A 72,089-nucleotide genomic window follows, 5' to 3' on the forward strand; every position below is an offset into this window, starting at 1 on the left:
ATGTAATCACAATGGGAGGAAGTCAGGGTGTGTGAAAGAGATAGAGTGGTACTTGGGGATCCTTGATGTTGTTATCTAAACAGTGAAAAGACCAAGCAAGATTCTATTTATACACATAGATCTTTATAACTCTTACACCATAATAGACTAGTTTCGCTTCTTTCCCGTGGATGTAGGTTCTTTGTGACTGAACCACGTAATTCATTATGTTCATCTTCTATCTCTTATCTTTGTGTGATTCAATTTCTTTTCTGCCATTGGCTTTTGTATGCTTGTTATTGTGCTATTCTATTTGCTGGTTTTGAACCATAACAACTGGCCTCGTCTATGGGAAGAAAAAAGAAGAAGATCAACTATGGGTTCAACCAAGTTCGATATTGAAAAGTTCTTTGGCTCCAATGAATTTGGCTTGTGGAGAATCAAGATGCAAGAAGTCTTGATACACTAAGGATTGGGTGATACTTTGAAAGGTGAATCTTCTCTCCCTGCAACAATGTCAGAAAAAGAAAAGAACGATTTAATTGAAAAGGCAAAGAGCACAATAATCTTGTGTCTTGGAGACAAAGCTTTGAGGGAAGTAGTAAGGGAACCAACAACTGCAACAATATGGTTGAAGCTGGAATCACTCTATATGACAAAGTCAACGGTAAATCGACTTTTCTTGAAAAACCAACTCTATTCTTTCAAGATGACAGAGGAAAGAATGTTGTCAGATCAAATTGCTGACTTTAACAAGATTCTTGATGATCTTGAGAATCTTGAAGTGAAGATGGAGGATGAAGACAAAGCTCTAATGCACAAAAAAGAGACAATAATATCAAAATAACATTAAATAGATAGTTAGAATCATTACATCAAGAGTGTTTGGTTGTTGAGCTCCCAACAATGGATGGTTTAACCTCTCATTGTCATGAGAGGTTTACTAATACAAAAAAGGGAACAAGAGGTGTGGAAGAGAATGAAAGAAAATGGAGGAAAGGATCCCAAGTGAGTGAGTTATCCCTCTTCTCTCGTGCCCTAGCTCCTTATTTTGGTCCCAAAACTGCTTTTGTTTTTCCCTTTTTTTTTCCTTTAAAACGTAGTATAGTCATGTTTTTTGACATTGATCATGCGCTAAGCGCACATACAAAGTCCAACTGGTATAAGTGATCACACTAAGCCGCCAGATGCGCGCTAAGTCACCAAAGACGCACTAAGCCTGGCCTCCATGTTGGCTTCTCGTGCTGAGTGGTTGTTGACGCGCTGAGTGCACTGCTCTAGTTCTTCAACCCTCTTCCAAGCCTCATGCCGTGTAATTCTACAAAAAATACACCCCAAAATACTGTAAATTAACTAACTTTATCATCTACTGGATAAAAACTCAGAAGAAGCTAAATTCCTAATGTTTTAACACAAAAGAAGCAATAAAAGAAAGGAAAATTAGATAATTTCTATGTGATTTAAATATTCAAATTACGTATGCATGCCAATTATTATCTTGATACACCAAGGATTGGGAGATGCTTTGAAAGGTGAATCTTCTCTCCCTACAACAATGCCAGAAAAAGAAAAGAAAGATTTAATTGAAAAGGCAAAGAGCACAATAATCTTGTGTCTTGGAGACAAAGCTTTGAGGGAAGTAGCAAGGGAACCAACAACTGCAACAATATGGTTGAAGCTAGAATCACTCTATATGACAAAGTCAATGGTAAATTGTCTTTTCTTGAAAAACCAACTCTATTCTTTCAAGATGACAGAGGAAAGAATGTTGTCAGATCAAATTATTGACTTTAACAAGATTCTTGATGATCTTGAGAATCTTGAAGTGAAGATGGAGGATGAAGACAAAGCTCTAATGTTGCTCAATGGACTTCCAAGCAGCTATGAGCATTTTAAGGATGCTATGCTGTTTGGAAGGGATCAAACCATTACCCTTGAAGAAATGTAGTCATCAATTTGAACCAAGGAAATGCAAAGGAAACAGGAATCCAAGACTGATAACAATGCAAAAGGGTTGAATGTGATAAGGGGTAGATTAGAGAAGAAGAGTCCAAAGTCAAACAAGCACAGATCAAAACCTAGAAGTCAATCTTAAAGCTAGTTCAAATGTTTTCACTATCACAAGGAGGGACATTACAAGAAGGATTACCCTGAAAGGAGAGGCAAAGATTCAAAGAAACCTCAAGAACCAGGAGATGTGGACATTGCTCAAGCAGGTTGTGAAACTGCTAATGTTTTGGTTCTGATACCCTCTACCCCGACATACATATAAATAAGAAAAACATATAAAAATGCGGAATTAACTAAAATGATTTTATTCAATTAACATAAAGGAGCTCATGTGAATAAAAAAGTCACATTCTCTTTATTATTACCAAATAAAACTTATTAAAAACATATCAAACTCAGAATAAGGCTGTCAAAGTTTACAAAATAAATCTTGTTAAACAGTGGAATAAAATAAAGTAATATAACATCATGCAATTGAAATAAAAACTCATGCCCCAATGTCACATCCTATCAGAGCATTGTGTCCCAACGTCCTCTAGCATGAGGTTCTTTAAAGTCATCCACCTAGTCATCTGCTCCCTTGAACACAAGGTTCGAGATCATCACAAGATCCAAACACAAACAACACACAGGGAGCGAGTTATCACATTTCTAAATAAAATATAAATAAATAAAGACATAATCAATATAAGTTATATAAGTATTTATAATATATCTCAACTTAATATAATCCATATTACTTCACCATTTTATCATTTAAAATTTATTTTTTAATCATTAATCACGTTACACATGAATCACACACTCGAGTCAAGACGTAACAACATTCATCAATTTCATAATAAACAATTCACATGCGTTATGAAACATTTATACTAACACTCAAGCCTATATGCAATGTGGTACCATGTTAGTGAAAAACCACACTGGGGCACTTAGGAGTACATAACAAGACACACCACACAATGGGTATGTTAGGTCACCCTCACTAAGTAAAATCATAAGGTGACCAGTCAGGGTCACTCTATTTTGCGAGAATGCTCCAACCACATGGGATCAACATAAGCTTAAAGGAGCACTCAGACCGAGTGTCTTTACCCCCAAGGCCTAGACTCCGAAGAATCCGTTAGGGCCTCACCTTCCTAATTCAAGTCCAACCCCTAAACCAATTTTTTGCACGCAGACACTGCTCATGAATTATACAATACCAACGACCTTACACTTGTGTTTCAAACATGTTTAACACATTGCGCTACAATTTAACACTTTAGGTTCCTAACTAGAAATCCTACACTTTCCCTTTAACACTGTGCATAAACACTTTTCTCAAGGTAAACACTAGTCAAGTTATTGTATAATTCACAGCTCACAACACAAGTATTGTCACATCAAGTGTTAACCACACACTTATTCACAACCAAATTTCATGTCCATAATTTTAACATATTACAACATCACAATCCACCATCACATGTTTACGTGTATCTCAAAAATCAACACATGTTCAACTTTACACTTATACTCAATCTTAATAACAATGTTATGATCTCAATGCAACATGTTATCTCATAATTCATCACACATTCAATTTATTACTTACACACAATTTTAATCACAATTTCTTGATCTCAATATTACAATCTTGTAATTATAATCATACACGAAGAATTACAATACAATAAACATCCTAATATAAACCCCAATTTGATCCCATAAGGATCCTTACACATGTTCATTCTAACCCCAATTGTGATAAACTCATCCCTTACCTCTAAGTGGGCTCACGTGTGTAGTCCGACAGTGATATTGGCGTCTCTAACGGTTCCATAAGATTCCTCAAGTTTTTCCTCTGTTTGCTCTGTTAGGATTTCTAAGCGTTAGAGAGAAGGAGAAGAGATTGGAGCCTCCAGTCCATTGTCTGCGTGTGATGAACATTTCTTCCTCCCCAGACATTATTTTGAAAATTCCAACGGTGTAGATGTGCGGAAGTGCATTTCAAACTTGGTGTCCAAATTGCACAATGATGTGCGGAAATGCGAAGAATATTCCTCTTACCATAGACATTATTTCAAAAATCCAAATAGTAGGTTTGTGCAAAAATAAGTTCCAAACTTGATGTTCAAATTTCACGATAATCCAATGGTTGACGAGTCCAAGATCATCGTTTTTCCGAGACAAGTTTTGGTGTATGTGGGGAAAAGAAAGGGTTTTGAAAGAGAAAGAAGGAAAAACGAAATTGAGAGGGAGAGGAAGCGCATAGACGTATCGTCAATGTGAAAACTAACCTAACATGCCTCTATTTATAACTAGGGTACCTAGGGCCTATTATTTACTCTATTTTTCTTAATTTTTATTATTTTATAAACAAGAACTCTATTTTATTTCCTATCAAATGAATAAATAAAACATCATTTTTATTTTCTTTCAAACCATTATTTTAATTAATAAAATTATTTCTCCTTATGTATTTAATTATAAAAACTTCATTATTTTTAATTGAAATCCTTTTTATTTTTTATTTTACAAAAAAATGGGGTGTTACATTGGTTGTCTCAAATTCTAAGATTGAGAAGGATTGGGTTATGGATTCTGGTTGTACCTTTCATGTGTGTCCAAGGCGTGAATCCCTGATTTTGAATGAAGGTGGAGTAGTGATGCTAGGAAACAACAAACCATATAAAGTCCAAGGTATGGGTTCAATTTGTCTGAAAATGTTCAATGATAAAGAAACACTCTTGACAGGTCTAAGGTATGTACCTGAACTTAAAAGAAACTTGATTTCTATTAGTATGTTTGATGCTTTAGGATACACTACACGAATTGAACATGTCATGATGAAAATCTTTAAAAACTCTGTGATGATTGCTAAGGGAATTAAAATGAATGGCTTGTATATCCTAGATGGTTCTACCGTTATAACATAAGTTGTTGTTGTTGTTAGTCAAAACCAACATGATAAAACCAGTTTATGGCATATGAGGTTAGGACATGTTAGCGAAAAAGGTTTACTTAAACTAGCAAAACAAAACCTTCTAAATGGTGATAAAATAGAAAAACTACATTTATGTGTTTATTGCATTTTAGGAAAAGCTAAAAGGAATAGTTTTGGAATAGGCTTGCATGCTACACATAGACATTTTGAATATGTTTGTTCTAATCTTTGGGGTCCTGTAAGGACAATGACTCATGGTGGTTGCTCTTATTTTCTGTCTATCATTGATGATTACTCCGGAAGAGTTTGGATCTTTGTTCTTAAAAATAAAAGTGACACTTTTGGAAAATTTAAGGAATGGTATACTCAGATACAAACTCAAATGGAAACCAATGTTAAATGTTTGAGAACTAACAATGGCTTGGAGTTTGTTTCAGAGAAATTCAATGAGTTTTGTAGGAAATTAGGAATCCAAAGGCATAAAATAGTGGCTGACACCCTTCAACAAAATGGCTTGGCAAAAAGGATGAATAGAACCATCCTGGAAAAGGTCAGATGCATGTTACTGAGTGCAAGTTTACCAAAACCTTTTTGGGGAGAAGTTGTTGCAATTGCTGCCTACCTAATCAATAGATGTCTTTCTTCTGGATTAGGTTTTAAAACCCCTATGGAACTTTGGAGTGGAAAACCAGAAAATTACTCAAATCTAAAAGTGTTTGGGGCCTTGGCTTTTGCACATATCAAGCAAGACAAGCTTGGGGTTAGAGCTATCAGATGTGCCATTATAGGATATCCACCTGGAATCAAGGGGTACAAGCAAAGTCCTAGGCAATGGTATAAGAGGTTTTATGATTTCATGATGAGGATGAATTTTCAAAGATCCAACTATGATAATTGTGTGTACATTCTAAAAAGAGATGAAGAGGTGTTTTTGTATTTGTTGTTGTATGTTAATGATATCTTATTGGCAAGTTCAAGCATGGATCAAATCGACAGACTCAAGGCTATGTTGAGCTTTGAATTTGAAATGAAGGATCTTGGGAAGGCTAAGAGGATACTAGGAATGGACATCAACAAAAATAGATCAAAAGGAGAACTTTTTTTTGTCTCAGCAAGGTTATATGAAGAAAGTTGTTGAAAAGTTCAAAATGCATGAGTCCAAACCTGTCTCAACTCCATTGGGACAACATGACAAGCTATCAACTAAGGTTGCACCAAACTCAGATGAAGAAAGGGAAAGGATGACATTAATTCCTTACTCTAATTCAGATACTTATGTTGTCAACATGGTTAGCAGGTTCATGATAGATCCAGGACCAACACATTGGGGAGCTTTGAAATGGGTTTTCAGGTATCTAAATGGTTCATTATCTTCTAGTTTAAAGTTCAAAAGAAAGATGAAAAGTGAAAAACCTATTAGGGGTTACACAGATTCTGTTTCGCTGGAAACATCGTTACTAGGAAATCTCTATCTGCATACGTCTTCACCTTTTTTGGCACTACTGTTAGCTGGAGGTCTATCCTTCAATCAGTTGTGGCGTTATCTACAACTGAGGCTAAGTTCATTGCTCTTACAGAATCTATCAAGGAAGCTAGGTGGATCAAAGGGTTGGTAGGTGAACTTGGGATAACTCAAGACAGTGTTATTTTTTTCTATGATAGATAGAGTGGAATTGAGCTTTCAAAACATCAAGTTTACCATGAAAAATCCAAGCATATTGATGTCCAACTAAACTTCATTCAAGATGTTATTAAAACGAAGGAGATTTTGGTTGAGAAGATTCCAACTAAAGAAAATCATGTTGATGCTCTTACCAAGTCTATACCACAATCAAAGTTCAAGCATTGCTTGGACTTGATTGGATTCTGTGAAGAGTAGAAGTTTATGGGAAGAAACAAACTGTGATCTAGAGACAAGGTGGAGATTTTTGAAAATGTGTCTCTAATATCAGTTTGCAAGTTGTCAAGTTAGTTAGAAATAGTTTTATGATATGTTAGTTGGTGGCCTCAATTGCAGGTTTTGAACCATAACAATCCGCATTTACTACTTTAGGCCAAACTCTTACTTAACCATTGAAGTACCTTGTGTTGGTTCCCCCTTCGGATCATACCACTTGAACAAAGTGAAGAAGGAAGAAGAACAACAAGGATCCTTTAGCATAAGGAGTAGTATTCAATCATATTGTGACTAAGTCTTACATAAGGGAAGAGACTATAAGCACTTGACGGATGATGAAGACGATGTGAACTAATGGCTCCATATATAAAGCACTGCAAGTAAAAGAAAATCACTGCAAGCAACATAAAGCACAATAAGTAAGGGGAAGCCATGGCTGAGTTGGTTGGAGTTAGAGAGATGAAATTAGATTTAGGAATTTCACCAACAAAGCATATTAATTTTGAAACCAAGCATTTTAGGACAGTTCCTTTTAATTTCCCTCAAAATAAACAATATCGTCTAGAAATTCCTTACGCAAACACACTTTAGTTGTGCAACATAGATTGGCACAATCAAGGTCCTAGAATATTTATTTGCTTGGTTCATGTTATTAAAGTGGTATGAGATAACTTTGTTGATGTACAAGGTGATTTGCGTTCTCCCTCTAGCAAACTATGTAGTTTAGATGTGTGTATAATTGAGCATGTTTATTGTGCTAAGGTGCTGAAAAATCTGGTCAATGGGAGGAAAAGGTTAAAGTTGTTGATCAAAGAATGAAATAAAGAAGAATGAAATAGTTGATCCTATTAGAGTTTAGCACCTGGATATTGAGTAGCAAACACTAAAGCTTACTGTAAACAGGTGTCTTTTTTTATTTTCTTGCATCTTCCAAAATTTTATGTCTTTCTTCCTTCTGTATGTAAAATTTTATGGTGTATGGTGCGGTATGTATGGGTGCCTGGGATCCTCCAATTTAAGATTTTATGCTAAGCCGTTAGATGAGCTCATAACTTCATAGGTAAGAAGAATATGTTGGCTTATTCAGCATAACCATTGACTTCTATAGTCAAATATATTTTCAAACGCATACATTTTGATTTGCATGTTTATTGGTCATACAGGGAAGGGAGATACTACAAAGTAATGTTGATCTTGTTTAGAATAACTTGAATTTAGAGGTTATTTCTATTACTCTGCATCTTGAAGTATTAGAGTTTAGTATCTGAATTATTTGATGTAACTAGTTGAGAATATTAGCTCTTAACTGGTGCATTGTCCTTTTCTTTATAGGTGCTCTATGGCGATACTGATTGAATAATGATTTAGAGTGAGCTGGATGATTGATAAGTGCCAAATTTCAGTTATTTTTGGAATTAAATTGTTAGCACTTATCTTTCGATTATAATAGTTTTCTTCTAAACTACCCTTAAATCTAGTTGTGTTATATATATATATATATATATATATATATATATATATATATATATATTGTACATTTACTAATGTTGTTGTTTAAATACGAAAGATTCATCGATGATTTTGTAGGTTTTGATGGTTGTTTGTTAGATCCAAAATAAAGTCAAAAGAAAGGGCAAATTGGTCATTTTACAAAGATTTCTGACACCCAATTCGTCCAGGCTAGCAACCAGCTCGCTTGGGCTACTGATCTTGCTTCAGCCTTAAGCAAACAACTCATCGGGGCGAGTTACAACTCACTTGAGCGAATTTTCCTGTACTCTTTGGCTATTTATAGTAAATAGCCATGCATTGTTGAAGGGATATCATTCAGTATCATTCAAAAAGTAAAGAAAAACGTAGAGGCTAAGGAAGAAGAAGGAGAAAAGGAAAAGTAGAGCCGAGACACTGCAGAGTTGTGATTGTGGATCACATCATTTGTCATTTCTCTTGTTAGTCTTGTGCTCTGTGCAATGATCGGTTAGTTTTTATTAAGGATTGTATGTAATCTTTGCACCCTTATGTATCCTTTTTGATATTATATATGTATGAATCTTGACGTAGCTCCATGTGGAGCTTGTAGGCCTTAGATCTTCTTCATCAATGAATTCCTTTGCTTCTTGAGGTCTGATTGCAGCGGAATGGAGAAGGAGAAAGATGAATGAAGACGCCACTTCAAGTAGAATATGAGTCTAGAAGAAGCTCACCACCATAGGAAGCCATGGATAAAAGCTTGAAGGTAGAAGAAGATAAATGAAGGGAGAGGAAGAGAAGAACATGAAAGTTAGTGCCTCTAAAGAAGTCTGAACTTTGAAGTTTAATTCTCAAATGATCAAAGTTGAAAAAATGCACACACATGACCTTTATTTATAGCCTAAATGTCACACAAAATTGGAGGGAAATTTGAATTTCTATTCAAATTTCACTTGAATTTGAAATTGAATTTTGGAGCCAAAAATTCACTAATTATGATTAGTGAATTTCATTTATGGTTCAGCCCACTAATCCAAGATCAATTCCAAGATTCTCCACTAAGTGTGCTTAGGTGTCATGAGGCATGTAAAGCATGAAGGACATGTACAAAGTGTGACTATATGATGAGACAATGGGATGTAGCAAGCAAATGCTCACCTCCCCCTCTAAAATTTAATTGGATTGGGCTTCTCCCAATTCAATTAAATTTATTTCCCAACACACACATCAAATATTCACTTAATGCTTGTGAAATTACAAAACTACCCATAATACAAAAACTAGTCTAGGTGCCCTAAAATACAAGGGTTGAAAAATTTTACATTTCTAGGGTACCTTACCTACATTATGGAGCCCTAAATACAAGAACAAAAAATAATGAAATCCTAATCTAATATGTACAAAGATAAGTGAACCCAACCTTGGCACATGGGCTCAAAAATCTACCCCGAGGTTCATGAGAACCCTAGGGCCTTCTTTAGCAGCTCTAACTCAATCCTCTTGGAGCCTCTTGCTCATGGCTCTGGTAATTAGTCCCTTCCTAGGGAGGATTGCATCAATGATCGATTAGTTTTTATTAAGGATTGTATGTAATCTTTGCACCCTTATGTATCCCTTTTGATATTATATATGTATGAATCTTTTCTACTCATTATTGGTGATTTCATTCTACTTGTAATGCTTGATTCTATTTCATCACTAGTTTCATGAAATTGGATTTTAAGTGTGACTAGAAAGTAATCTTAGAATTGAACTGAATGATTTTACGTTACGTTGCTAGGAATAAAGCATAACGTTTTGATTGTAAAAAGTACGAGAATATAATTGTAATGCTGGGGTATTTATTTCATATGCGAGGGGTCAATATTTGATAAATATTCTTAGGCTTCAAGTGCGAGGGATCGACTTAGGGTAACTTAATGTGTGTATCAGTAATGTTAGAAAATGATTCATATATGTTAATCTTATTAGGATACTAAGGGTAGGAATGATAAAATCCAATCTTATGTTTTCTTGAATTAATTAAATTCATTATTATTGTTTCCATAATTTTACGTATTTCTGACATACTAAATTCTGTTATTTTCGTAAATTCTATTATTTCCATTATTCTCGTAATTCTGGTATTTTTGTAAATCCGTTATTTTCACTATTCTTTTACTTTAAGTTATCTTTAGTTAGTTAAACCAAAATCAATGACATTCGATTAAATTTGTACATAACTATTGAACTGATAACCTTTATCTGAATGAATTAAGTAACTCAAGTTTTTGTGGAGACGAACTCATTTTATAAATGTGTAACCAGCAACAACAATTGGTACACTTGCTTAAAGTCTAACAATAATACTGAGGATGCTAATAAAATGGCTGCAAGAGTTATTCAAATGGTAAGATTTGACTAATAGCTGTGCAAAACTCCTTTGAGACTATATACGAATTCTTGGTGGTTGAGATTTGCATCTCCTTTGCTCTGCTCTTATCTTGTATGATATCTAGAAGGAGATTTTTCTGCCTTGTTATTCCCCCTATAAAATATATTTAATGTTTCTTTTCTTATATTCAATTTAAATGATCATTTGATGATTATACCTGCTGGTTTCTGTCATTAGTGAATAGTGAGTTATTCGGGTGATGTGAACTTGGACGATGTCTTGTCATGTTGGTTTGTGCTGTTTGCAACTAGCCAACTACAAATAATTTTGGTATATGTGCATGTTTTCATGAACAAATGTCAGTTTTCCTTTCTTTTCGTTTTTCATCTAATGTTCTTCTGATCTGCAATTTCTGTTTTGATTTATCATCAGGTAAATAAAAAGTATACATGCTTAAAAATAGATCTTGATGGTTTATATAAAAGGATGCTGCTTCTTAAGAAAAAGAAGTGTGCAGCTGTAAAGTTGCTGTTTAAAGATGGCACCCCGTACGAGGCATGTTTATGATATCTCATTCTTTTGGATTACCTAACATCTTGGGAAGATCTTGCTGTGGGATTAATTTATGGTACGGGTTATTGAATGTAAAGATCTTGACATTGTTCGTCGTGACTGGAGCTTATTGGCTAAAGAACTAGCACATTTTTGCTTGACTCAAATTTTGTCGGGTGGGTATGTTACTTATCTTTTTGATCAATTTGACTATTTTAGATGCAGGATTATTCATTTCTCTAGTAACTGTTAAAACTATGGTTCTCATGCTTACAGGTCATGTGAAGATGTCATGGAGTCAATCCACAACTCGCTAATGTAGGTAAATTGTAATGTTTTGCAGTATCGGACATTTTTTATAATAACCTACCATGCGATTCGAGAATTTGAAAGATGCTTCCTGGAGCTTTGGGCTCGCCACACTTTGCCAAAGAGTGGAATGCTATTGTAGGGTGGTCTAAAACTCTGAATGATTTGGTGTTTATAGGGGATTTTATTCATGTAAAATTTGCCTTACTTTTTAATTAATGATTTTTAAATTGGGAATTGAGGTTTATTTCTCCTGGAAACTAACACGATTTGAAACCCTTAGTGGTTAGATGTACATCCACATTTGATTGGTTAGTCGATTATCTGGAGTACTTTTTTTAATGATCCAATTATCTATCATTGGTGAAGGCATTGAAGTTTATTGGGGATTTTGTTAATGTAAATTTGCCTTACTTTTTAATTAATGATTTTTAAATTGGAGTTTGAGGTTTATTTCACCTGCAAACCAATGGATGTTAATCTTACTACAGGTACAAGAAGAAATGAGGAACCGACAAGTACCATTAGAGAGATATGTCATTACAAAGACATTGGCTAAACCTCCTGAAGCTTATCCTGATGCCAAGAACCAGCCACATGTTCTGTTAGTCCAAGCTATTTTCATTTTTGTTACTTGAAATAGTCGGAACTATACTTTCTTTTGTTGAGATCTACTTGATCCTGATTCCTGAGAATGCTTTTCTTGATCAAAATATAGGTGGCACAGAGATTGAAGCAACAAGGTCACTCTTCTGGTTGCTCTGTTGGTGATACAATCCCTTATATAATTTGCTATGAGCAGGTTTGTCATATGGTTACTATCTCCCAATCAAAGGCCAAATAGTGTAACTTGGGGAAAGAGTATTTGATGTAGGCTATATGTTTTCTCACTATGTATTTTTAATATTATATTCTGCTTTGATTAGGGTGGTAGTCAGGCAGTGCAGGTGACTTTGCTCAACGTGCCAGACATCCTGATGAACTTAAACGAGAACAAGGGACATGACTGATTGACATCGATTACTATTCATCACAACAGGTGTCTTAGACTTTAGTAGCTAATTTTGTAAATAACAGTGGTTACCAATTACTGTACCCTGGTTGAGTATTTTCTTTTTCCTCTTGTAGATTCATCCTGTGTTATCACGTCTTTGTGCATCAATTCAGGGCAAAAGCCCAAAAAGACTGGCTAATTGTCTAGGGCTCCACTCATCTAAGGTAAAACATTTCCTAGTTTGTCTCAACATTCAGAGGCATGCATTTACTTTTATTTTTTGTGTCATATCTTCTGAATTGGTAAACTATATTGTTTTACAGTTTCATCATAAATCAAATGAAGCTTTAAATAATGATTCTACAAGCTCATTCTTGTCGGCTGTTGATGATAACGAGAGGTACATCTTGCTTTTAAAATCTAATGTCCCATTAATTGTCACAAATCTCTTAAATGCGCATACTTAGGGATTTGAACAAGTTACTGAATTTTGTTTTACAATTTTTTAGCTATTTTATGTATTTTATGCTTTGTTAGATATTTCTGAAGTCTCCTATATGTAATCTCTTTTTATGGGGGGTCACACTTTGTGCCCTCTGTTATAATAATATTTACTTTGCTTTCCAAAAAAAAAAAAAATCTTTTTGAAGTGTTATCATTCATGAATTTTACTAATGATTTTTCTATCCATAAATATTAATAGCTTAAATATATTTTAGGTCCCTAGTAAATTAACAAATTTTGTTAGATTCTTGATATATTTGGTTGTGGTTTTGACGAATTTGTATTAGGATTTTTTCTGGATTTCATACTTGATTATTGATTCAAGACCTCTTTCCTTCAAGACCACTATTTTTTTTTTTAATTTTGAATTGATTATGGTGGTTTCTAAATCGCTTGAAAATGTAATTTAAATTTTGAAATTAATAATGGTGATTTTTGGACCGTCAGAAATCACATTTTAAAATTTTTAATTGAAACGTCATTTCAGAACTGATTGTAGGGATCCAAAACCAAATTTTTAATATATAGAATTTTTTTATTATGAATCCAAAATAAAATTCGTTAATTTATTAGGGACTTAAAATTATTGTTGTTAAATGTGGTCATGGGTTCAATCCCGTGACCCATATATATGGAAAAACATCTATTAGGAAAGATTAGTCCTTTAAATGATTCTCAATATTTTGAAGGATTAGTCGTTGGCCTTTGGCTCGAAGAATACTCTAATTTACGCACACAAAAAAATGGTGGCACCATTGCCGCAATAGCCTAATGGCTTGGCAGATTTTTTGCCAAATGCCATTGGAAAGGGAGGCCTCTGTAGGGGGCCAACAAACTCTACTGTGCATTAAATGCACTTTGCATGCACAGTGGAAAAAATTTACTAACCCCATTTAGATGTGTAGCTAGGGGCAAATAAATTTTGAAAACATTGGAAATATTTTATGGTGCATGCTTTTGTTGAAAATCTTGGCCAAAGTTCACATTGCTTTTTCCTTCTACAAGGGCTTGGCAGATGAAGGAATGCATCGAGGGCAAAAGCAAATCAAAGCTTCCGAGTAGTTGGGAGAGAATAGTGAGAGGAAAATAGAGTGTTGAGGGAAAAATACATCAGGGTGACTATCAACTCTATTATTCTCTGGTACTGTAAAAATACAGTATTCAAATAAGAGTGAGTCTCATCGGAAACACTATATTGTTTCTCTTGTGTGTCAAAGAAAGTGAAGAAAATATTGTAGTATTCTTTAATATAATGGAATATTTTTTGGATTTTGTCTTGTGATTTTTCTCTCGATATTAAAGGATTTTTCACGTTAAATATTGGTGTTCACTTTTATTGTTATCGGTGTTCATTTTATTGCTTCTGCTGTGTTGCAATATCCAATTTTAATTTACACCCAGGTTTCGCATGTTGAGCCCGCTGTGGTGGCGTCATAGGCCGCAATTACCAGCCTATATGGTGGAATTTTGGCCTTCTGCCATATTCCACCATCCGCCACATTGCTTAAAACATGTTTAAGCTAATATTAATTATTGGATTGGATGTGATAAAATAATTGCAGGTATTGGGGATGTTAGTCATTGTCATGCCCCAGCTGCTTTGGTACATTTGACTGCCCACCTGTCTTTAAATGTATTTGTTTGTTGGCAAGTGAAAGGCCCACTAGCGTAGTCATGGAGGAATCTAATCACAACTTCTGGCATAAGTTGTGCCGTCCTAAATGCTCAGATGTTAAAATTTCTCCTGCAATGATAGCTCATCAGGTTTGAGACTAATTTAAGCTATAAGGCCTCTAAAAATTGTGTTGTTCAACAAGAAGCTTTACACCAGTTTCAGATCCTTGGATTAAGTTGAAAATAGAATATTTGTAGTAACACTTGCTAACATGTTTGTTGATTTGATTTAGCATAGAATTTTATTCCAGAGAATATACTTACAGTTCTTCATGATACTTCATGTCAAGTCAAAAGGCAAGTAGAGAGGTTTGTTTTATTGTACTATAAAGGTTTAATGTACTATATTGGTAAGTCACCCCACCTCTAAATATAAGAGTATTACATATATTAATAGTCTGTGAAAATTAGTGGTCAATATCCTTGGCTGATTTTGCATCCAGTGTGATGATTAATAGAGAAAACATATAATCCTAACTTAAATACTACATAACAATAGAGCATTATTTGACAGTAGAGCATTATTTTCCTTTCCTTATTTTTCTTGCATATTTATTACATTTATGAGTTGTCCATAAATAGTACAAGAATATCCTTTGATTCCATTTTATCCTCCGAGGTTCTAGGTCATTCTATTCCCATTGTACAGATTATAAATAATGTAATAATTGCTATTATTGAAATACATAATTTCATACCAATTCTCTTTGCCTCATTTCCTTTTCTGTTATGGTATCAAGAGCCCTCTAAGCTTCCAGCCGCCATCTCCCTATGGCTACCTCCAGCTCATCTGGTGAGGACGATCCTACAATTGCCCAATACCAACAATTGATGAATCTTCTCAGCAAATCCTCTGGACCTAGTGGTGCAAGCTCAGAGACTACTCTTACACGAGCCAACCTCACTCATTCTAGCCCAAATCAAATTCACAATTCTGGTTTTGGTAGTCATTTTGTTTCCACCACACACACACTTAACACCCTTAGTTCACACACCACACCATGGATAATTGATTTTGGAGCCAAACACCATATAACTTGTTCCTTAGATTGTTTTTATACATATTCTACAATTGCACCAGTAAAGATTCATTTACCCAATGGATCCACTGTCCAAGCCCACATTTCGGGCAGCATAAAATTCACTCCAGATTTTATTATCCATAATGTTCTTTTTTGTTCCTGATTTTAGCTTCAATCTTTTGTCTATCCCAAAGTTATTATATACTTTCCCATGTCGTATTACTTTTTCTAGTGATCTTTCTAAAATTTCTTGTGAAATACAGGACATGAGCACGTTGAAGACGATTGGTTTGACTGACTTGAAGGAAGGCCTTTTTCACTTGACAGTTGGAAAGGATAGAAGCCCATCTACCAACAATATCACCACCACCACCACCAACACCAATAACTCTAAGCTTTGGCATTTTAGATTAGGTCATTTATCTGGTAATCGTCTTAATGTCTTAAATCAACAATTCCCTTTTATTTCAAAAGATTCTAATGAAATTTGTGACATTTGTCATTTAGCTAAACAAAAACAATTGCCTTATTCTCTTAGTTCAAGTAGAAGCTCTAAAATTTTTGAGTTGATTCATATGGATTTTTGGGGACCATTTTCTAAATCATCAATTCATGGACATAGATATTTCTTAACTATACTTGATGATTTTAGTAGATATACTTGGGTGGTTTTATTAAAATCAAAAAGTGAAGTGAAAGCACATGTTCAAAATTTTATTAATTTGATTGAAAATCAATTTGAAACAAAAATTTAATGCATTCGATCCAATAATGGTCTTGAATTTTTTCTTAAAGAATTTTTTTCTTCAAAGGGTATAATTCACCAAACTAGTTGTGTGTATACCCCTCAACAAAATGGAAGAGTGGAACGCAAACATCAACATATCCTTAATGTAGCTGTAGCTAGGGCCCTTATGTTTCAATCTAAAATTCCAACAAATTTTTGGTCCTATGCTATAAAACATGCCATTTTCCTCATAAATCACATTCCTTCTCCCGCTATTTCTTATAAAACACCATTTGAGCTTTTATACAAAACTCACCTAGATTTTTCTATGCTCAAATTTTTTGGTTGCTTATGCTATGCATCAACTAATAATCAAACTCACAAGTTTCAACCTCGTTCGAGAAAAAGGGCATTCTTAGGTTTTCAAAATGGTACCAAGGGATATGTTATTTTAGACATTAAAACAAGAGAAGTATTCATTTCCAGAAATGTTATTTTCCATGAATCCTTCTTTCCCTTCCACACAAACCAAAACCTCTTTACTAGCAAAGCCCTGCCAAATTCACATATAGACCCAATTTCACATACATTAACCACACCACCTCAATTTACCCCATCCACACCTATCACAACAAATATTGAACCAACAATTCCTCAACCCAATGGCTCATCATCACCTTTCCAAATCCTTCAACTCCTCCTGAAATCGACACACCAAACCCCAACATCATTGATCAACACATCCAAGAACCATCGTTTAACCATGCTTTACCACGTTGCTCCAGCCGCGACACTCATCCTCCTTCTTACCTTTCTGATTGTCAGTTTCAAATTCCTTCGCTCAAGTCTGCTCAATCCTCATCAACATGCACATATCCCATTCAGAGTTTCCTATCATGAACTCATGTCTCTCCTTCTCATCGCCATTTCCTTATGACTGTCATCTGAGCACGAACCCACCAGTTTTCATGAAGCTGTGAAACATCAATGTTGGTGTGATGCCATGAAATGTGAGATCAAGGCTCTACAGTTGAATCAAATCTGGGACATTGTTCAAACCCCTTCTCATGTACGACCAATTGGGTGCAAGTGGGTATATAAAATCAAACGACTACCGGATGACAACATTGAGCATTACAAGGCTCGTCTTGTTGCAAAAGGATACTCTTAAATTGAGGGCATAAATTACTTTGAAACCTTCTCCCCTATTGTTAAGATGGCCACTGTTAGAGTTGTTCTTGCTCTTGCATCGATTAATCGATGGCACCTCCATCAATTAGATGTTAGCAACGCTTTCTTACACGGGGACCTCAAGGAGGACGTTTACATGGAGATCCCTCCTGGCTTGCTTGGTTACACATCAAGTCAGAGTTGCAAATTGAAGAAATCACTCTATTGATTAAAGCAATCCAGTAGAAAATAGTATGAAAAATTATCTAATCTATTGTTGACTTGTGGTTATTCACATGCCCATGCTGATCATAGTCTATTTATCAAGGCTCATAATTCTAAATTTATTGCTCTAATTGTATATGTTGATGACATTGTGCTGACCGATTATTCCCTTGCTGAGATTGAACACATTAAGCGTATTCTTCACACTAATTTTCACATCAAGGATTTGGGGAAACTGAAATATTTTTTGGGGATTGAAGTTGCACATTCTGATAAAGGAATTTCATTATGCCAACGTAAGTATTATTTGGATTTATTGAAAGATTTTGGTATGCTTGGGTGTAAGACTGGTCTATTTGACAAGCACACACCCTGATATTGCCTTTGCTACACAGCAACTAAGTCAATTTATGTCAAAACCCACAAAAGCCCATCATGCTTCAGCTGTCCGCATTCTTCGATATCTCAAAGGGTGTCTAGGCAAAGGCTTATTTTTTCCAAGGACTTGCTCTCCTCATCTACTTGGGTTTAGTGATGCTGATTGGGCAACGTGTATTGACTCTAGGCGCTCTATTACTGGTTATTGCTTCTTTATAAGCAATTCGCTTGTTTCATGGAAAAACAAGAAGCAAACTACAGTCTCACATTCATCTTTCGAGGCTGAATATCGAGCACTTGCTTCTGCAACTTGTGAATTACAATGGCTTTCTTACCTTCTAAGAGATCTACAGATTCTCCTTTCCAAGACTTTCGTACTTTTTTGTGATAATCATAGTGCTCTTCACATTGCTGCCAATCCGGTCTTTCATGAATGCTCCAAACACTTGGACATTGATTGTCATCTAGTCCGTGAAAAGTCCCAAGTTGGACTCATGTTACTACTCCCAGTCCCTTCTTTAAATCAACTTGCGGATATATTCACAAAGGCTCTCCCTCCTCAATCCTTCAGCACCAATCTTTCCAAGCTGTAGTTACAAAACATTTTTGCACCTCCAGCTTGTGGGGGGCTAACAGAGAAAGCATATAATCCTAGCTTAAATACTACATAACAACAACATTATTTGACAGTAGAGCATTATTTGACAGTAGAGTATTATTTCCCTTTCCTTATTTTTCTTTCATATTTATTACATTTATGAGCTGTCCATAAATAGTACAAGAATATCCTTTGATTCCATTTTATCCTCCTAGGTTCTAGGTCATTCTATTCCCATTGTACAGATTATAAATAATGTAATCATTGCTATTATTGAAATACAGAATTTCATACCAATTTTCTTTGCCTCATTTCCTTTTCTGTTAATGATGAAACATGTAAGCATCCAACACGAAGTATAAGGCTTTGGTACGTTGATTGGTGATTCTGAGAGAGGAACTGTTTGTCCAAATTATTCTCACTGCAATGGGCGTCTAGTAAGAAAGGTTTCTCTCCATCAACTTGTTGAACATTAATAGCTTCTTTCATGTATGATTTATACAATAGTGAAGCTTTAATGCTCCGGCTTTATGAAATATTAACTAATATTTAATTTGATTTTTCAGTACACTGAGGCAGACTTGTACAAGAAGCTCTCGTATTTTTTCCATGTGTTCGATACTGTTTCTTGTATAGCGAAACTCACGGTGCGTTTGACTATGTGAAAGATAAAAGAATAGAAGAAAATTAAAAATAAATATTTGAATTAAAATAGAGAAAAAGAGACTTGAAATTCATATTATTTTTTGAAAATTTACTCATGAATAGTAATTCCTTCCACATAACCAAACAAATACTAAATGATGCAAGGACAATAATTTGTTATAAGCTTGATCAAACCAATAGGATTTACTTGATAATTTGTTTGATTCAAATAAATGAATAGTGATTAACCAATTATACAAATTGGTTAATCATTATTAATCATATATTTTTTTTCTAGACGTGACTTTTACAGGTTGAGGCAAAATCTAGAATGCTGATAGAGAAGTTGATCAAAATTAGGCCGATGATTGATCAGGCAGCACAGAAGATCAGGGACCGCTGTGCCTTTGGGTGGGTGAGACTGCATGATCTAGTCATTACAGTTTAATTTGTGGATTTGATGCCAAAGACGGTTTATGTAATCTTAAGCATAAATTATGTCCATGTGAATCTACATAAGCAAAGGGGATTTCAGTAGAGTCATGATGTATTATAAATAGACTATCAACTGTAATTTTACTCTGTACCCACGGTATTTTAGATTATAGTAGATTTAATTTTAAAAGAATTGATTTTTTAATCAAGGCTCAATAGTTGTTTATGATTAATTGTTTGAAAACTAGACATTAATTTGTGCTTAATGCAAGGTTATCTTAATTTTTGAAAGGAAAGTTTTGATTTAGTCAAGTTCAAAGGATTACCGGTCTACTAGGTAAGAGTTGGTTAATCTATTCTTGAGTATGAAGATACGAGATAAGAGAAGGAAATATTAGGGGTGTAAGGAGATTGAACCCAACTTACTAATCTGTCTAAGCTAATCCAATTCAATTAAATTTTTGTGGGTTGGATTGGGTAATTGAATTGGATTTATTTTAGTTTCATAAATTCAATTAAAATTGAATTGAGTGATGAGTTTGGAGTTTTGGATCCGACCAAAACTCAATTCAACCCGTATATAATTAAATTACTAATATAAAAGTCCTAAAGGACATATTGATTCGAATCTCCAACTTAGAACATTACTTCTCGCATCAAACTTCATTGGGTCACTTAAAATTCTTGAGCATTTTGAGATACTTCCATACCCAGATAAAAATTGATGTCTTCAAACCACTCTAGTTGCTGGCGAGATGTAAATCCCCAAGGAATGTAGCAAGATTGACGATGATCGATAGTGATAGGCGTGTCATCTAGTCTATCTACTAGCACCGTGTGCACTAGAGTGTGACACGTGTGTCTCCCAACACGGCCACACTCTTTCTGTTTGCCTACTATTTCAAGCTTGTAGAGGGTGCGACTCCCTCAACATCTCTTGACCCTAAAAGTTGTTGGTTGTATGGGTGAGTCTTCTGCTCCTCAAACATAACAAACAACACCATAGCATACAATTTATTTAATCAATGTGTGTGGTCATGTAAGCAAACAACACTCTTGCATCCTAAGCACATGACTATCCCACTTATTTCATAATAGGGCCCAATCACTGCCACCAAGCCTCCCTGGTGATGATGATCTTACATAATCGATGCTCATGTGGATGACAATTGGGAGTGACTGCCACATACGAATACATCGTACACCAACTCAAAAAGTATAGTCTCAATGCCTGTCACGAATAGCAAAGTGAGGCATGTGGACTTCCTCGCGCTAGATGAGTGCACCAAATGATGGGTAGTCACCACTCACTAATTCCCATAGGCCCTGTGAACCTCTCTGCCCACTACACCCCAGTGTATCTTTGTCCATCATCCACTTTCTTAACACAACCTCACCATTCACAGATGGCATAGAACCTCCATTTCCTTACTCTTCCTTTGGCCCTCTCGCCCTTGCCGTTGCGTTGTGTGTGTAGCCCTCTTGCCATATACAAGAAACACAATCAAACATTCACACAATAAGAAATCAAGGCGAGGATCAAACACATGTACAACTCTCAGGTAATCAATCTTAATCTCTCGAGTAATAAAAAGAACAAGTCTATTCGCGGACAACATAATGATTGAAATATGATCATCCAAAAATCATAGCAAAAACAATTTGCTGAGGGTCAGACACCCCCAGACCCGAACCACAACGCGTATAGATAAAATGACAGTATACATACACACACACACACACACACACACACACACACACACACACACACACACACGCACACACACACACACACACACACACATATATATATATATATATATTAGGATTTTTAGAAAATGTATCAACAGGAAAATCATCACAATTTTAGAGCACGGATTAGTTATCAGAGTTTGCAGTTTATCTCAGACATCATATAACAATTAAATCAATAGTTCCAAAAATAAATAATTCTAAGGTAACTTTATCTAGATACATGGTTTCCAACGTTAAACCGTCTAATGTCTAAAATCACTCCATCATTCAGTTTTACAAAGTTTTGCTCCTAACTTATTCTCAGTTCTCTCGGTGCTCTAGGAATTGGTTTTTCACAAATCTTATATACTACTCTACATTTTCACACCTAATAAACTTGTTTTTTAGGTCAACACTTTAGTAAAACTAGTCCATACAACTCTCACTGCCAGATTATTTTTGTCACAGATTTTATGCGGCAAAATATTCTAAAACTTGTTTTATTCATAACTCTTTCTAGAAAACTTCGATTTAAGTGAAATTTAAGGCTAACCCCATGTTTTAACACTCAAAGAACTCACTTTTGGCATAAAAACTCAAGGAAAATAGATCAGCACACAGATCCAGAACAGGGCAGCAAGTATGAAAATTTCAAAACAACATGTTCAAGGAAGTTTAACAACAAACACAGGGTTCAAGAGTTGAAGAGATCCCCTTTACCTCTTGTAGTCTCCATAAAATTTAGAAGGAAGAATGGCGGAGTTTAGATTCAAGTTTTCAACCTTCAAGAGTGCAAAAATAAGATTTTGAAATAGAAGTGAGAATAAAGCAAGAAAATGAGGTGAAAATCAAGCTTAGAGTTGAAAATGGAGGTCATCTACCTAAGCTTTATGAAGAAGGACTCAAGAACACTTGGTAAAGCTTGGAAGAAGAATGGAAATGGTCTCTCCTTCCCTCTTGACCAGCTTGTGAAGAAGAGGAAGAATGAGCATGAATGGTGAGCGTTGGAGTCAAAATGAACTTATAGAAGAAGCTTAGAGTATGGTCCATTGGATTAAGGTGTTGTTGGCCAATCTTAATCACTCAATTTTGACTCATGAATGACCCTTGCTCAGCCATGGAAAACGTGTACATCACTATCAAATGTAGTGTGCTTCACTTTTGAAATTTTTACTTAAAAAGGCTAAAGTAGAGTTTTTCCAAAATTAGGTATTCTTACTTTTTTTTACCAAAACTAGTAACCTTCTTAGTAATACGTGTACTCAGAGTAAATCTTATACAAAGACAAATTACATTACGACTCAATGCACAGAGTAATTCTTGCATAGATGGAAATCTAGCTCAGACAATTTCTATTTCTCTGCCAAGTTTTACTAAACCAATCACATACATATATACACAACACAAAATTATATTATTAAAAACATATAACTACTAAAATTAAATTCATACACGCATAGATGACACAACATAGAGTTTTCTCTGTCAATTTGAGTTGTAATATTTCAGGGTGTTACAACTCTAACTTATTTTAATTATTTTACATCATAAAATTAGACACTTTAATTAATCACCAACTAATTAAACTAAAATTTTATTTTTAAACTAGTTGTATAGTCATTTACGAAAAATGCATTCCACTTTAAACTCTTATGACTTAATTACCCCTTTTCTAATTCTATGAAAACTAGATCACCATTAAGCAACCTTAATTATCCTTACTTAATTTCTAACCCTACTTACATTAATTACTAATTTTCTTTCAAGCTTCTAATTTCTATTTCCAAAACAAAATCAAATTATTAAAATCTCGACCATTAATGAGTTGACCATTATTTGACCAAAGAATTTTCTCTGAATTATTCTTATTCTTTCTAGGCTTTAGGTTAAAAACTTCAAAGTTTAACCATGCTTAGGTATCCTATGGGTAACATCTCATTTTCTACCACTCCAATAGTCTAAAAACACTACTCAATCACACAAAAAAGCAATAACACTATCTACCACACACATGGAAAATTGGGATGTTACACTCAACATCTAATTATCTAGGACTACCTTGAGATCAAAGTACCGCTCCACTCTTTTGACCTATCTGAAAGAATCTTTCCCACCGAACAATGGTATCTTGAGCTTTCTCTGATGATTTTCTCTTGGGTTTGAAACTTAGGGTGTTCTTCCTCTTCAGTCCTGGTTTTAGGTCTTTCATTTACTGATTTGTTAGGTGAATTTATCCCACTAACTTCCTTCTCAAATAAAAGCATCAAGTTCTCCCAAGCGATATTCAATCTTTTTCATTTAGGCTTCTTGTAGTTTGCAATATGATTCTTAGAGTTCCTTTTAACTTCAATCCGCCATTCCTCTTTGTACTCCTTCCACCATACCTCAGATGCTCTCTGTATTGTGTTCAATCTTGCTTCCATGTGAGTATGCATGCCAAACAGAAGTCCCCCAGACCAGGAGCTCTGATAGATAGATAGATATCTTGAGATAGATATTCTTGATGTGTTTTTTTCTAACTTGCAGAATGATTCTTTAATGTACTTTTGTGATATTTTTGTGTGAAGCTAAAGCACCAAAAATATTTTATAGTTAGATTTTATTGCTATTTACTTGTGAAAAAAGAACATTTCATAACATTAAGAGGTTGTCTCAAATATTTCATTCAAACATAATAAATTTTACTTTTTGAAAAATCTAAACGCTTTCCCCCATAATTACAAGGTTGTCTTGTGACAAGGAGCTCACAACTTCATATCCTGAAAACAACCTCCCTACTTGTAAGTGTAAGGTTACATAGATTTACCCTTACCCTTCCCACATCTCACTACGCGGGAGTCTTGTGCACTAAGTTGCCCACTAGTTATTGAAATTATAAAATTTAAGACCTGGTTTAATCAGGGAATATATAATTTATTGTTAGAATAGAAAACATAAGTCTTGTATGCAATTCCTTTATGGATCATATTATGTTGTCAGATATTTAGAATATATTGGCATGAGTGTGTATTAACCATTCTCTCCAATTTATCAGGGCACAAAGAGCTTGAAATGAGGGTCATGGAAACAAAAAAGAAAACTGGTTTTCCCTAAATTGTTAAGTTGGACAAGGCATTGAAATTGGTAGACATTTTTTTACCCCTCTGGTTGTGCCGAGAGTAGGGATTATGTATTTTATGATTGTCAAGTGGATGGTAAACTATTTTTTGTGGTATTTATATGCATTTATACAAACTATTACCTTACACTAACAATAAGGAACATTTTATTAAATGTGTTTACTAAGTTTGTTGTAACTAGTTAGTAAAGTAGCTTGCTTAAAGACCGAAGCATATTATATGAAGTGGTTTCCATCTTTTGGAAGCATTTACTCAACTTGATGTATGTTAAAATATTATGAATTTGGTGCTACCAGCGTCTAAATGTCAACCATTCTGATTAGTAGGCTGAGTTATGGGTAAATAATATGAGCAATGCAGATAATGTTAGAACAAATGTGGATTTAAAGGGTCGACCTTTTGGGTCAGTATATCTGCCACCATCAATATGTTCATTTGTCTTTAACAAATCTATATGATGTTCCTATTTGTTTTCCATGAACCATAACATTATTGCTTATATTGTACCACCACACGACTTTGCAGGCTTGGTCTAGGTGCAAAAGTTTCACTCCAATCAAAATTTGTGCTTTCAAATGACCCTGTTGAAAGGAAATTGCATGCCAAATTGAATGCTGAAAAAAGAAAAAACAGCTAATATTGCTAAAGAGTCTACCATAATTGTGAGAGATGCTTTAGATGATGATGAAGACAATGGCGACTTTGATAAATGGAGTTTTGTTTTCTGCTGATTAATGGAAGGCTAAGTCTCCAGCGTTGTTTTCTCTTGAGGATCAAGCACAACTCTCTTTTAGGTTTTGTTATTACTATTGAATTCTGATCAGTTTTTCCTCTTCACCAATTGCTTTGTATTTGTTGCTATTAATCCATGCATGCTTAGTGCTTGATTAATTGTCTCTGCGCTTAATTTATGTTCATGCTTAATGATCAGTTTCGTTCATGATTAATTGGTGTATGTGTTACTTAATCACATAATGACAACCTTATGTTAATTTTTGCTTAGTAATTTAATTTAGGGTTGGATTAAGTGGTTGAACTGATTAGGGATAAATCTTTGTAACCTACGATAAGAGACTTGCTTGTGAATCAAGAGGGAACAACATGTTTTAATTCTGTTATTTTCTAATTAAAATTTGCTTGCTGTTTAATTTACAAAAACAAACACCCCTCCAATTCGTTATTATTTTATCACTATTTGTTATGAACGTTTGGTTGACCATTGCTCGTTGGGAGACGACCTAGGATCACTTCCTAGATATTGCATTTTTAATGTTTATTTGATTCGGGTACGACCTTGACCACTCTTTCTCAAGATATGGACAAATGGAAGTTTAACTCCTAAGGAAGCGCTTTATGAAGCCTCCCGGAATTTGATTGATTGATTTATTCCCTTTTTACACGCAGAAGAAGATAACTTTAATTTAGAAAACAATCAACACAAAGTTACTTTGCCCCTTTTGACTTTTGATGATATATTGGCTAAGGAAAAACTAAGGAAAAAGAAAAAATAAATAGCATTGAAATCCATTTTTATTGACCAATTAGAATTGCCTCCCAGGATCTATAATTGTCTCAAAAGATCCAGTATTCATACATTATTAGAAATTTTGAATAATAGTCAAGAATGACCTTTATGCATGGACTCACCTGGTAGGAAGACTTTCGATACAAGGGATCTCCATGTCCATGAATCCGTCATTGTCATCTTACTCATTTGAGCCAACATCAAGTCAACCTATCGACTCTGATACTAATTTTTGGGAAATCGAGGAGGTAAATATCGGGAAAATTTACACTAATGGGTCATGGGCAACCATATAAGTGAACTTGACACCACACCTTAACCCAAAACCTTAAGGCTCAGGTTTATGAGTCTTATCCACACTCATATGGTTCTCAACCTTCTCATTCCTACCCAATGTAAAACTTCACCTCACATTTGTATTCCAACACCTAAGATACTCATTTATCTATCTATTTATCTATAACGCATTCACACATATCTAGATTTTGGTAAAGTATTAGAGCACATGAAAATGTATTTCTAGTTGATCACCTTGTAATTTTTCCTTATCTCCCCATGTTGTCCTGTAAGTACTCCTATACTTCCTATCTTCTCAAAAGATGCATCAAAGTCCTTGTAAAAGTAAAACAGACCACTGGCTATACTTGTACACCAATGAAGCAGTTGTACCATCACTCACAAGAGCCTTATCAGTTGGTAGTAATCCTAAGTTCTTCACTAGGTTTTTGTAATACATGCTATCAAATGTGTATGTGGTGACAGGATCCAAGGGAGCCAAATTGGGGTTAGAACTGTTGTTATCTGGACATAATTTCTGTAAATGTTGTAAAAGTGAAGCATCTAATGATGGATCCGGTTTTCCAGTGCCCTTACAGTTGAAGAGCCTTTGCTTGAGTGTGAAGCACCTAGCATATCCTATTGTGTGTGCTCCTGCATTGATCACATAAAAATAATGTGAGTTTTGTACACTTGATGTGATGGTTATCATGTACATTAACTTTGGCCTCATGATACATGTTTTAATATGATGTGATTAAAGTCCCTCAATTTTTGGATAAAATTTGTTTTAGTTATTATATTTTAAAAACTAGGCAGCACCCACATGCATTGCACGCTCCATTGGTGCAACTCCAGCACCAGCAGACTGAAAGTAAAAGAGACAGTGAAAAAAAGGTGGGCTTGCACTGCACCGAATATCAACACGTGAATAATCAGTTGGACGGTTTTTATAATAATATAAATGATGATTTTCATCGTTTTATTTTTAATAATCATTCATTTTGCCTTTCACCATAATATCTTAAGTCTTATAAAGAGGAACGAAATTCATTAAGTAAAAAGAATACAATGACCAAAATTATTATTTTTTAAATATAAAAACCAAGATCAATTTTGAAAAAAAAAGAGATTTTAAAACAAATTTTATCTAATATGTTATATTAGCTTTGAACAAAGTTATGTTGCCCTTTTCCTATTCAAGTTTGAGTGGGGGAAAGGAAGGAGAGGACAAATCTCTGACTCGTTGTACAATGATTTGACAGTAGCTGCATCAACGCTGAAGAAACATGAACCCTCTGTGACATCCTCTACCCCACACATATATGTACTACTAATAAAAGGAATAAGAGTGCAAAATTAATTAAATTTTTTTAAAACACATTTAAATAAAAACATTTCAAAAGGGTAAAAGGTTCACATTCACTTTTCTAACATCATAATAGAATGTGTCCAAATAAATAATAAAATCATCTCGGCTCAAAACAAGGTTGTCCAAGACTTCATACAATTAATATAGAAACCTATGCTCCAATGTCACATCCTATCAGAGTATTGTATCACAATGTTCTTTAGCACGAGGTTCTTTAAAGTCATCCACCTAGTCATCTGCTCCCATGTACACAAGGTTCGAGATCATCACAGGATCCAAACATAGATAGCACATAGGGAGTTAGTTATCACATTTCTAAAAAAGTACAAATAAACAAAGACGTAATCAAAATAAATTATGAAAACATTTATAACATAGCTCAACTTAATATAATCCACGTCATTTCACCACTTTATCATTTAAAATTCATTTTTTAATCACCAATCACATTACACATGAATCACACACTCGGGTCAAGACGTAATAACACTCATCAATTTCATAATAAACAATTAGCAAGTGTTATGCAACAATTATACTAAGACTGAAGCCTATATGCAATGTGGTACCATGTCAGTGAAAAACCACCCTGGGGCGCTTAGGAGTACATAACAAGACACACAACACAATGGGTATGTCAGGTCACTCTCACTAAGTAAAATCATAAGGTTACCAGTCAGGGTCACTCTATTTTGCGAGAATGCTCCAACCATATGGGATCAACATAGGCTTAAAGTAGCACTCAAACCGAGTGCCTTTAACCCCAAGGCCTAGACTCCGAAGAATCCATTAGGGCCTCACCTTCCTGATTCAGGTCTAACCTCTAAAACAATTTTTGCATGCAGACACTGCTCATTAATTATACAATACCCCCGACCTCATACTCATGTTTCAAACACGTTTAACACATTGCGCTACAATTTAACACTTTAGGTTCCTAATTAGGAATCCTACACTTTTCCTTTAACACTGCGCATAAACACTTTTCTCTAGGTAAACACTAGTCGGGTTATTGTATAATTCACAACTCATAACACATGTATTGTCACACCAAGTGTTAATCACACACTTATTCACAACCAAATCTCATGATAAACAATTTTAACATATCACAACGTCACAATCCACCATCACATGTTTATGTTCATCTCACAAATCAATGCATGTTTAACTTTGCACTTATACTCAATCCCAATAACAATGTTATGATCTCAAAGCAGCATGTTATCTCACAATTCATCACATATTCAATTTACCACTTAGGCACAATTTTAATCACAATTTCATAATCTCAATATAATAATTTATCATGCCAATCTAGCAAATCTTGTCCTAATTACAAATAATTTATACAAAAATCTTTCTCACAACATGGGAAGTAAAACCCCTCAAACAATTTCCCACAATCATATCAAAATCAATGAATCAAAATCCTAGGTTAAAAACACGAAAACACCAAGAGCATTCAATTTTATCAACCAATTCGCATCAGGACATCAATTGGTCCGTCAAACACAACAATATCGTATATATAATCATAAAGGAAAATTTATAATTCAATAAACATCCCAAAATAAATCCCAATTTGATTCCCTAAGGATTCCTACATATGTTCATTCTAACCCCAATTGCGATAAACTCATCTCTTACCTCTAAGCGGGCTCACGTGTGTATTCTGGTAGTGATAGTGGCATCTCTAGCAGTTATCTAAGATTCCTCAAACTTTTTCTCTAGCTGCTCTATTAGGGTTTCCAAGTGTTAGAGTGAAAGGGAAGGGATTGAAGCCTCCATTTTACTGTCTCCATGCGAGGGACGTTTCTCTCTCTCTGGAAATTATTTCGCAAATTCCAACGGTGGAGGTGTGCGACCACAAATTGCCAACCTGATGTTTAAATGTCACGATGATCCAATGGTTAACGAGTACATGATCATAGTTTTACTAGAACATGTTTGGGTGTATGCGAGAAAAAGAAAACTATGATTCAAACAATATTTCTCTCACCTCAGACATGTTTTTTTAAATTCCAACACTGAGGGTGTTCAAAAATGAGTTCCGAACATGGTGCTCAAATTTGATGATGATCCAATGTTGAACGAGTTTGGGATCATCATTTTACTGAGACAGGTTTGGGTATATGTGGCAAAAAAGGGGGTTTTGGGAGAGAAAAAAAGGAAAACGAAATTGAGAGGAAGATGAAGCGTAAAGATGTATCGTGAATCTGAAAAACTGACCTAACATACTCTATTTATAGCTAGGGTACTCACAACCTATTATTTACTCTATTTTTCTTTATTTTTATTATTTTATAAACAAGAATTCTATTTTATTTTGTATCAAATGAATAAATAAAATATCTTTTTTTAATTTTTTTTTCAAACCATTATTTTATAAACGAATTTTTTTTAATTTCCTTATTTATTTGATTATAAAAAATCTCATCATTTTTTTAAAATTATTTATTTTTAAATAATTTTTTAAAATTTATTTTACGAAAAATGGAATGTTACACCCTCTGTCATACCCTAATTTCGTCCGGGAGTACTTGCGGTCGGTCCTTGAACCTTGTTTGCTCCTTTCGGAACCCTCGAAACAAGCATCGTTGCGTAATCCATAAAGTTTCACAACATTACCGAAAGGAAAACGAGCATTGTTGCATAATCCGTAAAAGTTCGCAACATTCCTGAAGGAAAACAGGTGTCGTTGCATAATCCGTAAAGTTCTGCAACGTTTCGGAAAGAAACCAATAAAAAAACACCAAGAGGGGGTGTACTTAGTGAAAAGCAGGGTGCAAATAGCAATCAGACCCACTTGGGCCTTCCCGAGGGTTCCAAAAGAAGGCGGTGCCTTCTGGTGGAAGAAACCTAGCTCGCCTGGGCGAGCTGGGCGGCAACCACCTCCCTCTTTTCTTCTATAAATAGGGGAAGTAGGGCAGAGCAAATGGGTTCAACCCTTCTGGTATTTAGAAATCTCTCGAAATTAGTGAGAAAAATTGTTTCTGTAAAAAAAATCCAAGCCGAGGTGCTTCCGTAACACTTTCGAGACGTTTCCGTAAGCGATTTCGTGGAGATTGTTCACCGTTCTTTATCGTTCTCCACCGTTCTTCATTCGTTCTTTGTCGTTCTTCACTCTTCAACTGGTAAGTTCCCGAAATTGAATCTTTCAATTCATTCTATGCACCCTTAGTGGTCCCTACTTATTTTGTGTACTTTTACTTTCATTACGTTTATTTTCCGTACCCCTTTTAACAAGCTTTTAACCGTTTATTTAAGTCGTTTCTCACCTAATAAATGATAAAATGAATTTCAAGTGATCATTTGTGTTGTAATGTCGTTTAATCACTGTGAAAGCAAAATCTAATCGATCGTTCACGATGTAACCTCGGTTAAACCAATAAAAGCAAAATAATAATAAAATAATCAAAAATATCTTTGAATAAAATAATCAATCGAACATTTTTTCTTTGGAAGTTTCCTTGAATGAATTGACTAATAACCAAAGTGAAACTAGGCTAAAATCTACTCACAAATCAAGCTTTGTCTGCAAAAATCACTAATAAACCGTTTTAAGGTCCAACGCCTTAAACAGTCCTCTTTGCTTTTATTGGTTAGCATGGATCGTTCAAAAGCATAAAATCAACATGTAACTTTACCGTTTCTGTAAGAACTACGTAGGTCTGATTTCCTCATTGCAATTGAGGATACGTAGGAGCAAAAGCCTCACTTTTGTTGACCACCCCAAGAGATCGTTAATGGTCCAACGCCTTAACGTTTCTCTCTTTTCAAAATCAATTTCGCAATCAAGAGATCATTAATAGTCCAATGCCTTAATGTTTCTCTCCTTTCAAAAGAATCAAAAGATCATTTAATGGTCCAACTCCTTAAATGATTTTTTGTTCGGTTAAAATCTATCTTGCGAAAAAAGATGAAAAACAACTTAACCAACATTTAGTTTTGAAAGAACTACGTAGGTCTGATTTCCTCATCGCAATTGAGGATACGTAGGAGCGAGGGAAACACCCTTGTTGACCACACCAAAATTAAAAACATAAAAAGCATAAAAACGCAAAAAAAAACATAAAAAAGGGAAAATAAAACAAATTGAAGACATGATATTGCACATTTGATTAAAGGCTTCCGTCCTTTATGACAGATGCGTGGGGTGCCAATACCTTCCCCGTGCGTAAAAACAACTCCCGAACCTTTCACACTTAAAGTTTGTAGACCACACGTTTCGGTTTTTCTGACGTTTTCCTCAAATAAACGTTGATGGAGACTCCGCACATTTTCTTCCCATGGAAGACGCACCCGTGGAAGCAATGCATTCCAAGGTTATTTTGATGATGCCAAAGAATCAAGAGTTAAGCAAAGTTTCAAGCAAAGATTCAAGAATCATGTTTCAAGTTTCAAGATTCAAGAATCAAGTTTCAAGAATCAAGATCAAGATTCAAGACTCAAGATTCAAGAATCAAGAGAAGACTCGATCAAGATAAGTATTAAAAAGTTTTTCAAAACATTGAGTAGCACATGAAGTTTTCACAAAATCTTTTACCAAAGAGTTTTACTCTCTGGTAATCGATTACCAGAAGGTAGTAATCGATTACTAGTAGCCAACATTATTTTTCAAATTGATTTACAAAGCTGTAATCGATTACCATAATCATGTAATCGATTACCAGTGTTTTTAAAATGTTAAGATTTTCAAAATTCAAAATGAAGAGTCACATCTGTTGATATGTAATCGATTACACCTTTATGGTAATCGATTACCAGTGACTGTTTTTGAAAAATTCATTTCCAAAAGTCACATTTATTCAAGTGACTTGTTTCTGAAGATTCTTTCAAAAGTCATATCTTTTTAAGTGATTAGTTTTAAAGGAATTGCCAAGAGTTACAAGTTTTGACTTGAGTCATTAAGAAACTATAAATATGTGACCTTGGCATGAAACAATTGAAATTCATCTCAATCATTTCTTTCAATCATCTTTCAATATTTTCTTTCATCTCTTTCAACAGTTTTTCTGTTTCATCTTCTCTTCATCTTTCTAAAAGTTTTTGTTCAAAACTTTCTCTTCCAAGAAAAGTTCTTTGTTCAAAAACTCGTGCTATTCATCTTTTTCATTCCCTTCTCCCTTAGCCAAAAAGAATTTGCCAAGGACTAACCGCCTGAATTCTTTTTGTGTCTCTCTTCTCTCTTTTCCAAAAGAACAAAGGACTAACCGCCTGAATTCTTTTGTGTCTCCCTTCTCCCTTGTCAAAGAATTCAAAACGACATAGTCTGAGAATACTTTTGATTCTTCCCTTTCCCTTATACAAAAGTTTTCAGAGGACTAACCGCCTGAGAATTCTTTTGTATCCCCATTCAGAAAGTATCAAAGGTTTAACCGCCTGAGATCTTTGTCTTAACACATTGGAGGATACATCCTTGGGGTACAAGTAGAGGGTACATCTACTTGGGTTTGACTGAGAACAACTGAGGGTACATCTCTTGAGGATCAGTTCTAGTGGAGGGTACATCCATTAGGGTTTCAAAGAGAACAAGGGAGGGTACATCCCTTGTGGATCTTAGCTTGTAAAAGGATTTTTACAAGGTTGAAAGAAATCTCAAGGACCATAGGTCGCTTGGGGACTGGATGTAGGCATTGGTTGTTGCCGAACCAGTATAAAAACTCTTATGTGTTTGTCTCCTTCTTCCCTACTCTTTTACTTTCCGCTGTGCATTTTAATTTCCGCTTTTACTTTTGGTTAAGTTTCTCTTCTACTCCTTATTCTCTTAACAACATAGTAAAAGCCTTAGAAGAGTAAATTTTTAATTAGTAAAGGTTTAGGAATAATTAATTCAACCCCCCCTTCTTAATTATTCTGAGGCCACTCGATCCAACACTCTAGAAACCATCAAGAGAGATATGATGGCCTTGGGAATTATCACTAAAAGCCTTTTAGTTCCTCCCGTTTAGATCCCTAAAATAGGGGCACGAAGCAAACATGCTGTGTGCCTTTTACATACTGCCATAACTTAAATGTCATGTACACCTTTGCTGTATGATTATTTATGGATATTGCCATGCTGTGTACATCCCCCTGTTACACTTTTTCGCATCTGCATCATGTCATCATGCACGCGTTGTATGTTGATCCCCTCATTTGCACGAGAAGTCAGAAGGTCCATGTCACCTTCTTAAATGCATGCATGGGGCGCTGTGCTGCCCAAATGCTGTATTTAAAAAAGAGATAATCTTTCGGGCTCTCGTGTCCGTAAAATGCATCTGTGCCATAAGCATTTCTTCATGCATTCATCCATTTCACCCATGGTGAGTCTTGATTCACACAGGTTTTTTTTATTCCACTTTAGTAAAACATGGGATCGAGTCAGGTGCCCTGGCTTAAAAAGAGGTTCTATCAAGTCAAGATCAAGAGCCTAGGAGTCACCAGCCTAAAAGAGTTAGGACAGTTGATGGGTCAACTCCAGTGACAAGCCTTTCGCAAGGCCTATGGTAAGATTTGGGACCTAACTATGGCGTGGAAGAGTTTGAAGAGATTCTGGAATGCCCTCTGGGAGGAAGGAAACTGTATCTTTTCTCAGGGTTCTATCCCTCCTTGGCTACAATTTCTAAAATAGTCAAAATCTCGACACTGGAATTAGACCGGGGGAAGCAAGTAGAAAATGGGGTGGTTGGAGTACCAAGGAAATGTTTGGAAGCAAAGGCGAGAACCTTGGCAAGTCAAGACGAATGGGCTCTTTTCATGGATGTCCTGGTGCTCTTGATCTTCGGAGTGGTCCTCTTTCCAAACGTAGATGGGTTGGTGGACTTGGCAGCAATTGATGCTTTTCTCGCCTTTCACGATCGCAAGGAAAGCCCGGTTGTCGCTATCTTAGCCGATCTATATGACACATTCGACCGAAGATGTGAGAAGAACAGTGCAAGGATCGCTTGCTGTACACCAGCCCTCTACGTATGGTTGGTTTCACACCTTTTCTGCCAAGAGGTGAAACACGTTTGCCCGCTAGAAGATCACCGCTCATGCACCGAGAAGAAGGAGGCAAATTGGGACCGACTCTTAGCAAGCAAAGAAGGAGCGTTTGTCAGTTGGTTCCCCCGATGGAAAGAAGGAAGAACCAAAATTCTTATTTCGTGCGGAGGATTTCCAAATGTTCCCTTGATGGGGACGAGGGGTTGCATTAATTACAATACCGTCCTTTCCATAAGACAACTTGGCTACCCTATGAGGGGGGTACCATTAGAGGAAGGCCTCACACCTTTTATTGCGCAAGGTTTCAATAGCACCAACGTCGGGGTGCTTCGGAGGGTCTGCAAGGCATGGGAAATGGTGCAAAAGAAAGACGAAGAACTTTGGGGAAGTAGCAATGGGCCCATCGGTGGTTACCATAAGTGGTTGAAAGCCTACGCACAAGGTCTGGGTTGGCTCCCGAATTTGAGAGCCACTAAAGAGGTGGAGGTTGAAGCTCCGGAAGAAGGCGAAGAGGTACAAGCCCTCAGAATGAAGCTCGAGCAAGCCCAAGCGGTCAAGGAAAAGTTCAAGTCAGCAGTCGCTAGGATCCGAAAGGAGAATGCCGAACTAAGAGACATCAACATAGCCACCACCAAGGCCTTGGTGCAAAAGACCAAGAGGGCTCGCAAGAAAGAACATGGCCGGAACAAGTTTCGAGGAGAGGAAAGGGACCAGTCGCGAGTAGATGGCATGATTCTGAAAGACGAATTGAAGACTTGCCTAAGGTCGAAGAGGAGTTTGTCTCAGCAGTTATGCGAGACCGAAACAAACATGTTGGCCATCATTAGCAAGTACAAAGAAGAATTAGATTTGGCCACCGCCCACGAGCACAAAGTGGCGGACGAATACGCCCGAGTGTACGCAGAAAAAGAGGCTAGGGGAAGGGTGATTGACTCATTACAGCAAGAAGCGACGATGTGGATGGATTGGTTTGCTTTTACTTTGAACGGGAATCAAGATCTTCCCCGATTACTGGCAAAGGCCAAAGTAATGGCAGACGCATACTTCGCCCCCGAGGAAATCCACGTTCTCCTCAGCTATTGTCAGCATATGATAGACTTGATGGCCCATATAATTAGGAGCCATTAGGGAGTTTGTATTGTCATTCAGGTCTTGACTAGTTATAACTTTATGAATAAAATGAGTTTATCCTATGAGTTTACTCTAAAAACCAGTGTGAATCAAATGCTCCCACACTTTATCTCTAGCATGCATTCATTCCTCGTTACGTACTCCTCACTTTTGGTCTCTTCAGGAAAGACGCCATAACTAAGCCGGACCCAAGGCATCCTTATCACACCAGATCCAAGTCTAGGATGATGGGTGACCTAGAGGAAGTACAAGAACAGATGAAAGCCGACATGTCAGTTTTGAAAGAACAAACGACTTCTATGATGGAAGCCATGCTTGGAATGAAACGACTAATGGAGAGTAACGCGGCCACCGCCACCGCCGCTAGCACGGTTGCCGAGGCAGACCCGGCTCTCCCGACTGTTGCACACCATCCCATTCTAAACATTGTGGGACAAGGGAGAAGCACACTGGGGCATGTCAGCAACCCCCATCCGGGGTACAACCGAGGTGCTTACCACTACGATTTACCACCCAACTACACACCACCAACCATGCATAAAGACGCGGGTCACGTTACTCCCCTCATCCTCGAAGGGGAGCCTCCTCGGCATCCTGACAGGGTCCACGAGGATCCTCGAGAGGGCGCTCAGGGAGACGTCAACTCCTACTCCCCATTTCCCGTGGAGGGGCCAGCGCCCAACACATTACCTCAACCCAACATCACGGGAGAGCCTTGAACCCACCCAACGTAGCCAATGCTTCTGTCCGTGGGAGGGCCGCCCCCGGCAGCGGAAGGAAAGGAAAAACTCGATCTCATCGAAGAGAGATTGAGGGCCGTTGAAGGATTCGACGATTATCCTTTTGCAGACATGACCGACCTGTGCCTGGTGCTAGACGTCGTCATCCCTCTGAAGTTCAAGGTACCTGACTTCGATAGGTACAAAGGGACGATGTGTCCTAAGAATCACCTAAAAATGTACTGTCGAAAGATGGGTGCATATTCCAGGGACGAGAAGTTATTAATGCATTTCTTTCAAGATAGTTTGGCTGGGGCAACAATCATCTGGTACACTAACCTAGAAGCTTCCCGCATCCGCACCTGGAAGGATCTGATTACGGCCTTCCTTAGGCAGTATCAGTACAACTCTAACATGGCTCCCGACCAAACTCAGCTGCAAAACATGAGCAAAATGAGAACACGAGTCTTTTAAAGAATACGCTCAGTGTTGGAGAGACCTAGTGATGCAATCCTACCCCGCAAGGGCATTGGATAGAAAACTCCAAGTAGATTGGGCCAGAGATGCAAGAGAAGGCCCTAGGGTTCTTATGAGCCTTAGGGTAGATTTCAGGCCCATGGGCTAAGTACGAGCCCACTTATCTTTGTAAATATTAGATTAAGGTTTCATTATTTTTGGGCCTTGTATTTGGGGCTCCATAACGTAGGTAGGGTACCCTAGAAATATAGGATTTTTCAGCCCTTGTATTTTAGGGCACCTAGACTAGTTTTTGTATTAGGGGTAGTTTTGTAATTTCACATGCACTAAGTGGATATTTGATGTGTGTGGTTGGAAATAAATTTAATTGAATTGGTAGAAGCCCAATCCAATTAAATTTTAGAGGGGGAGGTGAGCATTTGCTTACTACACCCCATTGCCACATCATATAGTCACACTTTGTGCATGTCCTTCATGCTTTTCATGCCTCATGACACCTAAGCACACTTAGTGGAGAATCTTGGAATTGATCTTGGATTAGTGGGCTGAACCATAACTAAAATTCACTAATCATAATTAGTGAAATTTTGGCTCCAAAGTTTGGCTCCACAAATTCAATTTCAAATTCAAGTGAAATTTGAATTTCCCTCCAATTTTGTGTGACACTTAGGCTATAAATAGAGGTCATGTGTGTGCATTTTTTTCAACTTTGATCATTTGAATATTAAACTTCATATTTCAAAGCTCATTTAGAGCACAAAATTTCGTGCTCTTCTCTTCCTCTCCCTTCATTCATCTCCTTCTTCCTCCAAGCTCTTATCCATGGTCTCCTATGGTGGTGAGCTTCTTCTAGACTCATCTTCTCCTTGAAGTGGCTCCTCCTCTCTCTCTCCCTTTCTCCATTCCGCTGCCATTCATCTTCCAAGAAGCAAAGGAATCCATTGATGAAGAAGATCCTAGGCCTACAAGCTCCAATGGAACTTGCATCACCTAGCAACGCAAGTGGCCCCTCCCATGGTCGAGAGAGAAATGGTTACTATGATAATGGATACCTTGCCTGTATTCTACTATGAGAAATTAGTGGGCTACATGCCCTCTAGCTTTGCAGAATTGGTATTCGCCGGAGAAAGGATCGAGGTGGGTTTGAAGAGGGGAAAGTTCGATTATGTCTCCCCCGCATGTGCTAGCGGTAGGAGGACCGGAACAGCTGAGGCAAAGAAGAAAGAGGGAGATGCCCATACCGTCACTTCAACGCCCGCGTGGCCCAAGCCGCCGCAAACCCCCCACGGTACCCACCAATATGCACAACATCACCCAAGTTTTTCGGCTCACGCAGGAAGCTCTTCTGACTCAACGCTCGCTCAGCCAAGGGCGCCCACGCCCCCACAGAGGGGGGCTCCTCAGGCTCCGGCTCCAACCCAGCCTTGTCCGGCCAACAATGCCCATCTTGGCGCGGGCTCCAACATGGCGAGGAACTTTTCACCAAGGCAGGCTCAGAATTTCACCCAGATCCCAATGACGTACGGGGACCTCTTGCCATCTCTCATCGCCAACCAATTGGTCGTGGTGATTCCGAGAAGGATCTTCCAGTCTCCGTTCCCGAAGTGGTATAACCCTAGCGCAACCTGCACATACCATGGGGGAACCCCGGGCCACTCGGTCGAACAGTGCTTGGCCTTGAAGAGCAAGGTCCAAAATTTGATAGAAGCCGGATGGTTGACGTTTCAAGAGGATGGGCCCAACATAAAGACAAACCTGCTTGCTAATAATGGAGGGGGAGTTGTTAATGCCATCGAGGTGAGTAGGTCGCACGGGTCCAAACATTTGAAGGACGTAACGACCTCCAGAAAGTTTATCTACGAAGCCTTACAAAAGGCGGCGTGATTCCTCCCGGCGGGCACAAAGAGGATTCGTGTTTAATGCATCCGGGCGTACTGCATAACATGGAAACATGTTCAGCAGTAAGAGATCTATTACAACAAATGATAGACCAAGGCCGACTTGAGGTTAGCAATGAGAGGGAGGAGGAACAACATATATGCATGCAGTTGGCAGATAAGGAAGGTCCTAAAAAGCCTAAACCCTTGGTAATACACTTCACCAGGGACACGGCTCCCCAAAGGCCCCGACATCCCTCGGCAGTGTCGGGTGTTAGACCTATTCCTTTTCCTTACAAGAACAGTCGCGCAGTTCCCTGGAGGTACACCCCTCCGGGCGGTAGAGAGGAAGAAGCTACCGACATCGTCTCACTATCGGCCAAAGTAACCAACATCACCGGGTTGAGCGGCATAACCCACAGCGGTCGCGTGTTTGCACCTTCCGGCTTGCCGACGCAGCCCACAAACGCTAAAGGACCGAAGGACAAAACATCAAGGCTATCCCCGCACCGGACGAGGATGTTTCGATGGAGGAATTTGCCGAGGGAAGAGAGGGCCGCGACAAGAAAGAGGTATCACTCGAGGAGGCCAGCGAGTTCCTCCATATTATCCAACAAAGCAAGTTCAAAGTCATTGAACAACTCAACAAGACCCCGACTAGAGTCTCCCTTCTGGAGCTGCTCATGAGCTCTGAGCCTCACCGAGCTTTGTTGGTAAAGGTTTTGAATGAAGCTCACGTAGCCCAAGACATCTCCATAGAAGGCTTTGAGGGAATCGTCAATAACATCACAACAAACAACTACCTCACCTTCGCTCAAGAGGAAATCCCCACCGAGGGGAGAGGGCATAATAGGGCTTTACATGTGTCGGTCAAATGCATGGAACACGTTATGGCCAAAGTACTCATCGACAACGGCTCAAGCCTGAACGTGATGCCCAATAGCACATTGGAGAAGTTTCCATTCAACGCCTCCCACCTGAGGCCGAGTTCCATGGTGGTCCATGCCTTCGATCGCAGCCGCCGAGAGGTAAGGGGAGAGATCGACCTCCCAGTACAGATAAGGCCTCATACCTGTCGAGTTACATTCCAAGTGATGGATATCAATCTGTCCTACAATTGTCTTTTGGGGCGTCCATGGATCCACTCAGTGGGAGTTGTCCCCTCCACACTCCACCAAAAGCCGAAGTTTGTAGTGGAAGGACATTTGGTCATAATATCAGGTGAGGAAGATGTCCTGGTAAGTTGTTCTTCCTCTATGCCATATGTGGAAGCTGCAAAGGAGTCATTGGAAACGGCTTTGCAATCTTTTGAGGTAGTAAGCATCGCTTCCGTAGATTCCCTCCCAAGGCAGCACCGCCTGTCTAGCGTGGCAATGATGGTGGCCCGGGTGATGTTGGGGCATGGCTACGAGCCCGAAATGGGTTTTGGCAAGAACAACGGCGGCAGGGTCGGCCTAGTAAGCGTCAGAAGAAATCACGGGAAATTTGGGTTAGGCTATATACCTACGCAGACTGACGTGTCGCAACCTACCCTTCGGCGGGAGGGCGACGCGAGGCTCACAGGTGCATCTTCGAAGGCAGGAAGGCGTGCGGAGTTGCCACCAACATTTATTCGGGGAAAATGTCGAAAAAACCAAAAAGGTATGGTCTACGAACTTTAGGTGTGAAAGGTTCGAGAGTTGTATTTACGCACGGGGAAGGTATTAGCACCCCATGCGTCCGTCACAAGGGACGGCAACTTTTAATCAAATGTGCAATATCATGTCTTCAATTTGTTTTATTTTCCCTTTTTTATGTTTTTATGTTTTTTTATGGTCTTTTTATATTTTTTATCTTTTTGTGGTCGACAAGGGTGTTTCCCTCGCTCCTACGTATCCTCAATTGCGATGAGGAAATCAGACCTACGTAGTTTTTTTAGAACTAAATGTTGGTTAAGTTGTTTTGATCTTTTTCCGCAAGATCAATTTTAACCGAACAAAAGTTGTTTAAGGCGTTGGACCATTAAACGATCTTTTGATTCTTTTGAAAGGAGAGAAACGTTAAGGCATTGGACCATTAACGATCTCTTGGGGTGGTCGACAAAAGCGGGGCTTTTGCTCCTACGTATCCTCAATTGCGATGAGGAAATCAGACCTACGTAGTTCTTGCCAAAGCGATAAAGTTACATGTTGGTTTTATGCTTTTGAAAGGTCCATGTTAACCGATAAAAGCAAAGAGGATCTTTTAAGGCATTGGACCTGAAACGATTTTTAGTGATTTTTGCGGATAAAGCTTGATTTGTGAGTTGATTTTAGCCTTAGTTTCACTTTGGTTATTAGTCAATTCATTCAAGGAAACTTCCAAAGAAAAAAAACGTCCGATTGATTTTTTTTAATTATTTTATTCAAAGATATTTTGATTATTTTATTATTATTTTGCCTTTTTTTTGGTTTAACCGTGGTTACAGTGTGAACGATCGGTTAGATTTTGCTTTAATGGTGATTACATGATGTTGCAACACAAATGATCGGTTAAAATTCATTTTTATCATTTATTAGGTGAGAAACGGCTTAAATAAATGGTTAAAAGCTCGTTAAAAGTGGGTACGGAAAATAAACGTAACGAAAACAAAAGTACACAAAACCAGTAGGGACCACTAAGGGTGCATAGAATGAATTGAAAGATTCGATTTCGGGAACTTACCGGTTGAAGACCGAAGAACGACGAAGAACGAACGAGGAACGATGAAGAACGGTGAAGAATCTCCATGAAATCACTTACGGAAATGTCTCAAAAGCGTTACAGAAGCACCTCTGCTTGGATTTTTTCACGGAAACAATTTTTCTCACTAATTTCAAGAGATTTCTCAATACCAGAAGGGCTGAACCCATTTGCTCTGCCCCTCCTTCCCTTATTTATAGGAGAAAAGAGTGAGGTGGTTGCCACCAAGCTCGCCCAGGCGAGCTGGGTTGCTTCCACCAGAAGGCACCGCCTTCTTTTGGAACACTTAGGAAGGCCCAAGTGATCTTGGTTGCTATTTGCACCCCTCTTTTCACTAAGTACACCCCCTCTTGGTGTTTTTTTTATTTCTTTCTGAAACGTTGTGGAACTTTACGGATTACGCAACGATGCTTGTTTTTCCTTCCGGAATATTGTGAAACTTTACGGATTACGCAACGATGCTTGTTTTTCCTTCCGAAATGTTGCGAAACTTTACGAATTACGCAATGATGCTTGTGTTTCCTTCCGGAATGTTGCGAAACTTTACGGATTACGCAATGTTGCTAGTTTCGAGGGTTCCAAAGGGAGCAAACAAGGTTCAAGGACCGACCACAAGTACTCTCGGACGAAATTAGGGTATGACAGTTGCCCTTCTTTACTTATCTTTTATTGGTGATAAAAGGGAAGTAAAGATAAGACATTAATTTCGTTCAAGCGGAACATCAATTGGCCGATGAATATTCCAACCAGCAGAACCTGTCATTCAGAAAGAAAAAGGCATCAACAAAACTTTAGTGCCTTGAAAGCGACAAAACGGGATAACCACGACGTTTCCACATGCTATCGAACTTGATCGTTCTTGCCTAGCAGAGAAGAATCTTGTGCGTCGTCGGGCTTGAATGTCTCTAGATGACGAACGTAAAACCTGCAAAAATTTAACAAAAAATCAAAATCAGACGACCAACATCTTCTCGATATCATCGGACTCGTTCGCCTTGGTTGACGAAAGGTGTGGATAACGATAAGGTACCCCCGCATGTCATCGGACTTGCCGTCTCTGGATGACAAAAGGTGCAGAAGACGATGTTAGTCTCTGCGTGTCAACAGGCTCGCTTGCCCCTGGTTGACAAAAGGTGCAGATGACGAAGTTAGTCTCTGCGTGTCAACAGGCTCGCTTGCCTCTGGTTGACAAAAGGTGCGGATAACCATAAGTGTAGAAGCAAGCTTCATGGTGATGAATCAAGTTGATTCAAGTAGTTTTGATGATGAAAAAAAGCCCAAGAGAATGATTTCAAGAATGAGTCAACAAGTTCAAGATCAAGATTAAATCAAGATTAATTTCAAGATTCAACAAATGAAATCAAGAAGAATCAAGATTCCAGAGAAGATGATTTCACAAGGGAAGTATTGAAAAGAATTTTTCAAAAACCAAACATAGCATAGTTTTGTTTTACAAGAAAAGTTTTTCTCAAAATTTTCTAAGTTACCAGAGTTTTTTACTCTCTGGTAATTGATTACCAGTTTTCTGTAATCGATTACCAGTGGCAAAGTTTGATTTCAAAAGTTTTTAACTGAATTTGCAATGTTCCAATTGATTTTTAAATGGTGTAATCGATTACAATATATTGGTAATCGATTACCAGTGTATTTGAACGTTGAAATTCAAACTAAATTGTGAAGAGTCATATCTTTTCATAAAATGCTTTGTGTAATCGATTACATGGTTTTGGTAATCGATTACCAGTGACAAGTTTTGAATAAAAAGTCAAGAGTTGTAACTCTTCCAATGGTTTTCAGGTTTTTCTCAAGGTTATAACTCTTCCAATGTTTTTCTTGACCAGACATGAAGAGTCTATAAAAGCAAGACCTTGACTTGCATTTAGATAACTTTTTTAGAACAACTTCTTAGAATTTCTTGAATAACTTTAGAGAAATCTTGAAACCTTTGCTACTTATCTTTCTTCTTCCTTTGCCAAAAGCTTTCTAAGTTTTCTGGTTTCCAAACTTTGTTCTTCTACAGAAAACAAAAGTGTGCCATATCTTTTCATTCTCTTCTCCCTTTTCCAAAAAGAATTCAACAAGGACTAATCGTCTAAATTCTTTCTGTGTCTCTCTTCTTCCTTTTACAAAAGAACAAAGGACTAACCACCTGAATTCTTTTGTGTCTCCCTTCTCCCTTGTCAAAGAATTCAAAAAGACACAGTCTAAGAATTCTTTTGATTCTTCCCTTTCCCTTAAACAAAAGATTTCAAAGGACTAACCACCTGAGATATCTTTTGTTTCCCCTTCACAAAGATTCAAAGGACTAATCGCCTGAGAACATTGTCTTAACACATTGGAGGGTACATCCTTTGTGGTACAAGTAGAGGGTACATCTACTTGGTTTGTTGTAACTGAGAACAAGAGAGGGGTACATCTCTTGTGGATCAGTTCAAGTGGAGGGTACATCCACTTGGTTGTTCAAAGAGAACAAGGGAGGGTACTTCCCTTGTGGATCTTTGCTTGTAAAGGTTTTTACATGGTTGAAAAGAAATCTCAAGGACCGCAGGTTGCTTGGGGACTGGATGTAGGCATGGGTTGTTGTCGAACCAGTATAAAATTCTTGTGTTTGTCTTCTTCTTCCCTACACTCTTTAATTTCCGCTATGCACTTTAATTATCACTTTTACTTTTGGTTAAGTTTCAATTCCTGTTCTTTACTTTCTTAACTTAGTAGTAAAAGCCTAATTAAATCTAGTAACATTAAGAAGGATAGATTTTTAATTAGTAAAGGCTCATTAATAATTAATTCAACCTCCCCTTCTTAATTATTCTGAGGCCACTTGATCCGACAATAAGGTACCCCCGCATGTCATCGGACTCGCCGTCTCTGGATGACAAAAGGTGCGAATAACCATAAGGTACCCCTGCATGTCGTCGGACTCGCCGTCTCTGGATGACAAAAGGTGCAGAAGACGACGTTAGTCTCTGTGTGTCAACGGGCTCGCTTGCCCCTAGTTGACAAAAGGTGCAGATGACGATGTTAGTCTCTGCGTGTCAACGAGATCGCTTGCCTCTGGTTTACAAAAGGTGCGGATAACCGTATGGTACCCCCACATGTCATCGAACTCGCCGTCTCTGGATGACAAAAGGTGTGGATAACCATAAGGTGTAGAAGCAAGCTTCTTGATGAATCAAGACTGATTCAAAGAAGTTTTGATAATAACAAAGGTGATGACAAAAAGCAAGCTCAAAGGTCAAGAATACTTGATGATAACAAAGACGATGATCTCAAGAATCAAAGAATGAGTTCAAGATGTTCAAGATTGAATCAAGAACACTTCAAGGTTCAAGAGAAAATTGGATTTCAAGAATCAAGATTCAAGGTTCAAGCTTCCAAGAATCAAGATCAAGATTCAAGACTCAAGATTCAAGAATCAAGAGAAGAATTAATTAAGATAAGTATAAAAAAGTTTTTTCAAAAACTGAGTAGCACATGGATTTTTCTCAAAACCATTTTACCAAAGAGTTTTTACTCTCTAGTAATCGATTACTAGATTATTGTAATCGATTACCAGTAGTAAAATGGATTTGAAAAAGTTTACAACGTTCCAATTGATTTCAAAATGTTGTAATCGATTACAATGTTTTGGTAATCGATTACCAGTGTGCTTGAATGTTGAAATTCAAATTCAAATGTGAAGAGTCACATCCTTTCACAAAAAAGCTTTATGTAATCGATTACACTGATTTGGTAATCGATTACCAGTGATAGTTTCTGAACAAATCAAAAGATGTAACTCTTCAAATAGTTTTTTACTTTTTCAAATTGGTTTTAAGTTTTTCTAAAGGTCATAACTCTTCTAATGGTTCTCTTGACCAGACATGAAGAGTATATAAAAGCAAGGCTTTGTTTTTCATTTCAAATCAATCATTGTATACATCAATCTTTTCCAATTCATTCTTTACACAAACAATTTTTCCACATTGATTTCTGAGTCTCTTTGAACTTCTTCTTCTTCTTCCTTTTGCCAAAAGCTTTACAAAGTTTTTTGGTTTTCCAAACCTTGAAAACTTGTGCTATTCATCTTTTTCATTCTCTTCTCCCTTTGCCAAAAAGAATTCGCCAAGGACTAACCGCCTGAAATCTTTTTGTGTCTCTCTTCTCCCTTTTCCAAAAGAACAAAGGACTAACCGCCTGAATTCTTTTGTGTCTCCCTTCTCCATTGTCAAAGAATTCAAAACGGCATAGTCTGAGAATTCTTTTGATTATTCCCTTTCCCATATACAAAAGATTTCAAAGGACTAACTGCCTGAGAATTCTTTTGTATCCCCATTCACAAAGTTTCAAAGGTTTAATCGCTTGAGAACTTTGTCTTAACACATTGGAGGGTACATCCTTTGTGGTACAAGTAGATGGTACATCTACTGGGGTTTGATTGAGAACAAGAGAGGGTACATCTCTTGCGGATCAGTTCTAGTGGAGGCTACATCCACTAGATTGTTCAAAGAGAACAAGGGAGGGTACATCCCTTTTGGATCTTTTCTTGTAAAGGAATTTTACAAGGTAGAAAAGAAATCTCAAGGACCGCAGGTCACTTGGGGACTGGATGTAGGCACGGGTTGTTGCCGAACCAGTATAAAAACTCTTGTGTGTTTGTCTCCTTCTTCGCTACTCTTTTAATTTCCGCTGTGCATTTTTATTCCCGCTTTTACTTTTGGTTAAGTTTCTTTTCTGTTCTTCATTCACTTAACAACATAGTAAAAGCCTTAGAAGAGTAAATTTTGTAATTAGTAAAGGTTTAGGAATAATTAATTCAACCCCCCCTTCTTAATTATTCAGAGGCCACTTGATCCAACATAAGGTACCCCCGCATGTCATCGGACTCGCCGTCTCTTGATGACAAAAGGTGCGGATAACCATAAGGTACCCCCGCATGTCATCAGACTCGCCGTCTCTGGATGACAAAAGGTTCAGATAACCATAAGGTACCCACGCATGTCATCGGACTCGCCGTCTCTGGATGACAAAAGGTGCGAGACTAAAAAATAGTCTGGGCGTTCTTTCACTAAAATGTGAACATGCTTTAGTAAAGAAACAAAAGCTTCCAACTGATCAGAGAAAACTGTAATTTGGAGAAAAAAAGATGTGTCTATTGGGGAAGAAGAGTATGCTGATGAAATTTTCCCATAACCACAAATGAGATTTTGGATGCTAGCATTTCGTTTCTAAATGACCATTTATAGGAAACACCGGTTCCAACAAAATAGAAGAAAATCACTCAAAGTGTATCAATCTCACACAGGAAAGTGTTTTATCCTAATTCCGAACCATAGATATGTCATAACTTGATTTTGCAAATCATTTCCTATCAAACCAAAGATTACATGCATGATCATGGATCAATAGGACTTTTTCGGGAATGGTGTTTTTGGTGGGGAATTTGGCTTTGAGTGTTTTGGCCTTTTCCTTTTCTATTTTTGTTTAGTGCGGGGCGAAAACGTCACCGACGCACATTATTTTGGTTGGCAATCAAAGGGAGAGGACCGGTTCAAGTCGTGGTTTCCTTTCTTTTCTTATTTGCTTATGACAATTCAAATATTGTCTGGTCCGAAGACTTTTCTGTATATTTCTTTTGTTTTCTTCTAATCTTCGACCGGGAACTTTTTTTCTTTTGTTTTCTTTCGATCTTTGATCGAAAACCCTTGTTTTTTTTGTTTTCTTCCGATCCTTGATCTAGAACTTTTTCCTTCTCCTTCTCTTTTTTTTGTCTTCTTCCGAGGGCGAGGATGGACATTCTCACCCTGGGTCAAGGTTTATGGCGAGTGGGGATTTTGGCTCAAGCCTTGTAGAATGGCTGGACATGATATATGTCAGGGTGTTGGTTTGGTCAGCAGTCCAGGGGTAAAGGGATGTCCACATTATTTCCATGACACGCGCGCAACAATGATGATTCAGAAATTTTATGCAAAACTGGTCACGCATGCACCTATGTGGACACTTAAGCATCAAGTTTTTGTGGTCACGCGACACTAGGGCTCAGGATTCATGATTTTTCCTATTTTAGTCAACCCAGTGTTTCCAAAACATGCTCCTTTATCAACTCATACATTTATCCGAGTCTATTTTGGGCGTTCAGAAAATTTTCACAGCATTCATCCTTCAGGCGCGTACACACATTTTTTTCTTCGGCAAAACCTTTGTGTCACGATCAGTAAATCCCCCCCCCCCCTTTTTTCAAAGAAAGGCCAGAAGTTATTTCTTTCCCAAAACATGTTGGCTTTTAGTTAACCAAAGTATTTTTATTTATTTTTATCTATTATATTATTATTATTATTATTTGACAAAGCTGATATCTGCGATCACACACACACACACACACACACACACACACACACACACACACATATATATATATATATATATATATATATATATTATTTTCTGAAATTTTGTGCGAACGAGGGTACACACGGCCTGCCTACGTCAAATCGCAAAGTAAACGGAAAAAATGCAATGATAAGTCACAATGAAAAAACAGCGACAAAACAACTGAGAGTCGTAATACCAGATCACAGTGGAAACAGAAACAATAACTGAAAGCAGTAATGTTAGATCACAACAAAAACAATAACTGAAAGCAGTAATGTTAGATCACAACAAAAACAATAACTGAAAGTAGTAATGTAAATCACAATGGAATCAAAAGTGTGGCGACCTTGGTCATGTGGCTCCGCTCCTTCCTAAGAAACCGAGCAGGTCAGTCATATCCTCGTCCATATGGGATTCATCCGCCTCACCGGGGGATTCTGCAGGCTCCTCCCCTGTTTGGGCATTGGGTCAGTCTCCAAGCCATGCGATCTCAACCCTAAACTGCTATGGGGTAGGGCATACAAAAGGGGCGGAACCCTGCCCCTGCTGGCTGAGGCTGAACCGATAGAGACACTCATGTATCTGCACCTGTCCACGATGGTTGGCCGCCTGCTAGTGAACAAAATGCTGTAGATACTGCTCCACGCTTAGTGGTCCAGCCGAATCGGCTTGCTGAGGTGGTGGTGGTACGCCCGCAGCCTGATGTTCGTCACCTTGCGCCTGCCTAGGCGTGTAGTACTTCTCGGTGAAGGCTCGGGTGATCGGCGGTTGGATTACCTTGCTGCGGGTGACATGCACTCCGTAGAACTGGTAGAGGCCCGTGATCAAAGCCGGAAACCCCAGGGCCCTATTGGACTTCTCCGGGTCTAAAGGGTGCCTAGTAGGCGCCATTCCTGCAAACAAATAAATGGCATCAACAATCACCTGGGCCACGTGAACGCTCATCCGCGTCAGGATGGCATACACCAACTGGCACTTAGGCAGAGGGAGGTCAGAGTTATGGTCGCTAGGCAAGACATTGCTGAGCAGCAGTGTCATCCATATTTGGGTCAGGTAGTCATGCTGGTGCGCATGATCCGCACCCGCCTCCCCGCAGCGGTCCGGGCGAAATCCTGCCCCGGTATACACAACAGCTGGGCGATGGCTTCCTCATCGAAACCGTCTGCCTGGTTTGTTGCGTCCCTAAATAATGACTGATTTAATAGTAATAAATTAAATAGCATAAACCATGGAATTTTTTTTCTCTCTCTTTTCACGGTAATTAAATTCAGAAGGAAAATTATCACTATAGAGTCCTGAATGACCAGTTCACAACTCTATTCGGAGTCATTTCTTTTTGATCACTCATAACCTCTAAACTATTTCACTCTTTCAAAAAGAAAAATATACCAGCCATCATTTTAGGTCGTCACGTGAAAAATAATAAAATGCAGTCGATAAACTCTTTTCAATAAAGTTTGTTAACACTTCCTTTTCAAATAATAAGATTAAACATAATTACATTCATCATCTAAAACTGTCCAAAATATGGGAGTTTGCAAAATACATAGTGACATCCAGAGCAAAGGTATCAATTGTGGTGGCTTCAGCCACATATATACAATCATCAAAATTTCTATACAATAGGTCTACCCACCCAAAAATCAAAAGAGTAAACCTAGCAGTCTGAACTAGATACACCCACCCACAAAAAGTATGTAAACCTAGTCTAAGGAGTCGTCTGCTATGATGAAGAGTCTTCACTATTTGCTGTCCCTCCTAGGCCACTCTCCTCTATAGAGTCTGCCTCAGATGTTGACATGATATCCTCTGGAGAATCCACATCAGGGAGTGGGTCCTCATCATCCTCTGGAAAGTCAAGAGCATCCACAGCAGGCTCAGGAGGTAACTCCTCTGGGTCCTCTTTAGGATCTTCTTCAGAGGATGACACCTCTATCACTTGAACTGGCTCCACTAGTCGATATGGAGTAGGTGTAGGTAGTATCCACTCCACAGGCTACTGAAGCATGCGTGCGGGTTCCTCCGGATGTACTAATGAAGTAGCAGTGAGTCGAATCGTGCCACGGAATCGGCACCTTTCATTGCCTTCGAGGGTCTCCCAAACTCCCTCTAGGAACTCCATCACCACGCGATCATGGATTAACTGCGCTGCCATCGCGATCTACAAGAAATAAAAGAAAGGGGGTAGACTCTTTCACAAGAAATCTAACTACAGGCAACAATACAATGCGTCCCATAACCGCTACGTATAGTCAAAAGGTCTCTCTCAAGGAATTTCCTCTCTGGTAATCGATTACCAAAGTATGTAATCGATTACCAGTGCCCAAACTCGAATTACACAGCTTTTGCACATGGAAACCTACAAATTACACTGTGTAATCGATTACACCTAAATGGTAATCGATTACCAGTGTCCTATCTCCCTGTGTAATCGATTACACCCAACTGGTAATCGATTACCAGTGCCCTATTACTCTGTTTAATTGATTACACACAATTGGTAATCGATTACCAGAGGCCATTTTGACATCTTGTCTCCATTTTTAAGCCTTGTAATTGATTACACACCCTTGGTAATCGATTACCAGAGGCCAAATTCTAAATACCACTCAAGATTCATAGCTGGCCAGCCGCCACACAAGCCTCCTTGCTTCGTGTGTAGACAAAGGATCAAGCTGATGTTTTGATGATGCCAAAGGATCACATGTGTCTCAAAGCTTTATTCAAGACAAAGAAATTAAAGATATTCAAGATGGATGATCAAGACAGTCTTTAGAGTCTTAGAAAGGGTATATTAAATAGGAAGGGAATTCCAATTGAAGTAGCAAAAGGTTTGGCCAAGAAATTTAAGTTAAAAAGTCTTTTTCAAACAAATTTACTCTCTGGTAATCGATTACCAGAGGATGTAATCAATTACCAGTGGCCAAAACTGATTTACAACAGCTATTAAAATTTGAATTCAAAATTTGCACCGTGTAATCGATTACACATATATGGTAATCGATTACCAGCAATTTCTGAACGTTTTAATTCAAAATTTAAAGCTTGTAATCGATTACACATATACTGTAATCGATTACCAGAGCAGATTTTTAGAAAATATTCTCAACAGTCACATCTTTTTATGTGGTTCTTGAATGGCTATCAAAGGCCTATATATATGTGACTTGAGACACGAATTTGCTAAGAGTTTTTCAGAACAAAAAGGTCTTATCCTCTTATAAAGCAAAATCGTTTTATCCTCTTACAAATTCCTTGGCCAAATTACTTGTGATTCAATAAGGAATTTTTGAGTGCTCAAATTGTTCAATCTATCTCTTTCAAGAGAGATTTCTTCTTCTCTTCTTCTTCATTCTGAAAAGGGATTAAGAGACCGAGGGTTTCTTGTTGTGAAAGAATTCTAAACACAAAGGAAGGGTTGTCCTTGTGTGTTTAGAACTTGTAAAAGGAATTTACAAGATAGTGGAACTCTCAAGCGGGTTGCTTGGGGACTGGACGTAGGCACAAGGGTGTGGCTGAACCAGTATAAATCTGAGTTTGCATTTTCTCTTCCCTTAAACTCCTTTATTTATTATTGTTTTATATTCATATTCAAATTGTTCTATTTGAATCAATATTTAAGAAATTCATTATTAAGGGAATTTATAACTTGAATAGAAAGTGAAATAGAATTTTTAATTGGGGAAATAAGTTGTAATATCTTAATTCAACCCCCCCTTCTTAAGATATCTGAGGCCACTTGTCCAACAAGTGGTATCAGAGCTTCATTCTTGTATAAAGTTTAGAAGCTTCAAGAATTATGGCCTCATCAAACTACTTGTTTCCCGAGGGAAATTCTATAAATAGACCTCTCATCTTTAGTGGAGTGGGTTACCACTACTGGAAAACCCGCATGCAAATCTTTATAGAGGCAATAGATTTAAATATTTGGGAAGCCATAGAACAAGGACCTTATGTTCCCTCTATAATAGCCGGAAGTGCAACAATAGAAAAACCTAGAGCAGATTGGACTGAGGAAGAAAGAAGATTAGTACAATATAATTTAAAGGCCAAAAATATTATTACATCTGCCTTAGGAATAGATGAATACTTTAGGGTTTCAAATTGTAAAAGTGCTAAGGATATGTGGGATACTCTACAAGTAACACATGAAGGCACAACATATGTTAAAAGATCTAGGATAAACACTTTAACTCGTGAATATGAACTTTTTAGGATGAATGTAAATGAAAGTATACAAGACATGCAAAAGAGGTTCACACACATAGTTAATCATCTTGCATCTCTAGGAAAAACTTTTCAAAATGAAGATCTAGTAAATAAAGTCTTAAGATGTCTTAATAGAGAATGGCAACCAAAGGTAACAGCCATCACAGAATCTCAAGATTTATCTAGTATGTCTCTTGCTACATTATTTGGAAAATTGCAGGAGCATGAAATGGAATTACAAAGATTAAATCAGCATGAAGAAACTGATAAGAAAAAGAAGGGAATTGCTCTTAAAGCCTCATCTGCAATCCAAGAAGACAGTGATAAAGAAGATTTAATTGACTTGGATAATGATGAAGATATTAGTCTGTTTGTAAAAAGATTCAACAAGTTCCTGAGAGTCAAAGGAAATCAAAAGCGACCCAATTTTAAACCTAAAAGAAGGACAGAAACTTCATCCTCTACTCTAAAATTCTTTGAGTGCAATCAACCTGGACATCTGAAGGTTGATTGTTCCATCTTCAAGAAAAAGATGGAGAAGTCTGAAAAGAAAAATATTAATGAAAAGAAATTGAAGAAAGCATACATTACATGGGATGAAAACGATTTGGAATCTTCTGAAGATTCAGAAAATGAAGAAATAAACCTCTGCCTTATGGCAAAAAGTTATGAAAGTGATGAAGTGGTAACATCTTCAAACAATTTATCTATTTCTTTTGATGAATTGCAAGATGCATTTGCTGATCTGCATAAAGAATCAATTAAACTTGCAAAGTTAGTTTCATCTTCAAAGAAAACAATTTCAAATTTAGAAAATGAAATTTCAAAATTAGATCATCTTAGAAATGAAGTCTCAATTTCTAAACCAAATGAAAAAGTTCATATCTCTACTATTTCTGACAAGAAAATGTCAGATTCTTGTAGTTGTTGTGAAAAGTATGAAAAAGAAATCAAAGAGTTGAAAAACTCACTTGCAAAATTCTCTTATAGTAAAAATAATTTAGATGTCATCTTAGGAAAACAAAGACATGCCTCCAATAAGGCTGGACTAGGATATAAATCTGAAAAACAACAAAAATTTCATAAAAACTTCTATACTTCCACACAAAAATATAATTCTAGTTTTATCACATGTTTTTATTGTGGAAGAAAAGGGCATGGCACATCTACATGCTATTTTAGAAGAAATTGTAACATTATTAAAATGATTTGGGTCCCAAAAGGATCTATCATTCATACTAACACACAAGGACCCAATAAAGTTTGGGTACCTAAGTTACAACCTTGATTTTGTAGGAACCCTTGAGGAAAAAGTGGTACATAGATAGCAGATGCTCAAAACATATGACGGGAGACGAATCAAAATTCACACATATCTCTCCCAAGAAAAGCGGACATGTAACTTATGGTGACAACAACAAAGGTAGAATTCTTGGAGTTGGAAAAATAGGTACAAATGCTTCAACCTCCATTGAAAATGTTCTACTTGTTGAAGGTCTTAAACATAGTCTGCTTAGTGTGAGTCAATTATGTGACAAAGGCTATCTGGTATCATTTGATTCTCAAAAGTGTGTCATTGAACATAAACATGATATGAATATAAAGCATATAGGGTTTAGAGTCAACAATGTTTACATGATAGACTTAAGTCAAAAACTAGATAATAATCAATGTTTTCTTAGTAAAGATGATGATCCATGGTTGTGGCATAAACGGATTGCACATATAAACATGGAACACTTAAATAGATTAATATCAAAAGATTTAGTTGTTGGTTTGCCAAAACTAAGATTTGAAAAAGATAGGCTATGTGATGCTTGTCAAAAGGGAAAACAAACTAGAGTTTCTTTCAAATCTAAAAACATTGTTTCAACTACTCAACCCTTACAATTACTACATATGGATTTGTTTGGTCCTTCCATAATCATGAGTTTTGGAGGAAGTTACTATGCTCTTGTTATAGTTGATGATTATTCTAGATACACATGGACTCTTTTTATCACTCATAAGAATGATGCATTTCAAGCATTTAGAAAACTTGCAAAAATCATTCAAAATAAGAAAAATCTCAAGATTATATCTATTAGGAGTGATCATGGGGGTGAGTTTGAAAATAAAGAATTTGAATTATTTTGTGATAAGCATGGGATTGAGCATAACTTTTCTGCACCAAGAACCCCTCAACAAAATGGTGTTGTTGAAAGGAAAAATAGATCTTTGGAAGAGATTGCTAGAACTTTATTAAATGATACTCCTCTTCCAAAATACTTTTGGGCTGAAGCCGTTAACACTGCATGCTACATTTTAAATAGGGCTTTAATAAGACCCATTTTAAAGAAAACTCCATATGAATTGTTCAATGGCAGAAAACCAAACACCTCACATCTTCATATCTTTGGTTGTAAATGTTTTGTATTGAATAATGGAAAAGATAACTTAGGAAAATTTGATGCTAAGTCAGATGAAGGTATTTTCCTTGGATATTCTCTGCATAGTAAAGATTATAGAATATATAATAAAAGAACAATGACAATTGAAGAGTCTATACATGTTTCCTTTGATGAGTCTAATGCCATTCTTCCAAGGAAGGATTTTTTAGATGATATTTCAGATTCCTTAGAAGATACACATATTCATGGAAATGACTCTAAAGAAAAAGATGAAGGAAGCAATGAAGATTCTCAAGATAATGGAGTTAGAGAAAATAATGAACTTCCAAGAGAATGGAAAGCTTCAAGAGATCATCCCCTCGACAACATTATTGGTGATATATCAAAAGGGGTAACAACTAGACATTCTCTTAAAGATTTATGCAATAATATGGCTTTTGTATCTATGATTGAACCTAAAAATATAAAAGAAGCCATAGTAGATGATAACTGGATCATTGCCATGCAACAAGAACTGAATCAATTTGAAAGAAACAATGTGTGGAAACTAGTAGAAAAACCTGAAAATTATCCTGTCATAGGAACAAAATGGGTTTTTAGAAATAAATTAGATGAACATGGCATAATTATTAGAAATAAGGCTAGGTTAGTAGCAAAAGGGTATAATCAAGAAGAAGGAATAGACTATGAAGAAACATATGCTCCAGTTGCAAGATTAGAAGCCATTAGAATGCTCTTAGCATATGCATCCATAATGAATTTTAAGCTCTATCAAATGGATGTTAAAAGTGCTTTTCTAAATGGTTTAATTCAAGAAGAAGTATATGTTGAACAACCTCCAGGTTTTGAAATCCCGGATAAACCAAATCATGTTTATAAATTACAAAAGGCTCTTTATGGTTTGAAACAAGCCCCTAGGGCGTGGTATGAACGTTTAAGTAATTTTATCCTAGAAAAAGAATTTTCTAGAGGAAAAGTGGATACCACATTATTCATAAAGAGAAAGCATAATGATATTTTGTTGGTTCAAATATATGTTGATGATATAATTTTTGGATCCACTAATGATTCATTGTGCAAGGAGTTTTCCCTTGATATGCAAAGTGAATTTGAAATGTCAATGATGGGAGAACTAAAGTACTTCCTGGGATTACAAATCAAGCAAACTCAAGAAGGTATATTCATTAATCAATCCAAGTACTGCAAGGAATTGATCAAAAATTTGGGATGGAAAGTGCAAAACACATGGCTACACCGATGAACACTAGCTGTTACTTAGATAAAGATGAATATGGTCAATCTATAGACATGAAACAGTATCGAGGTATGATTGGATCTCTTCTCTATTTATCTGCTAGTAGGCCTGATATTATGTTTAGTGTATGCATGTGTGCTAGGTTTCAATCCAACCCCAAACAATCACATTTGAGTGCAGTTAAGAGAATCATGAGATATCTATTAGGTACAATAAATTTAGGATTATGGTATCCTAAGAACTCAACATGTAACTTAATAGGATATTCTGATTCTGACTTTGCCGGATCTAAAACTGATAGAAAAAGCACAAGTAGAACTTGTCAATTCATTGGATCCGCTCTTGTCTCATGGCATAGTAAGAAACAAAACAATGTTGCTTTATCCACTACTGAAGCGGAATATATTTCTGCCGGCAGTTGTTGTGCACAAATTTTATGGATGAAGCAACAATTATCTGACTATGGTATCCTTCTTGATCGTATACCTATTAGGTGTGATAATACTAGTGCCATAAATCTATCCAAAAACCCTGTTCAACACTCTAGAACTAAACATATAGAAATTAGGCACCATTTTCTTAGAGATCATGTCCTAAAGGGAGATTGTATATTAGAGTTTATTGATACAAAGAATCAGCTTGCTGATATCTTTACAAAACCTCTCCCAAAAGAAATATTCTTTTCAATAAGAAGAGAATTAGGCCTTTTAGACCTTAGTGATTTGGATAGGTAATTTTTATGAATGATTGATTGTGTTTTGATTAAGTATGATGCTTGTTTTGTTTAATTTAGTTTACTTTTCTTGTTAATATAATTAACTCTTAAGATAGTATAAGTTTTTAGACTTAGAAATAAGTTTTTCTTTTAGGAAAAGGCTATTTTTTGTTCTGGTAATCGATTACATGAATACTGTAATCGATTACACTACAGATGGCCTGTAATCGATTACAGTATTCATGTAATCGATTACCAATAGGCTGCCTCCTCCTGTAATCGATTACCATTACTTGTAATCGATTACCACGTGTCCTGCTCTATAAATATCACATTTTCCAGAAATCCCTGCGCAGCTCCTTCCTCCTTGCGACGTTCCTCCATTCCCAAACCTCCAGATCTTCCTATCTCACTCATTTCTTCATCAAATCAACTCCCGTAAATTGCAATCTTCTTCTTTTTCATTTTTCTTTTGATTTCACCGATTGAAATCTGCAAAAACTCCTTCAAATGGCAGAATCGTCAAAGAAACGTAAGGGTTCATCCGCCTCCGCTTCGGCTTCAAGAGCTCATCGTGCCGGAGCCACTAGCGCATCCACAGCAGCAATTCCACCCTCATTATCCTCTTCCACATTGTTTTCTTCTGAAGAACAGCAGAAACGGTATTCAAATCTTTTCTCATCTCGTTCCATTATCGACCCTAAGTTTATTGATATGGAATTCTTTTCTGCTGAAACTTTTGATTGCATTCAAGCCTTTCAGAACCTAGGTCTTATACCTTTCATGTCATTACAATTGCCTGTTTATCCTGAGTTGGTTAAAGCCTTTTATTGTAATCTTGAAATTCAGGACAACACTTTAATTTTTGAGGTTTTTAGGATAAAAATGGTCATTGACCAATCCCTTTTCCATGACTTAACCCAATTGTCCAGTGACGGTGTACCATTTGAAGGTACACTGAATGACGATTGGAAGTTTGATTTTTCTGCACATGATGCCCGCTGATCGAGGCCGTACCCCCATCAAATAAACATGAAAATGCAGTAACTAGGAAGTGATCCTAGGTCGTTTCCCAACGAGCAATGACAAACCAAATGTTCATAATATACTTGCGCAGTAACAGTAACGATTGGGGGGGGGGGGTTGTTTGTTTTGTGATTAAAGAGCCGAATAAGTAAACTGGAATATGAAACTACTAATATTAAAAACGGGTTGTTTCCTTTGATTCAGAAGCCATTCTCTTATCCTGGGTCATGGAGAATTTGTCCCTAACAGTTAACCACTTAATCCAACCCTATTTCAATTTACTAAGCGAAAATCAACTTAGGGTTGTCAATACGTGATTAGGCACCACATACACCAGTTAGCCCTTCATCCATTAAGCATGAACACAAGTTAGGCTCAGAGGCAATTAATCGAACACGAAGCGTGCACTGATTAATGTTCACGAATTTGGGTTAACTGGTGAAGGGAAAACTGCCAGGAAACCACATTATAAACAAAACCTCAAAGAGAGCTGGGCTTCATCTTCAAAAGGAAACAACACCAAAATATTTAGCCTTCCATAGATTCAAACAGAAAACGTAAATGAAACATGAAGCAGAAACGTAAACGAACATAAATGTAAATGAACAGAAACGAATTTGGGACAGAAACGAAATTGAAAGTAGAAGAAGAAACAAGAACGAAATTGTAATTAGAAGCAGAAAATGTAAAATTGCATTACATGAACAGTAACATCAAAGCAGAAAACGTAAAACCCTAAAACAAAAGCTCTGAATAATGAATAGCATCACAGAATAGCCTTGCACGAATCCCAAGGCTGCTATTTAAAAAGAGTCACTCAAAGTCATTGGGCCCTATTACAATACTCTGGCCCAAAACGAAATAAACACTGAACAACATAAAATAAAATTGCGAAATTTCCTAATTAGAAATTAACTAAGGTAAGCGCTGCTTTATTTGCCCTCTTCAAGTCCATAACCAAAATCCGGATTACGCCCAATGTTTCATTAATTCCTGAAATTAGATTAAAAACATCAAATTAGCTAAATGAGCCCAAATAATAAAATTGTCTGATTAATTGACAATTAAGACCAATCAGTAATTAAAATGGTGCAAAAAGGGTTTAGAAAATAGAAGAAAATGATGGCACATCACCCGCCAGTTGGTTTGCACCAACAATGCAGATATGACCGGACGCCTTCTTGCCGGTTCATTGGCTTTTGATAGCCGCATTCTACATTATCTGATTGTGCGGATTTTGCTTCCACGATCTTCCAATCTTGCCCAAGTTTCTGAGGAAGATCTTATTATCATGTGGGCCTTTCATACCGGCCATCAACTTGACTGGGCACATCTTGTAAGATATCGCATGCATAAGGCATTGCGATTAAATGCACCTTTGCCATATCCACATCTTGTCACACTCTTTTTCCACCATTTTCTAATTCCTCTTGATTCTGAACCTTATGTTCCAATCAAGAGATCTTTTTTAATTGGTGCTGCTGTGATTGCTTCTTTTGGTTACCGCAAAGACCATGATGGCTCTTGGGTCAAAAAGGGCGCTCAACTCGCTGATGAAGAAGGCAACCTACCAGTTGAAGATAATTCCACTCTTCTTCGAAGGCTTATGGACAAGTTTGATGGACTTCAGACTTTTGTTGGTGACAAGTTTGATGCCATGGAATTGCAAGTCTACATGCGGTTCGATGCCATGGAATCAAGGATCACCAAAGTTGAAGAAGTTGTCTCCTTCATCTGTACTTGCTTTGATCCACCACCACCGCCTCCATCATCGTCTTAGCTTAAGTATTATGACTAAGTATTATTAGTACTTTGGTTTATCGTCGTGTATTTGGCTTATTGTTGCACTAGTTATTGTACTCTTGCACTATTATTATATTTCTGGACTTTGCTTTGGTTGGTTATGACAATGTATGGATTTATTTTTGTTTAATGTTTGGCTCTGTTTGAATTTTGATTGTGTTTCTTAGTTCTTTTTTATGTTGCCAAAGGGGGAGAGAACTTGAGAGAACTTGGGTTAGAAATAAATTAGAAATTTATTATTAAGTAAAGTTAGGCATACATGCCAAAAGATAGGGGGAGTAAGGATTGTCATCATCAAAAAGGGGGAGATTGTAGACAAAGGATCAAGCTGATGTTTTGATGATGCCAAAGGATCACATGCGTCTCAAAGCTTTATTCAAGACAAAGAAATTAAAGATATTCAAGATGGATGATCAAGACAGTCTTTAGAGTCTTGGAAAGGGTATATTAAATAGGAAGGGAATTCCAATTGAAGTAGCAAAAGGTTTGGCCAAGAAATTTAAGTTAAAAAGTCTTTTTCAAACAAATTTACTCTCTGGTAATCGATTACCAGAGGATGTAATCAATTACCAGTGGCCAAAACTGATTTACAACAGCTATTAAAATTTGATTTCAAAATTTGCACTGTGAAATCGATTACACATATATGGTAATCGATTACCAGCAGTTTCTGAACGTTTTAATTCAAATTTTAAAGCTTGTAATCGATTACACATATACTGTAATCGATTACCAGAGCAGATTTTTAGAAAATATTCTCAACAGTCACATCTTTTTATGTGGTTCTTAAATGGCTATCAAAGGCCTATATATATGTGACTTGAGACACAAATTTGCTAAGAGTTTTTCAAAACAAAAAGGTCTTATCCTCTTATAAAGCAAAATCGTTTTATCCTCTTACAAATTCCTTGGCCAAATTACTTGTGATTCAATAAGGAATTTTTGAGTGCTCAAATTGTTCAATCTATCTCTTTCAAGAGAGATTTCTTCTTCTCTTCTTCTTCATTCTGAAAAGGGATTAAGAGACCGAGGGTCTCTTGTTGTGAAAGAATTCTAAACACAAAGGAAGGGTTGTCCTTGTGTGTTTAGAACTTGTAAAAGGAATTTACAAGATAGTGGAACTCTCAAGCGGGTGTGGCCGAACCGGTATAAATTTGAGTTTGCATTTTCTTTTCCCTTAAACTCCTTTATTTATTATTGTTTTATATTCATATTCAAATTGTTCTATTTGAATCAATATTTAAGAAATTCATTATTAAGGGAATTTATAACTTGAATAGAAAGTGAAATAGAATTTTTAATTGGGGAAATAAGTTGTAATATCTTAATTCAACCCCCCCCCCTTCTTAAGATATCTGAGGCCACTTGTCCAACATCGTGGTCTTTGTTCTTTTATTGGTTGACTGCCAGGAGCTCGCCTGTTTAGGTACGTCACAGGTTCTCACTGACTGACTATGCCCGGGTTGGGTCGGGATTGGTCAAGCTTGGTTTTGGGCAATAGCACCCCACCTGACGTCCCCAAGGTCTCCTGACCCCCGCGACATATCTCCAGGTACCACTCTGTGGTCAACAAACAAAAGCTGGAAGACTGACTCTTCCACGCTTTCTCACATCAAGCTTAGTGGATTATGGGGCACCCGTCATATGTGGTACTAGGTTGCGATCGGGCGATGGCGCAAATCAACTCCCCCACTTCCACAAATCAAACATTAAAGTCCCATCCCCAGTTGCCCACCTTCAAAATTGAGCTCACGCACTCCCACGTAGCCCTTATCCTCGTTCCTCTCAACACCGGGTCCCCATCAACCCCTCCAAGCTTCCATAATATCCAAGCAATTCAATTCCAAATACCATGAAACTATCCTAAACCAAGAAAACAGGGCAGAGGCAGAAAACTCTACCCAAAACACATTCACATATCACAGCTTTTCTTACTCATGTATCCCAGTAACATTCTCTTTGTTCCGATTCGTTAACCATTGGATCAACTTGAAAATTTTTATGGAGGTTCCTAGTACATAAATCTACATTTTGACCGTTGGGATCTTCTAGAAAATATCTAGAACCTAATATGTACTACCTTTCGCATAACCAGCAATGCACAAGCATTTTCTGCACATGTTGAAAAATTTTGCTGCACAATTCAACAGCATTTTTCTGCATAATAGGACAGATATCGAAATCCATCTTGCCCACATCCAATTTTGCTCAAATTGGATCCTACAAGTCCTAAATCATGTATAAATCATATTTAAACCAAAAACACGTTTCAGATCAAGGCAATTCAAAATCTAGGTATCCAAAACCCATCAATTTAGTGGATTTTCAAGGTTTCAGAAGTGAAAATGAGAATTGGTTAATTTTGGGGTAATTTCTCATCTCAATCAAGTCTATAACATTGATTTAGAATTGCTCAAACTGGTTTTAAGGCAAAAACTCCACCGATTCAAAATTTTACCTCTCAACACCCAATTTACCCTAGAAATGGTTCTCCTCTTTCACATTTGTCACTCATTTTTCTCATTTGCTCTGCCCAAACTTTCCTACAAGTCCTAATTGACATTTTAAACTAGAATCAACTCACTTTAGACTCCAATTTCCACTAACCCCAAATTTGGCTTCTCTAACCCTCAAAATCTCACACTTTTCTACCTACAACATTGTCATTCTCACGTTTAACCCTAGGTTAACTTTCCCCATCATCTCTACTAGTTTTCTATCAACAATCTCAGCACACAAACATCACAAAGCATCATCATAAAACCCTAAAACAGAATGGGTAGCTTTACTCACATCAAACATGTCAAGTTTAGCATGCTTTCAACAAATTCCTTCACAAATAACTACCATAAGGCATAAACCTAGTAGAACTACCCATCATATCTCCCAAAACCCCAATACCCATGAATTTCATGTGAGAAGAAGTCTACCCATACCTGAAATTTGAAGCCCCACAATGTAGAGGTGTGCTTCACGACTCCGAAAATGGCTTCCCTTTGCAATTTGGAGTAGAAGTGATGAGCAATTTTGGAGCTTCAAAGGGCAACAATGGTGGAGGAGAAAGGAAGAAGAAAAGCAACGTGGAAGATGAGGAAAAGCTTCTGAATTTTTGCTGAAGGAAGAGAGAGAATTTGGCTTTTATAAAAAAATGATTTTCTCTTTCCTTTTTCTAAAAGCAATGCCACATGTCTCATTTTGAGTGGAGCAAAAGGGGCCCACCTCTTCCCCTTGATGTGACTTCATACTCAGCCACAAGGAGAGAAAAATTTGATCTTTTGAATGCTAAAATCCTGCCTCGGTTTGCGTGCTTCTTCTCTGGTTCCAGTTCCTCGCGTTTCTCTCCACTCGTCGGGGCCCGTTTTCGAAAGTAGGCAATATATATATCAAAACGCTCAGAATGAAACCCTGAGCGTGGTTCAGAGGTTGGTTTTGTTAAATTTTTAGTTGCACGCAAAACGATAATTTTTTTAGACTAATTAATTGAGAATTAATCTATAACTGTCCATTTATGGATTACTCTTCGTTAATTAGCCTAACCCGCGTATCTTTCCCCCAATGTACATACTTCTTCCAAAATATATATATATATATATATATATATATATATATGTATGTATATATACACTGAATAATACTTATATATATAATTATTTAAAATATATCGCTTACAAAATTCCGGGTAGAAATTTCCACGATGTCACATGGTTCCTCCTCTAGCTGAATTCACACTACTAGTTCTCCTCCAAAATCAGCGGGTCACCCAAGAACTGGTTGAGGGCATCTGCATCGAAGGGGATCCAGTGATCCCTCACCCACGAGCGCATGGCTCGAACCCCCTCCTCAGTGGGCCAGGCATTGGCATAGAATTCTATGACTATCTCCAGGTCGAATTTAGCCATAGGGGTCACTAGTCGTGCCCAATGCCTGCGAGCTATCTCACCCTAGTAGTCAGGGTACTCATCCTCCTGAGCTGGACACGCCTCTCCCTGTGGAACGACCATCCCTTGATGGCCTCAAAGTGCTGCTGGTGCTCGGCACTTCGGAACCAGTGACTATCAAACTCCAAGGCGGCACTGGAGTCTTCTCCAGTGGCGTCCTTTCTAGACCTCTTCGTGGAGAGCTTCTTCGGAGCTATCTCCTATGAAAAAACAAAATTTGGGAAGTTAGTTCACAAAGAATTGCCATCTTAGGAGCAAGGTCAAACAAGAAGGGCATATAACCCTCTTTCAACAAGGAAACACCAATGCAAATTTGGGAGAACTCACACACATTCAAGGCATTTTGTTACCTAAGCTACATACATGCATTTCAAAGAATTTTGGCCACCTCAATATCACAGTATTTTTGCCAACAAAAATGCACACCCGCATAGCCAAGTATCTTGGCTACCAAAAAACGTATGCACATATTCAAGTATTTTGCTACCTAAAATAATTAGGAATACAACAAAAGAAATCTTCGCTACCTATTAATCGGGGTACCCAAGGTATTTGAGGCATTTGTGGTATTTTTGCTACTTAACTAACACATATGTAAATTTGGCAAGGTGTCGTTACCTACATTTACATGCGTCTGGGGTGGCATTTTCTGCTATTTTATTCACATCTTATTCATATATATATGCACATTTGAGACCAAATTTCATGCTATACACATATTTGTATTCATTTGAAAAGCAATTACGCATTCAGGGGAAAGGCAGAAATTTATACTACTTGTTCATATTTTGAAAAGCAATTTCATGCCATATGTTCCCGTTTAAGAAGCATTTTTCGTGCCATTTTCAGCACCCATGCATATTGGCAAAGCACTTTACTACCTACCCAATACACATACTCATTATCAGCAAGCCTTTCACATCATTTAGGCACAAACAAACCATCATGGTGCAGCGCTTATCAAATGCTGGCCCAACGGGGAGTCCCACCTAATATGCTCTCACTTTTGTGCTCTCTTACACCCAAAATCAAAGGCTTGAGTTCCTATGACTAAGTTACAATTTGGCATTTACCCTAACTTCCACAAGCTGTCCACACATCCAAAAATGGCAACCATATATGCACAAACCAATTCTATAAGCAACTTTCACAAAATTATGCGCAAATGCCATTGAGGCATTTCACCGACCACTTGGTAGGAGCACTTTTGGGTATAAACAGCAAGGGAATGGGGGCAATGTGGCTTGCCCAATCATTTCAGAACACACCCTAGGCCTAAGGCCATCCCCTACAACCCCCCAATTCAATGAATCAAAGCATGAATTTGTCCCAAATTGCATCACAAAATTTGCCAAATATGTACAATTTAGAGCATAAAAATGCATCAACGGAAAGCTAGAGACCAAAGGATAGTGTACTTACTTGTATGGAGTGATCAAGGACACTAAAATGGAAGCAAAAAAGCACAAAATGGTGGCCTAGGGTCAGAAAAACTATCAATCCCACGAGTGCTACGTTCTTGAGTGAGGGGGAGAAGTTTTGGGTGAAAAAAAAATTGCACTCCCCCCTTTCTTTTAAACTATTTCGTGTAGGGGGTGTTCGCCCAGGCGAGCTAACCCTGTGCATTTTTTTTCTTTTTTTCTTTTTTGGAACTTTTTGCGAAGAAAATACATGTTCTCTATGGGTCGGTGCTCGTTTACTCGAAGCCCCTAGGATAAGTTAGGCATATCCGATCATCACCTTAGAGAAATAACAATAATAATAGGATGAAATTTTAAGGATACTAGGTTGCCTCCCAGTAGTGCTTCTTGATCGTCCGGAGCCGGACGCAGGATGATGATCTGCTGATCACAGGCCTTTCGTCTACTCGTACCTGTTCCCGAGCACCTGAAAGCAGAAAATGACATTGCATAGTAAAACGTGGCTACGCATCTTTAAAGGCAGAAAGCAAGGATCATAACAACAAATCACCAATCCCACGTTCTTTAAAAGATTGCGATGAACAAAAATGCAGAGGACAGGAATCCTTGGGGGAAACCACAGAAAATAAAACATGCAACGACTTCCTTAATTGCCCCAAGTCTTAAGCATAGTATCGCTTGACGACGTCAGAGTTTACGGGTGAAGGTAGTTCCTCGTCACCCATGTTGGTGAGCACAAGGGCCCCTCCAGAGAAAGCCTTTTTTACGACGAAAGGCCCTTCGTAGTTCGGGGTCCACTTTCCCCTATTGTCTTTTAGGGCTTGGGAGACTTTCTTCAGTACCAGGTCCCCTTCGCTGAACCTGCACGAGCGTACCTTTTTGTCAAAAGCATTCTTCACCCGTTTCTGGTACAAACGCCTGTGGCTCATAGTGGCCAAACGCTTGCCTTCTATGAGATTGAGCTGATCTAAACGTGCTTGGGCCCACTCCGACTCCTTTAATCCGGACTTCGCCAAGATTCTTAATGACGGGACTTCCACCTCAAACTGTAGCATGGCCTCCATTCCGTATACCAACGAAAACGGAATTGCCCCGGTTGATGTGCGCACCGAGGTTCGGTAACCATGTAGCGCGAAAGGGAGCATCTCATGCCAGTCCTTGTATGACGCAATCATCTTCAGGATAATCTTCTTGATATTCTTGTTGGCTGCCTCCACCGCTCCTTTCATCTTGGGTCTGTAGGGTGTGGAATTTTGGTGTTGGATCTTAAATTCCTCGCACATTTCCCCTATAATTTTATTATTCAAGTTGGTGCCGTTGTCTGTGATAATATTCCTCGGCAAACCATACCTGCAGATAATCTCCTTCTTGATGAACCTGACCACCACACTCCTCATGACGCTAGCGTATGAGGCAGCTTCGACCCACTTGGTGAAGTAATCAATCGCCACCAAGATGAAACAATGTCCGTTTGCTGCTTTGGGCTCTATGGCCCCGATCACATCTATTCCCCACATGGAAAAGGGCCACGGTGCGGCCAATACATTCAAAGGCAGGGATGGAGCGTTGACATTGTCCATAAACGTCTGGCATTTGTGACAATTCCTTACATGGAGGCAACAATCATTCTCCATGGTGAGCCAATAATAGCCTGCACTCAAGATCTTCCTAGCCATGGCGTGCCCGTTAGCGTGCGTACCGAAAGAGCCTTATGGACCTCCCCCAGCATGCGCTCAGCTTCCTTAGCGTTCACGCATCGGAGCAAAACCATGTCATGGTTTCTCTTGTATAGTATGCTTCCGCTTAAGAAGAAACCGGCTACCAATCTCCTTAACGTTCTCTTGTCGTTGTCGGAAGCCTCCGGTGGGTACTCTTTGCTTTCAACGTATCGCTTGATGTCGAAATACCAAGGCTTACCGTCGCTCCTCTTCCACCAAATAGTAATGTGCGGGCCTGCTGCGACACCTGAACTCAATGTATGGCAGGTCTCCGTGCGGCGTCAGCTAGAACATGGACACTAAAGCGGCAAGTGCATCGGCCATTTGATTTTCCTCTCGGGGAACGTGATGGAAGGAGATCTCATCAAAGAACTCAGCCAATTCCTTGATATAAGTCTAGTAGGGTATTAGTTTACGATCCCTAGTTTCCCATTCTCCTCTTAGCTGGTGAATTACCAGCGCCGAGTCTTTGTACACCTTGAGTAACTTGACGTTGTAGTCAATTGCTACCTGGACGCCCAGGGCACATGCTTCGTATTCAGCCATGTTATTGGTGCAGTCAAAACCAAGCCTGACCGTGAAAGGTATGCATTGATTGTCCGGAGAGACCAATCTGCCTCAACGCCATGGCCCAAAACGTTTGACACCCCATCGAATGACACGATCCACTTGTCCCTGTCCTTGTCTAGCTTTTCTTCAAATAAGGCCATGATGTCCTCATCTGGGAACTCAGGATGCATGGGTTGATAATCATTGAGAGGCTGCTGAGCCAAATAGGCTGCGAAGGCACTTCCCTTTATCACTTTTTGGGTTATGTAGACTATGTCGATCTCGGATAGCAAAACCTGCCACTAAGCAATCCGCCCTGTGAGAGCAGGCTTCTCAAAGATGTACTTGATCGGGTCCATCTTGGATACCATTCAGGTGGTATGGCTCAGCATGTACTGTCTTTTTCAGTGGGACGCCCATACCAAAGCGCAACATGTCCTTTCCAGCAGGGAGTAGTTCATCTCACAGGCCGTGAACTTCTTACTTAAGTAGTAGACGGCTCGCTCTCTTTTTCCCGACTCATCATGCTGCCCCAGCATGCACCCCATCAACTCGTCCAAAACTGTCATGTACAGGATGAGAGGTCTCCCAGGCACCGACGACATAAGTACGTGAGGGTTCATGAGGCGCTGTTTGATCTTTCCAAATGCCTCTTGACAGTCCTCGTCCCAGTGGATGGACTGGTTCTTGTGTAAGAGTTTGAACAGCGGCTCACAGGTAGCTGTGAGCTGCGATATGAATCTGGCAATGTAGTTTAAATGCCCCAGGAAACCTCAGACCTGCTTCTCGGTACGCGGTTCTGGCATCTCAAGGATGACTTTTGCCTTTTCAGGGTCCACCTCTATTCCTTTCTAACTTACGATGAAACCCAACAATTTCCCTGACTTGACACCGAAGGTGCACTTAGCGGGGTTCAACCTCAATCGATACTTCCTAATCCTTTCTAACAACCTCCACAAGTTGACGAGGTGTTCCTCCTCATTTTTAGACTTGGCGATCATGTTGTCTACGTAGACTTCGATCTCTCAGTGCATCATGTCGTGGAACAAAGCCACCATAGCCCGTTGATAGGTCGCCCTGGCGTTCTTGAGCCCAAAGGACATCACCTTATAGCAGAACGTTCCCCACAGGGTGATGGACGTGGTCTTTTCCATATCCTCTGGCGTCATCTTTATTTGATTGTAGCCTGAGAAACCTTCCATGAAGGAAAACAAAGCGAAATTGGCCGTGTTATCTACGAGGACATCGATGTGCGGCAGAGGGAAATTGTCTTTGGGACTGGCTCGATTTAGGTCCCGATAATCCACACACATTCATACCTTCCCATCCTTCTTAGGGACCGGCACAATGTTGGCCACGCACTCAGGGTATCGAGCTACCGCCAAGAAACCAGCGTTGAACTGATTTTTCACCTCCTCCTTGATTTTTAGTGACATTTCGGGTTTCATTCTCTTTATCTTTTGTCTTACCGGAGAAAAACCGGAGTTCAAAGGTAACCTGTGCTGCACAATGTCATGGCTTAAACCAGGCATGTCTTGGTACGACCAGGAAAAGACGTCTTGGTAGTCCCTCAGCAGGGCCACTAATTCTTCACAGATGGGGGCGGTCATACCCATGCCTACTTTTACTTCCTTCTTTTCATTGTCGGTACCTAAGTCTATGAGTTCTGTCTCTTCTTGATGCGGCCTCATCTCTCGATCGCCTTGAGCAATTATCCTCTCCAGCACTGGGGGAAGCCCTACATCTTCGTCTTCTTTATCCTCCGTTCGACTCGCTTCTTGCTTGAAATCGACGGCCAGGTCCCCGGTATTAGTACCTTCACGGGACTTGTCGTCGGATCTGTATCGTTTAAGTGTAACAAGGAAATAAACATGCAAATGAATGAGAATGGGTAAAGGCGCAAGAACAGGTGAAGAAAGATCTTTATATTATAACTTCAAGAACAAAAGACATAATGCCTTAACAAAAGGAAACCCTAAAGTCTAGGCCCGACCGTAGAGTTTTAAAGCTAAAAAGGTTACATTATGTGGTCGTGAAAGTTTTAAAGCTAAAAAGCCAACGATCCTTGCACTGTTCTTCTCACATCTTCAGTCGAATGTGTGATATAGATCGGCTAAGATAGCGACAACCGAGCTTTTCTTGCAGTCGTGAAAGGCGAGAAAAGCATCAATCACTGCCAGGTCCACCAACCCATCTACATTTGGAAAGAGGACCGCTTCGAAAATCAAGAGCGCTAGGACGTCCATGAACGGGGCCCATTCGTCTTGACTTGCCAAGGTTTTCACCTTTGTTTCCAAACATTTCCTTGGTACTCCAACCACCCTATTTTCGACTTACTTTCCCCGGTCCAATTCCTGTGTCGAGATTTTGACTATTTTGGAAATTCTAGCCAAAGAGGGATAGAAGCCTGAGAAAAGATACAGTTTCCTTCCTCCCAGAGGGCATCCCAGGATCTCTTCAAACTTTTCCACCGTGGGTGTTAACTGGAAGTCCCCAAAGGTGAAACACCTCAAAGACTGGTCATAATATTGGGTGAGAGAGGCAATGGCCTCCGTGGAGACCTCTGCCATAGTTAGGTCCCAGATCTTACCATAGGCTTTGAGAAAGGCTTGTCGCTAGAGTTGACCCATCAACTGTCCTAACTCTTTCAGACTGGCGACTCCTAGGCTCTTGATCTTGACCTGATAGAACCTCTTTTTAAGCCAAGGCGCCTGGATCGATCCCATGTTTTACTGAAGTGGAATAAAAAAACTTGTGCGGATCAAGACTCTGACATCTATCACGGGTAAAATGGATGAATGCATGAAGAAATGCTTATGGCACAAATGCATTTTACGGACATGAGAGCCCGGGAGATTATCTTTTTTTTTTAAATACAGCATTTGAGCAGCACAGTGCCCGATGCATGCATTTAAGAAGGTGACACGGACCTTCCGACTTCTCGTGACAAATGAGGGGATCAAAATGCAACACGTGCATGTTGGACCTTGTGGCCTCAATAATCTTAAGAGGGATAGGCTTAGAATGCAGAAGAAGCAACAACAATCAATTTAACAATGTTCTTTAAACATGCAAGACACAATTGATTGCAACAAATAAATGAGATAAGGGAAGAGAGAATGCAAACACAATTTTATACTGGTTCGGCCACTTCCCGTGCCTACATCCAGTACTCAAGCAACACACTTGAGATTTCCACTATCTTTGTAAAATCCTTTACAAAGTCTGAACCACACAGGGACAAACCATCCCTTGTGTTTAGATGCTTTACAACAAGAGACTCACAGTCTCTTAACCAATCTCATTGAATAAGAAGAATGGAAGAAGAAATCTATCTTCAAGAGAAGAATATTACAATGAAGATCATGTAAGAATCCTTATAGATTTTGCAAGTGTTTGGTCAAGGATTTCTTTTGAGAGAGCATTTGACAATGAAGTTCTTTTGGAATCTCTCTCATTGTCTTTTGAGAGGATAAGACATTTTTTCCAAGCAAAACTCTCTCATAAAATTCGTGCCCAAGTCACCTATTTATAGGCCTTTGATGGACATTCACAAATCCAATGAAAAGATGTGACTATTGGCAGATTTTCTGAAAATTCTCCATTAGTAATCGATTACAATGTTTGTGTAATCGATTACACAGTTATAATTTGAAGGGTCATGACTTTTGAATTTGAATTTCAGGAGTTTCGTTTCTGGTAATCGATTACAGACATATGGTAATCGATTACATGTTGAAAATTCAAATTCAAAACCTTTTTCAACAGCTATTTCTCAACCCTGTCTTTTGGTAATCGATTACTCTTCCTGGTAATCGATTACCAGAGCCTTGCATGTCTTGAAAGCACTTTGTTTTAAGGCAAGGCTTGGTCTTTAGTGAATCTTGAAACAAGGCTTTGTTTGTTGAAGCAATCTTGAATTATTCTTGAAGCAAATGCTTATCATTTGAAGCAGCCTTGTTAGATTCTTCTTTGACATCATCAAAATCATGTATACATACAGTCACATTCTCCCCCTTTTTGATGATGACAAACATGTGATTTCTTCTTTACACCATCAAAGCTTGCATGATTTACATTCTCCCCGTTTCTCAAGCAAATTCTTCTTGATATCATCAAAATCTTCATGATTTACAGTGCGTGATGACATGATGCAGATGCGAAAAAGGGTAACAAGGAGATGTACACATCATGTCAATATCCACAAATAATCATACAACAAAGGTGTACATGACATTTAAGTTATATGCATGGTAGTGTTTAAAAGGCATGTAGCGTGTTCGCTTCGTGCCCCTATTTTAGGTCCCTAAATGGGAGGAACTAAAAAAGCTTTTAGTGATAATTCCCAAGGTGGTCATATCTCTTTTGATGGTTTCTAGAGTTATCATCCCCTTCGACAAACATACTGCGGCAGTAGGGACTACCAGCAACAATATGTTATCAAAGAGAAAAACTCTAGATGAGGGTTCACTGTTATCAAGCAAGTCGGAGACCCAACATGACCACGGATTCACCTCCACTCCTTATGTTCCCATGGACCCGGGTATAGGGCCCCTTTTCAACTCACTGTACATGTGTGCAAAAAAGGTGTTGGTGTTGTGTGCATCAAATGAATAAATATCTATCTCATGCATACATTTCAAAAACACACTAAAAGCATCAAAGAGTTATATACAAGAACGTAAGAGAATTAAAAGGAAACCGACAAAAGAGGAAGTCATGATATTACACGAGATTAGAAGGCCTAACTCTCTAAAAAAACCATCCCCAGCGGAGTCACCGACTGTTGCAACCTACCCTTTGGCGGGAGGGTGACACGGGGCTCACAGGTGCGTCTTCCAAGGGAGGAAGGCGCGCAGAGTCGCCACCAATGTTTATTCGAGAAAAACGTCGAAAAAATTGGAAAGGTATGGTCTACGA

At 38.0% G+C, this 72,089-nt stretch overlaps 1 protein-coding gene and 1 pseudogene across 1 annotated transcript; one reads left to right on the forward strand and one right to left on the reverse strand.

Annotated features, from left to right (window-relative positions):
• The first annotated feature begins 6,069 nt into the window (after positions 1-6,069).
• Positions 6,070-19,908, forward strand: LOC114411174 (annotated as a pseudogene).
• Positions 19,909-26,877: 6,969 nt separating this feature from the next.
• Positions 26,878-30,519, reverse strand: LOC114411175 (peroxidase 10-like). The gene is made up of 2 exons (XM_028374931.1): positions 30,465-30,519; positions 26,878-27,203 (listed from the first exon to the last, which is right to left on the reverse strand). The coding sequence occupies exons 1-2, from the start codon at positions 30,517-30,519 to the stop codon at positions 26,878-26,880; spliced, it is 381 nt and encodes a 126-aa protein (XP_028230732.1).
• Positions 30,520-72,089: the final 41,570 nt, after the last annotated feature.

The sequence above is a fragment of the Glycine soja genome, chromosome 5 (genome assembly GCF_004193775.1).
Source record: "Glycine soja cultivar W05 chromosome 5, ASM419377v2, whole genome shotgun sequence".
Taxonomy (NCBI): domain Eukaryota; kingdom Viridiplantae; phylum Streptophyta; class Magnoliopsida; order Fabales; family Fabaceae; genus Glycine; species Glycine soja.

Bases quoted from the DNA above. Each gene is read 5' to 3' on its own strand.
- LOC114411175 (XM_028374931.1), bottom strand. From the start codon at position 30,519: ATGCTTGTTTCGAGGGTTCCGAAAGGAGCAAACAAGGTTCAAGGACCG. The intron at 27,204-30,464 runs GTACTCCCGGAC...TGATCAATGCAG, and splicing joins GGTTCAAGGACCGACCGCAA to GAGCACACACAATAGGATAT.